This window comes from Lutjanus erythropterus, chromosome 2, assembly GCF_056507025.1.
Source record: "Lutjanus erythropterus isolate fLutEry1 chromosome 2, fLutEry1.hap2, whole genome shotgun sequence".
Classification (NCBI taxonomy): domain Eukaryota; kingdom Metazoa; phylum Chordata; class Actinopteri; order Lutjaniformes; family Lutjanidae; genus Lutjanus; species Lutjanus erythropterus.
In genome coordinates, this window is record NC_139318.1 from 7508396 (window position 1) to 7580484 (window position 72089).

Here is a 72089-nt window from a genome sequence, read left to right on the forward strand (position 1 = left end):
TCTTAAAGGGTAATTAGGAACACATTACAAAAGAACAGGGCCATGTTTCCCAGTTTTGATGAACCTTAGCGTTCTAAGAAGGTATTTAAAGTATACCTTAGCAAAGGAACTACTTTTTCTACAAGTGTTTCCCAGACTGTCCTTTAGCAGGTACCTTTAAGGAAGACCTGCTAAGGTACATCATAAGCTGTCTTTTGCTGCAGTGCTTGCATCGATTGATCGCTAGTAAAGGCTCATAAATGCTGTTTTAACTTAATAAGTATTGCCATAATCATTTTACCTCAATTTAATATTACAACAATGCCAACTAAAGATCGTCTGCTAATCAGTGGTAGACAGTACATTTACTTGAGTACTGTACCTAAGTACATTTTTTGGTATCTGTGCTTTATTTGAGTATTTGATTTTTTGGAAACTTATGACTTTCACTCCACTTCATTTCAAAGACAAATATTGTACTTTTGACTCCACTAGATTTCTAGGAAGGTTGTTACTCATTACTTTTAGTCTAAGCTTTGAAGGTAGCTGTTGCTGATTTTTCTTTTCTAAAATGCAGTTGGCCACAGAAGGAAACCGCTCACAAGTACCCGCTCTCAACTGGGATTGATGTAAAAGCGGAAATACATCATCCAGGCGCACTCTGGCGATGAGAAAGACAAAATTAAATCTCAAGTTGTTGTCATAATTAGAAAAAAGAGAAATAATTTCAGGTCGACTTTTAATATTGAATTGTTTTTATCAGGGTGAAAAATACCACATAATGAATGTATATACTGACACTGAAGACAGAAAGAAATCTCAGTTATTTAACTCCTTACAGTCGGCTTCAAATCTAATTTTGTGTGGTGATTTTAATACAGTTACATCAGAAAAAGACAATAACTGTCCTTTTTGTTTTTGATTGTATTTCTATGTTGAAGTTTTTACAGGTGTTTCTATAGACTTTGTGTAGCAGAGTGGTTCTACAAGCAGGTCAGTGCATCATGAGGTGGATTCAGAGAGTTACAAGGTTCGGTGAATGCATCATGAAAACAATACAGCAATGTACTGATATTAGTAAATGTATTTTGTACTATTGAATACTTAAGTATTTTTAAAAGCAAGTACTGTAGTACTTTAACTTGAGTAAAGTTTTGATTGATCAACTTTCACTTGTAGTTGAGTTGAGTCCAGACAAGTTCCAATAAATACGTAGCCTACAGCCTACAAAATGTAACACAGAGTATGAATCGGGACATATAAGCCACAGTCTGCATCTTCTTGAGAGGCCCAGATGAATGATAAAGTTAAATGGATGAATAATTTTGTTCACATGCAAACAAATTGTCCAATGCAAATTTGTTGTTGTCACACAATAGGCACTCGTGGCAGCAAATTCACATTTAGTTGCTGTTTGTCTGCATATGTGGTCTATGTCTGCATTATGGTCTTCTGTTGGCAGGTTTCACCACTCAGGGTCAGTCTGGGGTTCAGGCTACTATAGCCTAACCAAACAGTCAGAAAAACCATGTCCTCAGTTAGCTCCGTTACATTAAAAGAAATCCAATCAAATTGGATTAGTATTATGGAGAGGTCCCATATCACATTAGGTAAAGGTAGGTAAACCTTTCAGAAGTACTTTAGTTAAGGAGACTCTGGGAAACAGCCTATAAGCTGAAAACACGGCACAGAACAGTAAACTAAAGTGTACTGTTTCTCACTCTTAGATCCTTACTGGACTTTATTACAGGGTAATTAAGGACACATTACAACAGAACTCTACTGTAAACTAAAGTAAAATCACGTATCTGTTACTTCTCGACTTAAAAACAAGACATAAACCAGATCTACCAAGTAAAGTCCACAATTATCAGTCTATCAGTGGGAAATAATATACTTTAGTTAACAGTACAGCTCTGTTGTAATGTGTCCCTAATTACCCTCTAATAAACTTTAATATGGGTCTTAAACTGTATGATAAAGAACATATATCATAAAGTTCTTGTCCAATTATAATAAAGAGAAAGGCTTATTAAGTCTTATGATTATACTGTAAAATAAAGTGCAACCAAGAAGAACCAGCTGAGTAATTCTTAATGGGACATGTTGCTACTATTTTTCTCGTCACGACTTTGCTAAATACAAAACACAATAAACCATCCTTCCATCATAGCCAGATAAACTGAAAGCTTTAGTCATGTTTGCAGTGGAACAAGTGAAGCCTAGAATTCGTATAGCTCTTACTAACTGGTAGAGTCTCAGGGGGCTTTGTACCGCCTACGTGATGAAACAGTAAATGAAAATGGCACCCCACAGCCCTAAACCCACAATGAGAACAAGGGAAACCACCCACCGAAGCCTTATTAAGAGAAGAAGAAGAAGAAGAAACTTTAGGGCAGGATTTCACAGGGAGCCTGCTATCAGAACACAGTACAAAGAGTAAAAGTGCAGAGAGTGGGCAAACATAGATTAGTGGCAAAATGAAACGATCACAGAGGAAATGTCAGCTCCATCTTGGTCATCACTATGGACAACAACAAGATGAAAGTGTTATTTTCTTTGAGGTAGCAACATAACATGAACTATGGCTGCAAGGAAAAGGACTTCTCTCACAGTCTAAGCAGTACATAATAATTTTCCCATCTGCACTATTTTCTATCACCTAATCACCTGAAAACACTACTGACATTGCTAAATTTGTAACAACAGGGTGCTTAGTCCCTCAAGTTCTTCTTTTTACTACTGAGTGACATTTTTGTTAATGAAACTTGCCCACAAACAGTGCGTAAGAGGCAGCTTTATATAGCACTTTGGCAGCGCTGATTATGCAAATGAACAAATCTTCTGAATGCGCACCTACTCATGAACAGGTGGCGCTCATTAGTTGAATCCAAATCACTCGTGGAACACTCATATGAGCAAACTTCATAGGAAAAAGTAAAAAGTTTAGGATAAGAATATAAATTGTGGGCTTTAAAGCTCCACAATAGCAGCAGTTGGCGCAAGGAGAATTTCCCCCCCAAAAAACCCTGAGTTCACAAGGGAAAGTGATGGAAACCACAGGGGATCCACCGCCTCAGACCGATGAAGGTACAGTATGTGAGAAAATTCTCCCACTATATCATAATGTTGTAAAGTAGGTTCAAAACAAAGGAATGACACAGGTTAAATTAGTCCAATACAAATAATATATTAAGATGACACATCCCCTTAAGGTAATGGGTAAGGGGCAAGAATGTGGTTGTCTAGTGTTGCAGACAAATTCAGGGTGGGCAGCCTGGTGGAACAGGAAACGGGGCTAGATTAAAGAATGGCAGAGGTGTGGACTTGAGTCAGACTTAGTCACAACTTTGATAACTTTAAACTCTATAAAATAAAATAAAAAGACCAGTGACTCATGCTTCACTTTGACTATAAAATACTTGATATATTGCCCTAAACTCAAAGATTAAAAAGCCTGTTTTTTAAAAAGAACCCATGAATCATTTCATTTCCCTTCATTTGAATCAACTAAAGTTAATGCTGTTTATTCCCAGTAAGCTGACACTTAATTACTCAGATCCATTTTTCTTCAACCAATCTCTGGGGAGACGACCATGAAAAAAATTATATTATGCTAAGCTAGCAATAGCTTGAAAGCTAAATAACTATTTAAATCAGTGAGGGTGGAAACTGATTAAGACTCAAAAGTCAGTTTTGGTCATGGGACTTTACTTGGGACTTTCCTGTCTTGATTTGGGAGTTGAGTGCAAAGAGTTGTTGTCAACCCAGGAAAATCTTGGTCGACTGAAATCCTACCTACTTTTCAACCACTCGATTGGTCAGATTCTCTTGACTGTCTGTAAATATTACAACATTAGTCCAACATGACCTCAGCCTGTACACCAGTGCCAAATTCAACAGAATAACCTACAAATCCAACACTAAAACGAAACAAAACGCGGCAAAATTAATAGCTTTCACATTTGAAGGTGGGTCACAAACAGCTGGTATATGTCCTTCCTTGAGCTTGAAATGCTACTGGGCAGGCCCGCATTAAGAAAACTGGCCAGTGGAGTAAAATCCACAAATGATGTAATCAAAATAAACTTTTTATCCATTCACTCTCCACTCAACCCTTTCGTCCTCTGAGGCTGGGGGGCCCATGCAGCGATTTGAGCTGGTACTTTGATATGCTGTCAATTAGTTTGAAGCCAATAAATGTTCAGTAAGTGGTTAGTTAATAGCCTGTCACTCAAAAATATGCACCACTCCTAACATAGAAATCCTTCTCTCATTATTATTATTATCATTCCTGCTGAAGTAACACCAGCGACTGTCGGTCAGGCGCATAACGTTCAACCAGTTGACCAACCGCCCACAAGATGTCAGCCCTATGAAACTACTTGTGACTTGAAAAACAATGTCCTGGTCTCACCTCTGAAGAATGGAGACAGCCCAGTGTCTCTAAACAGAGAGGATCCGCACAACGATCATAGCTGAAGACTCAAGCATGAAGGCACATGACAGACAATATTCAGTTGACTTTAAAACCTGACACACGTGACAGGAGAGCTGAGCTTTTTGCACTCATTGCTGTGCTGGTATCATTCTGCACTTCTCTGAGGTGACTTTGCAAACATGGTGTGGACAGGACTGTGATGTTTTTCTTGGATTGTATATTTGTGACCTTTGAGTTTCTGTAAATATTGAGTACTGTAGCTCACTGCGCAACTCTTATATTCATTCTGGGCACAGCTGGTGCTCCTGCAAACATAAATTATATCACTCCTTATATGCCAGGGTGCTTTTTCTTCTTGGGAAAGAGACCTGACACAAGAACCACAGCCATTGTTGCACTTGCACCTGTTTAGATATTTTGTGGCTCCAAATAATCCTGCTTGCACTGAGTGGTGCAGCTGTGGTTGAATTTATGCACATCAGATGATGCAATTTTGGTACTTGTTTTATGAAATTGTACCTCTTATCACAAACACAAGTAGGCCTACAAAGAGCATTTTTTTGTATTCTCAGTTGGCAGAGGCAAGCGCAAAGACCTCATATAAACCCTTTATGTTAAGTTTCACTACTTTCATGTTGATACAGACATGGAAAACTTTTAACTGCACATTTTATTCCAATTAAAAATAATAAAGTTTCTAACAAACAGGTGAAAATGAAAAATGCCTTTGTAACTTGCTGAATACATCCACAGTCATGTTCAGCACCTATTTGACAATATATACAAAAATCAATTTCTTTGTGTTCATACATCAAAATCTAATCTAATTTCTTCCTGCAAAACAAGTAATGATGTGCTTACATAGACTTGAACCAACCGATTTCTACCAATAAAACCATGACATCAACTCATTAATCAATCTTCAGCTTTTGGCAGCATGAAGATAAGATTCAATGGTTAGCTAGCAAGCAACAGCATTGTATGTTGGGTTATGGGACGTCTGCTTCTCAAGGAAATTCTTCCCAATGTTACGTCCCACCTTCCATTTCAGTCTGACATATGTCACGATACAGAAGCGATGTACTCTTGAAATGCTGTTTAATCTGAACTTGAAATGTATGTCACATTTTTTCATTAAAGTATTAGAGACAGACCTATGTTACATATTTTTTTGTGTTGTGTACTTACATTATCCCATTATTATCCCATTATCCCAAATGTCAACCATGTTTACACCCATAGAAATCCAGAATTTTATTCAAGGTAACGGTGCATATCCTTCTAGCTGCTAGTTGCTACTGAGAAAACATGGGATACATTGCGATACTTTAGAGAGTGAGGAAGGATGTTGGCGAACGTGTCTAAATGTAACGTGAATAAAACTTTAATACTGGCCTAGTCATGTCAGATTTTCATTGGCATTAGTTGTTTAACAATGAAGATCCCCATGATCCCAAACTAGTTAATAATGTCATCAAATGACGTCTTTTGTCTCTGGTTTGATATGAGAGATCTCTAGTGGCAGAAATAACCTATTGCTCAAGTCCTGAGTTCTGATGATTTGTATCTCCATTCAGTGTTTTGGACTAGAATATCCCTGCTCTGAGGACTTAACATCATCTGGTTAATCAATAATATAAGACTCCACCTACACTAGCCAACCTCTATAATCACATAACACAGGTGTCTTCAATGTTTTTCAGGCCAAGGACCCATCACTCCCTACTACATATATCACATTGAATATTTTCAGGTCTTCTCTTCGTTTGCGCTTATGCATAGCTGCTAAGTCATCAGCAGTTGTAGCATGGCTAATGTTAGCTGTCACCCTCTGCACTTTCATTGGTGGTGTCTGAGGTGGGTGTATGTCAGTCTTTTGCTCATTAAATTACAAAACAATTCATCGTGCCTCTCAAGAGCATCTGCATACTATAATAAGACAGACGATAATACAGCTAAGTGGCTATATGTTTGAACAACACGTAGCTAACTGGCTCGCTGTTGTGGATGGATGTGGCACAGTGATTTAGTTGCTAGCTAACATGACTGCTTATTTTTTATCTTTGCTATGCTGGATTTATGTTAATGTAAATTTTGAGACATATTTTAATTAAAAAACCAACAACAATTTTCAAACAATAACTTGGAAGACCCCCTGCTATAACTCTGGGGACCCTCTAGAGGTCCCAGACCATCCGTTGAAGACCCCAGTTAAATCTTGTAGTTGTGTATGCCGCAAATTGAGTGATAGATGCAGATGGCTTTTCAAATATTTGTTGTCTTCTCTTTAAAAATATAGTCAGAAATGTAAACTATGTCGATAGACCATTGTGGAGGCAACTGTTTAAGCTTCATGAGTCAGATCTTAAGAAATTAAAAACTGAAACTTGACTTGGATTTGACCTTAATGGTTCATTACTGAAGACTTGGAGACTTGAAGCACTTTAGAATGAACTCATTTTCATTTCTTTTATTACGTGTATTTAGATTAGATGAGGCATCAATGATCCCTGTGTGGGCAAAAGTGATTATTGCAGCAGCAGAGAACAGGGTTCAGTGTTAATATGAAAAACAGATAAGCTAAACCCTGCATTGTTAAAACAAAAATACATACAAAGATTACAGCCTTGGTTTGCATTTAACTAATGATTCAAATACTGCCAACAATCAATGTGCAACAACACACAACAATACTGGAACAAATGTACAACTCATAAAATGTCCTTAGAATTGCACGTTGTATCATTATTTTCTGCTGTGGAGCTGTTAGAATTTCACATAGAATATCAGTATTTGTTCTACTTACATATATTGAAGTTTTACTGTGATTGCAGTAAGTGACATTTCTAAATACGCTGTAACAGTATCACCAGAGGTGTGCAAACACCTGTACTCAGCAAAACACTAGGTGTCTATTCCTTCTGTATACACCTGAGTAAAACTTTTTTGTTTACGGCTGGTATTAAAATGTGATTTGTATCTGGTTCAGTTATCCAGTTACATTTACCTGATCAGAACACAGTGCAAGCCAGACTACCTCCACATGCGGTCTGGCCGATCTGATCACATTCTGATCATATCGCATTTACACCTTGCATTAACATGCGTATTCCCTTATCTAGATAACTTATCTGGACACAGATCACATTTTAATAGCAGGTGTAAATGAGGCTGTTCGGTGGTGATCATAACCATTAACAGCTTAGCCTTTAAGAGGTGCTTAACACATGCATGGAGAGCACATTTTGCCACCAGAATTGATTAATCCCACCTAATTGATGCTCGCCTGCCACCTACATAATCGGATTAAAGTGAACCCATGCAGAAGAATTATGATTTGATTGTTCACAGCAGATGTAGATGGAGTCAAAATGTGTGTGAACATTTCAGTAGGACTTATTCTGACCTTTTATAGTCAGTCATTTCAAGTAATTTTGTAGTTACACAGCAGAACACGTTCAGTATGAAAGCTGTTGGTCTGTCCTGGTATGGGTTCCTTTATGTTGTGAGACCAATATTGTCAATGGGTTATATAAAATATGTTACACATTTGACATCTTAAGGTATATACTTGCTACTTTCTTGCAGAGTGGATCGATCAAGATCAATACTCGCAACTTTTCTATGCTAAGCTACTGGCAGCAGTCATTAGCTTAGCATAGCATATAAATAAATAGGGTGAAAGGGCTCACTGGCTAAGAAAAATAACAGCATCTACTTGAGCACTTATGTCTCTTTTCCATACATGTAGTAGCCTGGCTGTACTCAAATTGACATGAGCCCAGATTTGCATCTCCCTTACCACAGGTCTACCTGCTTTAAGGTGTTTCTTTTACCTAAAGATGAAGCGTTGAGCAGCTGTAAAATGGTTCTTCAGTTCTTCGCAATAAAAGTTACCTGTTATTTTAAAACTTTTATTAAGATGCAGCACAACCAAATGTTGGGTTTTCATCAGCAGTAACTTACCACAACTCCTATCCAGCTGCAAGTGAACATGAAACAGTAAATTAAAGCAGACACCTGAAAAGAGTTTCATTCAGAAGTTACAAAAGTACTGAGAGCTGAACACACAGACACTTTTAAAACACTGAGTCCTCATTTATAAAAATGTCTTAAGATCGATTTTAAGTATGACTTAAGCAGAAAAACAAATATGAGCTGTTATTTATAAATCCTTACTTTGGCGTGGAAATGATCTTATCTCTAAGCAAAGTCTAGACTTGACTTTGATTAGTGATTTTCCTGCTGGCCGTGAGGGGGTACTGCAGCCTGTGGTGAACTTTGCATTAGCTTTATGAAAGAGATTATCAATTAAAAGTTTGAGGAATTAATTACTGGCACACTCCCAAGAGATGACTGATTGATAGTCAACCCACTGTTGAGTCCACTGAATAATACGTTGCCTGAAATCACAGTGATCTCTTTTTCCAAAAAGTTAGCTCTTCTCTTTTGGTCCTGGTCTATTCCTGACTAAATCCTCATTTGTGCTAGCATTATATAAGGATAAATCACTGATTATAAGGCTTTTTAGAACCTGCTTAAGCAAGGTTTGTTATGATCAGCATCTTTTATGAAGTGAGCTTAAGCACATTGTCATGAATCTTGAGACAAAGTTAAAAGTCTCTGGTCCCTTGCACAGACATGAGTTGAGTCTTGCAACACAAGCTTGTTTGAAGGGGGTTCGAAACCACCCGACTGCCATCAGGGAGACATCACTATGACAAATTTGGAGGCGTGGCGGGCGCACTTTGGCTGCCAGAGATGGTCCATCTCAGGTGCGACTCATTTAAACTGGTCATGGAAACACAAGTCATCACAGCATGGGTTGACTTGCCGCAGCCAGATGTGGCAACAGAAAAACCCCAACTGACTGGAGTCAGAGCAGACAAAACTGCAAAGCCTGTGCAATGCGCAAATCGGCCACTACCCCAAAAGTACCTCACAGCTGAGGCCTGTTTGTAGCCTTGAGGCCTGTACTACGAAGGGAGTTCATCATATGCACAATGTCTTTTTGTCATCTTGCTTCACTAAGCCGAAGAACCACAATCACTAAGCAGTCACACAACAGTGGTTATTAGCCCAGTAAGCAAATCCAGCGTTTCTCATTCTAGGCAGGTGCATCTGCCAAATGCAGGAAGAACAACTGGCAAAAAAAAATCACAGACTGAGTAAAATGCACAACTTAACAGGCTTACAATATCACTGTCCCATCATTAGGGCACAAATAGATTTGACTTATTACATTTGTGTTGTCTATTAAAATTCACACAGTTACTCACCACCTCCATTCCGGAAGCTGTTTTGATCACAGCATCAAGGGTAAGAAGAGGTGTCGGCCATGAGAATATGCCCAGATTTTGCTTCACCGTCCTTAACTTCTGGTGGTAACTACCTGGCTTTGGCCAATCAAATATAAAGGGCTGGGCATCATAGAAATTTTAGGCATAACAGGTCAGAAAAGTATGTACACCTGGTGAATTATTCACATGATGGGGCTATGATATTTCTGTAACTTTATTGTACACATCTTCATATATAGAGATTTGGAAGCTAGTATATGTGCTGTGGCAGGTACCACTGCTTTGATGTTCACCGAAGCACCTGCCTGTAAATGCAGCCTTGGACAGCAGCTGCAGCGGCTGTTTTTAAAAACACGCTCTTAACGCAGGGAACGCTCTTGTAGATAGTCGGTTGTCAAGGTGGTTACTGCACGGTGGTGTGAAAGGGCCTTTAAAAGTACTCTTATGGTGTATATGACAATTGTGGCCTAATTTCAACCAAGCGTGGCTGCGCCATGTCACGGCTACTCTGCAGCACGTGCACCGATTCGCGGCCATTTAAACTTAAAGAAAAGAGATGTAACTGTCTCCTACATTTATTAAACAACAGCAAAAAAAAATACTGCCTTACACTGTCAGTGACAATGAGTTGAACAGTAGTTGGGACATTCGAGTACATCTGTATTCAGTATTCAGAACCTCTGAACTCATGCAGTTTAGAACACCTTCAGAGTAGTACATATTTATAAATCCTTAAAACATTTTAACATTATCTGATGGTCTCCTAAAAAAGTGATACAAATGAAATAGTTAATTTCTGAAAATATAAGAAGGTGGTATGTTCATGCAAATAAGCATTTATTCAAGAACATGGACAAATGGTTTAAAAATGTATCGAGAAACCTCAGACAAATACATTAACAGATTAAAGTCAGGCACATGGTATTAATTTGCAACAAAACACAGAACAGTTACTGTAATTATTAACTGAATAATGCACTATACATACACTATAGTGCATAATGGTCACACATATTTATTTAGCAGTAATATACTGAACTCAGTAATTCCTTCAAGAATATTTAAGTAGCTCTTGTGTTATGTTGACACTGAAGCTGTCTACTTCCTCGTTGTTTGACATCTCATAGACCTCACTGCTGTTTGAATAAAAATATTAACAACTGCATCCTTCACATAATTTATGATCTTAATAAAAAGTCAATAGGAAAAGTGCAGCACAGCAGACAGCTGTGTTAGACAAAAGTAATTTAACTGGAGATATATGCTACATGTAACTGTGTGTGTGGTGCTGAAACAGAGAAACAAGAATAATAAAAAGAAAGTCAGAATGATTCATGTAGATTATTACAGCTCTTATTATCAAACACAAACTTAATTATAACTTATCCACACAGCAGTAACAGAGTAACCGGTAATTATATATTGTTTAATACAAGTTTAAGTACAGAAAACTGCAGAAAAGCAGTTTGTTTGTTTTTTAATTATTCTGCTGTCATTGTGTGATGCTTTCTGTCCTGTACTAGATTTTTTGTATGTGGCAACTACACACTACAAACACTTGTCACAAGTTTTGGCCAAACTGAAGTCCTGCTTCACCACTGGAAGAAAGTGAATATTTGGTTGATAACTTTTTATTAATTCATGCATCAAGTTTTTACTAACATGTAATTTCTTTAACTTATTCTTAACTTGTACTGTACTGTTCTATTCCTATCTTATTTGTATCTTTTTGTCTTAATGTGTACAATATTCTTATTTATGCATAATTCTTTAGCTAGGAACATTACCTATGGTATCTAATGGGTTATCAAATGTGCTGTTTTGACTTGAAATATAGCATGATGTCTCTTCAGATTTTCACTATCAAGTGTGTTTTAAGTTGCAGATCAACAGGGAAATGGTGAAATGATAATAATTTGTCAAATTCCCTGTTTATGCGACTTGTAACCAGGAATACAGGTCAGAAGAGAATGACCACACAGTAAATATGGTATCAGGCTAAATCAGACTTTGTGCTAAACTTGGAAAAATGACTTTCAGACAGATGGATCGTTGGAATAATCTAAGGCCCAACCAAACGAGTGGAGACCTTTCCTAACACTGACCCACAGGAATTTACTACACCCACTTCAGACAACACCCCAATGGACCAGCAAGAAGCACACCAGGCCCACAGCAGGCATGTCCAACATCTCATTAAGAAAAACGATGATCCAAAATGCAGACTCACCTTGGCTGAAGGTCATTTCATGGAAATTTCTGTAAAGAATGACAAGTTGCAGGAAATCAACAAAGCTCTGGAGAAGAGACTTAGACAGTTGATAGAAAAGATTAAGGAGGCTGACCAAAACCATCAGGCAGGAATCGTCTTGGACAGCCAAGACTGGGAAGGAAAGGAAAGGTTTAAACTTGAGATGGCATCAAAAGACAACACGATCAGATTGCTTGATTACCAAATCTCTGATCTAGAGAACCGTCACTGACTGCAGAAGGAGCCAGTGGGTAACAACCAGTCACGGAGGAGAGCCAATCATGTCCAGCAGCTAAATAAGAACATTGAGGCTCTGGAACAGAGGCTGAAGGCGTCCAAAAACAGTCTGGAGAAGGCACTTCCAGAGAAGCAGGTTTGGCAGAATAAATGCAAAACCCTGGAGGACAAATTTAATGATGAGATGGCTGAAAAAGAACAGGTGACCCAAGACTATATGTTGAACCTCGTCTTGGAAAATCAAGAATGTCAGGAGCGGTGTCAAGTTCTGCAGCAGAAATTCAAAGAGGAGCTTATGGAGAGAAACCAGAGCTGGCATTTAAGAACAAACCAGCTGGAGGAAGAAAATAAACAACTAACTGAAAAAGAACAGAGCTTGAACACAAAAGTAAACCAGTTGGAGGCAGAAAACAAAGAACTGGCTGAAAAATTGGAGGAAATGGACAGAGCCTCTCAAAAGCTCACAGAGACCACAGACCAGCCGTGTACCAGCAATGTGGAATCTCTCCAGGGAGACAAACCTCAGGATCCAGAGCCTAAAGACATGCCAGAGGAGTCTAGAGAGGAGCAGGTGGAACAGACCAAAGATGAAACACTGGACGCAGAACCAACACAGATGGAGACCAGTGAAAAGGATGAGACAGAAATAAAAATGAAAAAACAGGAGCAGAAGGTGGGGAAGCGCAAGAAAAAGCGGAATTTTCTGAGCCGGTTGTTCAGAAAAAAAGACAGAAAGTGTGACGACGACAGTAACGTGGAGGAGAAGGCTGCTGGTTGTTCGTCTGACGCCCAGTTACAGCTCCATCCTCCTCCACCCCTCACCTGTCCACCTTCATCACACTCCCCCACCCCCACTCCATCTCCTTCACCTTGTCTCTCTTCCTACCTCTCCTCTGATGCCTCCTCCACCCCACCCTCCTCGCCCCCTGCTTCACCCTAACCCCGTCCTCTTCCCATCCTCTCTTACCCCTACCGCCCCAACCCCCAACTGACCCCACCCCATGACTACACATCCCCTTTTCTTTTCTTTTTTCCTTTTCGTGGGTTTTCTCCTGGTGCTCAGGTTTCCCCCACAACATCTAATTCGGTCAATAAAAATCAAATAAAAATTCATTCAATCAACATATTTCTACGTGTTTCTGCTTCTTTGAATAGAGATTTAAGGTATAAATAAGTATGTTAAGACATCATGGTGGCTACAGGTAGTGCTACCTGTCATCAAATATTGGTTTTCTATTTTGATTTCATTGTACAGTATCCTTGCTGATTTTACTTCAAACATCAAGCTTGCTCTCCCTGGAAAATGCATTTCTTACATGCAAAAAAATACGTAGTTCATACAAAGGCAAGTCTTCCTTGAAAGTTGCCTTAATTTTCTTTAAGTAGATCATGCACAATATTTTTCAGTAAAATATAATAGCAATCAAGTTATTACACTTATGATAACTTTTGTATAAAGCTGACAATTTGGTCATTAAATAATAAAAATCAACAGGGTTCAATATCTGCCCCACAGATTTTGAGCTATTGTGTACAAGACAAAATTGTGTTTGATGGTGGTGCTAAAGGTAAATTCAACAAAATTGACAGGGTTTATTGTCTATGCTGACAAAAAATCGACAGTCTGCTGTGGATAAATGGACACAGACATCCCTTGACTCCACCTGTCAACATGGCAATATTTTGAACAACACTTATGAGTCAAACATCAGGTATTAATATGTGTGAAAATGTAAAAAGACCTCTACTCCCGTGATGGCTGTTCCTGTTTGCTTGTCAAGACCTTCATCCTCGGCTTTGCTGACCACGAAGGTGGATGAATTGAGGACCAATGTAGTACCGGCCTCTTAGACAGCGGGAGCATCATCACTGTCAAAAATCTGTGAAATACACCAAAGGGAGTGAAACAGGGTATCTGCAAGAATCCACAAACTGAATTTAGCTTTGACTTTTTAAGACCTTTTTAATACCAATCCAAGCATTACCTGGTCCCAACATTTGGGTTACACAAAAGCATTATACGAAAGCATAAACAGTGTTGATGGGTGAGAAGAAGTCCTTCACATTTGAGGTTTCTCATATTGAGGATGCCATTATGTTGAAAATCTTCTATCTTCTATCTAAAATGTACGTAATAAATCCTGTCTTATAAAGTGAATACATATATTGAAAAATGGTACTTATCTCCAGGTGTTATATAGTACATCTTACTGGACTGTATATATTAATTTGACAAAAATTCTAATTTTTTATTTCTCCTGAAGATTTGATGCATACTTCAGTAGAAACACATATAACAGGGTACCCGCGGGGTCTTAAAAACTTGAAAAAGTCTTAAATTTAATAATTGTAAATTAAGGCCTTGAAAAGGTATTGCATTTTGCTCACAAGTCTTAATGTCTAACTTGTGTTATGAGAGTGATATATACTGAAGTAGTGTAGTAGTTGTATCAACGTCTACATCAGGGCTGTCAAACTCATTTTGGTTCAGGGATCACATACAGCCCAATTTGATCTCAAGTGGGCCAAACCAGTAAAATTAAAGCATTATCTATCAATTATTCTGCAGATTTATTTAATAATCAGATAAGAAATATTGCATGTTCTGCATTTTTTCTATTACATTACTTTTGTTTTATTTAAGAACAATGGTAATATACAAAATAGAAAATAAGACAGATCTATTAAATGAACAACTATAAATTGCTAAAGTAAAAATACTCAGTAAAGTAACTTTACTTTTAATGTAGATTTACTTTTACCGTATTTACTTTACTTTAGCACAAAGGTAAAAGTAGTAAAGGTAGTAATGTCTGCAGAAACTACAAACTAACTCTTTTAACTGAAACAGTCACCAGAATGTTTTGTTAACATGTTAAAATCACAACATTTTTCTTCTGGTAAACCAGTCCCCTGTCCCCCAGAGGACAGGGGACTGGTTTACCAACATGCCACCTTTTTCTCCTCTTATGAGTTTGCAGGTCTGTATTTAGTAATCAAAAAATAACAATAAGAATACCATTAAAGTACAACAACAGCAATAAAAATGTTGATTTTTCAAAAAAGGAAACAATAACATGCAAAATATTTAAATTGTAATTAAGTAAAAACACTAATACAACAATGTAAAAATACCTAAGTAAAGAATGTGAGTATTTTTTCCATCACAGCAGGTCAGTGATCAGTGTTTCAGTGACTCTCTGTGGATCAGTGAATAGTTTTATTTATGGCGGCCGCCACATTAAAAACATCGGCACCATGACATGATTTTCTATTTTTGGAGCTGCGCATCTTTTTCGGTCGTGTCTAGAAGGTAACTCTTTATTTGCACTCTCGCGAGATTTGTGTTCGTAATGTCGACTAAAATAATCAAACTCGCGCGATCTTTCGCGGGTCTAGGGTTCCCTTCTAGACATGACCCTCTGTCTCTCTGTCAAACTACAGACAGCAGACTGTCTGTAAACAACATGATGTTACACTCTGCAGTGTTTCACACAAAGACTTTATTTGTGTGGACACCCAGGTTTGGTTTGTGACCTGTTTTGGTATTTTTATTTTTTTAATCAGTCCGAGAGGACGACGGTATCAGTGATTGATTAGTGATCAGTCTGTCCTCCTCTCCTCCCTCACCTGTTCACTCTGCTGTGAGAAGGTCTGAAAGTTTCTCACAGAGAAACAGACTCTCCTGTTTTACATATAGGCCTCCTTATACAGTTGTTTAATTTTATAAGTGCATTTGGTTGGTGATGATGTCATTAACCATCACGTTAGTTTCTGTTGTAATAAACTCCGTCATTAACAAAAGTCTCCTCCACACGCAGCTTCTCTGCAGTTGGTCTGTGTGTTTCCTGATCAGATAAACCAGCGCTGTAAAGACTAGAAAAGTTGCGCCAGTTAAAATAGAAGCGTCCCGTCAAAATTTAAAATCTATTAAAAATGTATTGGTTTTAGGTCCGGGTCCATATAGGACGGTGTGTGGGTCCGGACTCGGACCGCGGTCCGCCTGTTAGGGACCCCTGCAATAGGGGATTGGACGACTATATTGTCTGTCGATGATGGGCTGAGTCCATCACCGATTGCTTTTTTTTGCCCGATTTTTAGGGCGATATTTGTCATTTTATTTTGCTAATGTAATGTGTGCAGAGTGACAGCCTCTACTCAGCTGACCATGAGTGAGCTGAGCTGGATAACGAGTGAGAGGAAAACAGCCTGCAGAGTCTCTGCAGAGACTTTTTAAACTTTTTCCACGCGGTAAAGTGAGGATTTATTTTGACCAAACCAGAGTTTGTGATTGTTGGAAGAGTGGACAGACTAACAAAGACGTTTTGGTGAGTTTTACATGTTTTTCTGTCAAGTTTAAATGAAATGTGTTTTCCGAGGTGTCAACGAGCCAATTAAGCTTGAATTCATAAGGTGAACAGTTGTATTTCTCCGTTTATAATAGAAAATAAGTGTGAAAACATGTCATTTGTAGACATTTTGTGAGTTTATTTTGTCCACTGGATGTAGTGAACGCACGCAGCATCAGAGGTGGGTAGAGTAGCCAAAAACTGTACTCAAGTAAGAGTATCATTACTTAAGAATAATTTGAGTAAGAGTAAAAAATTATTTAGTGATAAAACTACTCGAGTACTGAGTAACTGCTGAGTGACTTTTGATTTATTGTTTTATGAATGTAATCAAATAGACAAAAATATAAAATAGCAATGAGCAAATTCAGATGTTGCTAAACAATATCCATAACTAAAACAATAAATGAAATCTTTACAAAATAACATAAATTAAGGCCAATTCAGCCACAAGAAATTGTAATAAATCCTTTATTACCAGTTTAGTAGTTTCAAAACGTTCTCTTCTGTCAGACTGTCATTCTTTTTCACAACAACGTTTTTGAAACCAATGCCTTGTAAACTGCACTTGAACACTGTGTTTGAACTCTTCAAACTTTATTTGGAATGAGGTTTAAAGATCAGTGAGCGAGAGACTAGATGTTATGCTGAATGAAAATTAGTAGAACAGATAACATTTTAGTAATTTCAAAACATTCTCTTCATTCATATCATTCTTTTTCACAACATAAAACCTTTGAAACCAATACTTAGGTAACAGTATTGTATGTGAACCCTGCAAACTTTACTTGTAGTAAAAAGTTATGTATAGTAGAGAAGATTGAATGTGTTCTGCTGAATGAAATTCTGTGTGTTTTGTCATCAGAATGGGAGATGTAGACGGCAGACATTTTATTTCAATTGCACATCATTCCCTTACTTGCCCTCCAAACAGCACAATAGGCTGAACAGGCAAAGACTGCATAGAATAAGGCAGCGTGTACATTCAGAGGTCTCTGTGTCCATAAATAGTGTGTGTTTTAGTGAAAATTACCGTAATGTTCGGACTATTGAGCGCACCTGAATATAAGCCGCACCAACTAAATTTAAAAAGAAAAAAAAAAAGTACACATATAGGCCACACTTGTCTATAAGCCGCAGGTGTCCACGTTGTAACATGAGATATTTACACAGAAAGATGGTACGCAGAAAGATCTTTTTAATTTTTTATTAAATAAATGCTTTTTTTCAAACAGTGCCTGTAACACAGCAGTAAAACGGCTGGTTAAAAAAATGCCAAGCTTATAGCAGCAGCTCTATTTCCTTCTTCGACAGCCAGATCAACTGCCTTTAACTTAAAAGCTGCATCATATACATTTCTTTGTGTCTTTTCCATGATGAGGGTGTGTGCATGATGCGCAAAATAACTGTTCAAAACACAATCAAACTAGCGTCTTCCTCAGCGCATTATCGCTTCCACCTGTCTGTCTTACTCTTGCGCTTCTTGCTAGAGCGCCCCCTGGAGGCCGTTTGCCTATAAAAATCTATAGATTAGCCGCATCATTGTTTAGGCCGCAGGGTTCAAAGTGAGTGAAAAAAGTAGTGTCTTGTAGTCCGGAAATTATGGTAGTGTTTTTGCATGTTCTGTCCCAAAAAAAAAAAAAAAAAAAATCACTTTGTGAAGTGACTGTTAAGCTTCAACAGTAGTTGGCTCTCAAGGTTCTTGCAGTGAACCTGTGATGTTTTAGTAGTGAACAGGAGCCCTGCACGACTAAAAAGTCTCTCACAGGCTGCAGACGCTGGAAGACTTCTGGTATTAATAGCTCTCTGAGCTTGTAACTCTTGCCAACCTATTTTTTGCCACACAATATAAACCTAAATGACAATAACATAGCATAAATTTATATATGTCAAGGTCTACTGATTCACATTTAAATTGATACATAAATATATTTACCAGCTTTTAAGATGCTCTCTTTTCTGGTCCAAGATGTTCTGAATTTTTAGCTGCAGCAATCAGCTGAGGTTCTTTCATGATCTCTCCAAAACGTTTTTGGATCCCATCCTGCAGAGCATCAATGAGAGGTCCACACACCTTGCAAGACTCCAGCGTCTTCAGCTTGTCCTGCAACTGGTGAAGTGTTGGCAGCAGGAAGCCCATATGCACAGACATTTCCCCTTGGAGGATGTTAAGGGCCATGGCAACAGGCTTTATTATAGCAGCGTACTCAGCCAAAAATCCCATTTCAGCTGGGTTGAGCCTATAAAGATGTACCGATGAAAATGAGCTTCCGGCTCTTTCTGGTACATATATTTATTGTGCATTGTTCATGTTAAATTAACAAATAAATACAAAATAAAATAACATTTAATAAACTATTTCATTCAAATCAACTACAGTCACACCTACAACTACAATCATGTTACAGTGTCACACAACCATGAAAAGAAAACTAAATTATACTGCAACTTAAGACAGGTGGATTCACCCATTAATCAGCAATGCTGATATCTATTTCATTACTCTTTAACAATGTAAATTCTGCCAACTTACATCTTTATCTTCAATGCTGTGCATACATTACGAATTGCTTTTTCTCCTCGCTCCTTCTGGATGCGCACAATCCTTTCTACAGTGAAGAACAGGGAGCTCCAACGGATCTGATTGAGTCGGAGGAACTGCAATTTGCTTGACCTGCTGGTTTTGTTCCACAGAGCACTGCATTTTGCAAAAGCAGACCGAAACAGTCTCCTGAACATTTCACTGCCAGCTCCTGCAGTAGAGGCATCAATAGTTGATATGAGGTTGAGGAGACGGCATGCACTCTTTTGGCATTTTGGAAGTTGGTACTCAAGGCCGGTGTCATCATTCAAAGTAGCAGACACATCTTGATACTCCACGTCTAACTCACTTTCATCTTCTGACGCATCATCAAGGATGGAGTCTCTCTCCTCCTGTCCATCAGCAACTTCACCCTTTTTCTTTTCCAAGCCATATAATCGAAAGGCCTTCAGGAAGTTTGAGCCGCTGTCTGTTGTCGTCCTGGTCACTTTTTCCCGGATGTGGTACTCAGAATGTATTTTTGTATTTTGCTGCAGCAAGGTTATCAAATGTGTGCGAGGCTTTGACACGTCTACTAGCCAATGCAGTGGAGGGCCTCTCTAGAGAAGTGGGGTCTATCCAGTGACAGGTGACACCTAAGTAAGTACGCTGTCTGGCAGACCAGCAGTCTGTTGTAGCAACATGGTTCACAGTGTTCAACTTTTTGATGATTATGGTCTTCATGTTCTTTGCAGCTTCCTGTATTCTACAGCGCAACGTTTTCCTTGTCATTATTGTACACTGAGGTTTCTACCATAGTCTTAAAGGATGGTATCTCAACCAAAGAAAATGGTTGGCTGGCTTCACATACAAAATTTAGCACGAGCTTGTCAAGTGTTGCCAGTGTTATCCGCCATGGAGGGACAGAGAGGGAATTGGTGATCTTCACATTCTTCACAGGAGGTTCATCAGACGAGGAGGATTTTCGCTTTCTGTGAGACTCTATTAAGTCAGTGTCCCTCGACAGTTTGTTGGGGTGAATGCTCTGTTGACAGAAAAAAATATCAATGAGGCTACAGGGGATCTATCCATTAAAATACACTCATCATCAGATCAAATTCAAACAGAAACTTTATATATGGGAAATATGTGAAACATACCGTAATTTCTGGACTATAGAGCGCACCTGATTATAAGCCTCATCCAGTACATTTTTAAAGGAAAAACCATTTTGTACATACATAAGCCGCACTTGTCTATAAGCCGCATGTGCCCACATTGAAACATGAGATATTTACAAAGAAAGACGGTACACAGAAAGAGTTTTCAAAGTTTTAATAATATACCTTAGCTTTTCTTTCCAAACAGTGCCTGTGACGCGGCAGTAACACAGCAGCAATACGGTAGTAACACAGCACTAAAAGGGCTGGTTAAAAAAACATACCGGTAAAAGTCACTGAGACGCGTCAGTAACATAGCAGCAACACGGTAGCACAGCGAAGTTACATTAAACTTGCGTCTTCCTCGACACATATATTCCACCTGTCTCGCTCTTACCTTTTCTGCTCGAGCGCCCCTGGCGGCCGTTAGAAAAAATGCATAAATTAGCCGCATCATTACATAAGCCGCAGGGTTGAAAGCGTGTGACAAAAGTCGCGGCTTATAGTCCGGAAATTACGGTAATGTTTCATTGCATCATTATATTGTGCCTCATGATGCACTACCTCCACTGGTATAAATAGGGCTCCAGAGCGATTCCATTTAGAAGCCTTTTCCTACAGTTTTTGGTGATTGTGATTAATAGGAGCACCACTGCTAGTTGCAAATATGCACAATTTTTATAATCATTGTAGGCTATATCACATTAATTTCTTATCTGTTCATGTGGAGGCAGATATTTAGTGTGATCGTGTATATGTGTGGTATTTCTGTTTAACTTTTACAGTGAGTTGGCCTGGATGTATTTGAACGTATCTTGTCCTTCTGTAAAACATTTGACAGGTATTTATGACATTATAACAATGCTAACATTAACCTATCCACAGACAAAACTCATCTACAACTTACTGCAATGTGTTTTCTTAAGTTCAAAGTGGGGTTCTTGTAGGCTGAAATGTCTACATGTTTGGGCAGACACAGATGACAGCGCATGATAAAGCTGTTGTTTTTTAAAGTCTGTAAAGTAAACATGGTTTTCATGTAAAGCCGCGAAGAGTTTGTGTACGGTCATGTGACTGCCTGGCTCCGTTTGATTGGTGAAATGGAGTCAAATATCACTAGTGGCTACATTTCATTGGTGAAACAGAGTCATGTGACAGAGCATTTGGCGGAAGTCTTGCTTATAAAACAAACAGATTGTGCATTGAATAACCGATGAATTAAATCCAAGTAACGAGCGGAATGTAGCCCAATGTAACGGAGTAAAAGTTACGTTTCTTATATATATATTAAATATATACTCAAGTAAAAGTAAAAAGTATGTTGCCTTAAATCTACTCTTACAAGTAGAATTTATCCAAAAAGTTACTTAAGTAAATGTAATGGAGTAAATGTAACGCATTACTACCCACCTCTGCACAGCATGCGTAACATACTGAATTTGCCGCTTGCACACATCTCCCAGCTGAGACCCGAGAGGTCGGGAGAAGGTGGGTGGACGATGGTATCACCATCATGCCTCATGCAGCTATTGTGTTTTAAGTATTGTTTATGAAATTAAGTTTTTGTTTTTAAAATTCTGACAGCATTATATTGCATTATTTTATTCATATGCATGCCAGAATAGGGGTGAGATTGGTCTTAAATTTAAGGTAAATTTAAGGGTACTCTGAAGTTACCTGGCTAACTCCCAAATCCTTCTTTGTGATACAGGCAAATAATGACATCAGCCTGGATATATTTTTTTTTTCTTTTGGAAAATATCTGACGAGACTGATGTTGACTTGCCTCATTTCAACTTTGGAAAACGATCTGACTCATGTTGGACAGATCTGAGTTGTCTGTCACATTTCCCACATGACGGTATAGATTCTGTTCTGGACACCTTCTCAACTTCCAAAGAGGGAAATTCACGAGGAAACACTGAATCCTCGTCATACTTTTTTTTTCCCTTTTTTTTAAAATTTAGAGTTGAAATTTTTTGGCTAACGGCAGTTTGAATCCCAAAATAGAAGTGGAGCCTGTAGCTGAAACGTGCACGTGTGTCGTTTCAGTTACTTTACCACAAGCAAAAGCTCACATGCTTGTACTCGTGCGTATATATACACACTGGAAGGAACCGAACACACGCACAGACACACGCACGTAGACACATTGACGGGGAACAATAGATGTAGTGGAGACACCTGCTCGCCTGATACACCCTCCTCCTCCTCCTCCTCCTCCTCTTCATCCTCTCTCCCTCTCCTCCATTAGGATTCAGTCCAGGGCTCGGCTCCGTCTCCGTGAGTAGGTTAGCCATGCGTGTCATGGCGAAATCCAGTGAATGATAATGAACTAAGCAAGTGTGTGTGTGTGTGTGTGTGTGTGTGTGTGAGGGAGGAGGAACGGAGGTGGCATGCTTGCTGAATCACTCCCTCTATCCATCCCTCCATCCACCTATCTATCCATCCATCTATTCCTCCTCCACCTCTTCCTCGTTGGTGGTGTGTCGGCTCGAAGGACGGCCCCCGTGCTCTGACACACACACACGCAGACACACACCTCCGCGATGTGTCACTACCAATTCCACCTGCCTCTTCCCGTCATTCCCCGCTTGCCGCTCCATCTACCTACACTTGCTCTTTTCCCTCCTTTTTTTTCTGTCTTTCTCTCCAACGTCCACCCCTCCTTGTCCTCAAACCCCCCCACCACCAACCCCCCCCACGCTGTGTGTCACCGCTGCCGGGAAAGAAAGAAAAATGCTCCGGCCGACAGAAAGTGAGAAGAGAGAGGAGAAAACAGAAAAGAGTCAAAGAGGAGAAGATAGTGAAAGCTGGAGAGTGTTTGGAGCGCGGCGATGCCTCCGTCCACCGTGAGCTGGACTCTTCTTTGATGGAATATCCCGGAAGGACGGTGGAGGGCAGAAGGAGGGAGAAGAGGAAGAAGAAAAAGTAGAGGACTGAGAGAAGAACGCAAGCACAGAGAAGGCAGGACAGCCAGCGCTCGCCTCGGGAGGGTACGGAGACACAAAGCAATAAGAACGAAAAAACATATATAACATGCTCTTGCCAATCATTTCTCTAACAACTTCAGCTCCTCTGTCCCTTTTGGCGTTTTTCATTTGGGTTTTGATCTCACTCTCGCTCTCTTTCTCCAGCACACTCTCTAGCTCGCTCTCTCCGCACTCTCTGCTGAGTTGTGTCCACAGGCTCTGTTTGGGATTTTGACTAATTGTGAAACTATTCTCCGGACTCGAGCGCTGAAGAGACTTTCTCTTCCCTCCATTTCTTTTTCATTCTAATTAACTCCCCCCTGTGCAGACCCTCAAAGAGCCTCTCTCTCCAACTCTGAGTCTGCCTCTCTCTACCTCGCTCCATTTTCCCCCCCCTCTCTCCATCTGTCTGCCTTTGAGAAGCAAATAATTGGATGTGGAGATTGGCTTTTCTGTGGCTGAGCCGGAGGATTGAGGCTGCACGGCACTTCGCGCACACACACAATTACACACACGCACACATACACCTGGAGCTCAGAGTGTGTGTGCTTGTGTATGTGTGTGAGTGTTGGTGTAAGCTGGACACAAGTCTGGTTTCATTCTACATTTTTCTTATTGTCAACAAACCTCATAAAAAGACCAAAACCAACAATGTGTTAGTGCATCTTCCAGACTCAAACAGCTACAGTCCTCAAATAGCTGGGCTTTGTAGTTCTTAGCTAACCTTACTGAAGCAGGAGTAAACAGTGTGGTTATTAGGAACTATTTTCAGCTGCGAATGAATACATCCTAAATGCTCAAGCGATTTACAGGTGTATGTAGCACTGACTGAAAATTAACTATCAAGTAACTGAGCTACATGTCACAGGAATAAAACTATACTCAGGTAATACTGTATTATTATTATTTTGAGAAATTTTGTGGTGGTTTTGGTCTTTTTTTTAAAATTTAAGTTTCATTCTTGGTTCTAGAGCAGCTTCTTCCTCTTTCTCGCTTCAAATTGCAGACACAATAATTTGCAAAACAAACTTAAAACATCTGAAATACGGTTGTAGAAATCAGCTATCTACACATTTTTTATAACTAGATCCAAAAAACTAGTTTTACTGAAAAACATTTTAAGACTCTGTGATCAACAAAGTTCCCGAAATGAGCTTGAAAAATCCTGAAATAACCTGTTAAGATTCTGTAATTAACAAAATTCTCGAAACCAAGTCAAAAAACCAGGTTTTGCAGAGGAAAGGTTTTAGGACTCAGTTATCGGCAAAGTTCTCAAAATGATCTCGGAAAATCCAGTTTTACTGGACTCAAGTTTCACTTGTAATTCTAGTGCAGTGTCCTGCTTCATCTTCTTTCTTGCTTCGAGTTATGGACATGAAACAAACTCGAAAAAAAGCTTGAAAAGTCCTGTTTTACTAAAAACAAGATTTTAGGAGTCAGTTATTGTCAAAATTCTTGAAATATGCTCAAAAAATCCTTATTTCATTTAATTTTTTATTATAGCTTTTATTGTTTTAAATTCTTCCTGCCACTTTAATGTAAGTTTCTTTGTGTGTAGAAGCTTTATTCTTTACTTGGCTACATATTGAACGAGGGTTCTAGCTCGATGTTTTTCATGGGTTAAAATAAAACGTATAAATGAATGAATGAATCAACGAATGAATGAAGCTCAAAGAATCTTGTTCCATTGAAATAAGTTTTAAGGACAACCATCGACAAAATTCTCAAAAGAAGGTCAGAGAATCCTATTTTACTGACAAAATTATTGAGAGGAGCTTGAAATATTCTGTTCTACTGAAAATAAGGTTTTAAGGCTCCACAAAAATGCTAGGTAACAGCAGACTTTTTTTTTTTTTTTTTTTTTTTTTTATAGTGCAAAGCTGTGTGAGAAAAAATCCAAAGAAAAAGAGAGAGAATTTGGTAGCTTGAGTGGCTGAGAGACCTTTGAAGAGATTAGTGGCAGAGGTATTTCCCTGGAGAGAGAGAGAGAGAGAGAGCGAGAGAGAGAGATGAAGAGGACGAAGAGGAGGCTTGAGGAGCTTCTGAGACGAGAAGACATGAGATGTGTTGTAATGCTGGCAAGCTACAGGCTAGCTGATTGAGTGGACAGCACGCACACACACACGCAGGCACACACACATCGACACTTAGAAGAGATGTAAAGCTGCTCTCGCTACACTTTCTGCTCTGAGGCTGGCCGCCAAGTCTCAAGTGACGAACAGGAGAGACGCGCACACACACACACACACCTTAACACATTTTACACACACAAGACACACACACTCAAACCCACAAATGGAACAAGAGGGACTCCGATTCAGTGGGACCCCTTTTCACGTTTCTTTTTTTCAGCCACTTCTTTTTTTTTTTTTCTTCTTCTTCTTCTTCTGGTGTATTTCATTATTCACCCAGTCTCCCTTTCTCTCTCTCCTCTTCACCTTCCCGCCCAACCACACATCTCCCTCCTCCCTCTCTCCTCCTCCACCTCCTCCTCCTCCTCCTCCTCCTCCTCATTCTCCTCCTCCTCCTACTACTGCTGCTTAGCTCCATCCAGTCCGGTCTCATTGTCCTCACACACACCTCGCCGCCGTGTGAGCGCACGCGCGTGTGTGTGCGCATGTGTCCCTCTCTCTGCGAGGACGGGGGTGCAGCTGGTCATTTCCACGCCACAACGCAGCCGAGCGCCAGGTTCCACTCTTAGGTGAGTGTGTCACCTCCTTATCCGATAAACACACTTTTCCACTGTTTTAGCCTGTGATTTAGTTTCTGATGCTCTTAAAAGTGTGTTTGCTGTCTTATTTCATGTGTAGAGGGTGTTGTAGAGTGTGTGTGTGTTTATGTGTTGTTTGCGTTAACAGGGGTCAAAGGTGGCGGCGGTGACATTTGAAAGGCTGTAGAATTGGATATGGAGCTGAGATTGTACTCAGGCTGGTCCAGACTGCTGGTGTGATTGTGAGCAAGTGTGTGTGTGTGTGTGTGTGTGTGTGTGTGTGTGTGTGAGTGAATGTGTGTGTTGATCTCGTATATGTGTGTGTGTAGCCAGAGGGTGAGCTTGGCTAAGTCTGTACGTGCTCTGCTTATGAATTACTGACCACGGCTTGAGTCTTACTCCCCACTAGTTCACATCGAGCATGAAAACACTCCCTCTTTTAGTTTTTCCTCCCCCCCTCCATCTATCTATTTCTTTTTCTATCTTCCTCCTTTCCAATTCTGTCTGATTTGACTTCAGTGACTTAATTGGCATGCCTGCGTACGGGAAACCGCACTGCCAAAGCCGTGCACCAAATGCAAATTCTTAAACAAGCAGCCAAGAGTTTATATGTTCAATTTATCTCGACTTCTTTTACTCTCTTTCTTTTCCGCTTTCTTGGTCGCTTTCCTCTCACTCTCTCTCTTTCTCTCTCTCTCTCTCTCACACACACACACACACACACACATATATACACACATTCCATGGCAGATTTAAATATTTCCCGGCGGGGTTGGAGGGTGAACAGAAATAGATCTAATTCTAAATCAGGACGGAGAGCTCGGCTCAGGCAGCCTCGCCGCCCTCCCCTCCCCTCTCGTTACAGCCAGCAGCTACAACACTTGCACTCCCAAAAAAAAAAAAAGTTGAAAGATTAGCTGCAAATGTACCATTTTGCAGCTAATAATAAGGAGCAAATATGCTGCGACAGTATGAAATAGCAGCGCTGAAACGGTGCCAAATCCCACACACTTTGGCCTCGATACTGGACATAGGAGGCGTGAGGACAAAAGGGCGTCTCAGTTTTCGGAGATTTTCGAAACAATGCAGCTTTCTGGAATAAGGTGGTTTTCAGAGATTTTCGGCGCACCACCCACAAAATAATAATAAAAATAAAAGCGCAGGAGGTTAAAGCGCCCAATTTGCTTCCTAGAAACTTGACTTTTGAAAGATTTCGGGGAGTTTAAGCTGTATGGATTTGTCTGTTCCGGCTCTTGGCTGCTACAGTAGCTGGCTGCGCTGGAGAAAGCAGCCGGATTAAGCCTCTAAGACTGGAGTTAAGATACAGATCTGGAGCTGATGAGTTCCTAGCTGCCTGTCTATCTGCCTACCTGTCTGCCTGCCTGCCACGTCTGTGTGTCAGGGCTGACTACAGAGGAGCGATAGGATAGGACGGGTCATGGCCCGCCGGCTGCATCCAGCGGTCCCGCAGAAAGATGGGAGATGTGGAAGGAGGAGGGGAGGGGAAGACAGAAGAAGAGCAGGTTGAAGGAATGTGTGTGTGTGTTCATGTGTCAAAGTGTGAGTTTGTGGCAGCGGTGTGAGAGATAAAGCGGGGTGGAGATGGAAGGGTGGTGGGTGGGTGGGGGGTAGGATAAGATGTGCTGAAGGCTGGATAAGCCTTCACCTGGCTTGAGAGAGAAAATAAAAGATAAGGATGCACAAAGGGGGGGGGGGGGGGGGGGGGGGGTTGCGAGGGTGGGTGTTGTGGAAGTGGGTGAAGCCTCTAATATCTACCTACAGTCAGGACGGACGTCACATGAAGACCCACTCATCCTTTACCTCTCTCTCTCTCTACCCCCCTCATCCTCCATCTCCCTCACTAACCGCCCTCTTCCTCTCTCCTCTTTTTTTTTTGACAATGAGCCGACAGCAAAGAACAAAAGAAGACATAATACATGCAAACCCTCCTCTCTCTGCAGTCAGGAAGAAGAGGAGGAGGAGGAGGAGGAGGAGATGGGAAAGAGAGAGGGATGAGTAAGGCACAACATGCAAGGCGATTGCGGTAATCAAATTATATAAAAAATAAAATAAAAATAAGCTGCGGTGTAGCTGCTCCAGAAAAGTCAAACTAGTGTACTTTCTGAAAATAAGTGGGTGAACTCTGCGATAGAAAATTGTCATTCACAGTGGAAGTAAGAACAGGCTGCAAGTGGTGAATACCTTCTATATTTTACACCAGATGAAGCTCTTAATGAGCTGATACGTCAAACTCACTCGAACACTTAAAACAACTGAAGTTCACATTTTTCTGACAAGCAATCTCTTGTGGTTACTTGAATGATGACTTTCCTCTCTCACAGTGCTGTTCATATAATGCCAAGGAAAACTCTAAGTTAGGAGGTTGGACAGGTACTTCTGCACAGAAACGGTTGGAATTCCAGCCGTTTAACACCCCCAGCGAATTAAATACAGCAGATTGGTCGGTGCCCCTACGCCTCTGACTTTGGCACCATAGGTACCCCTGTGGAGTCATTTGCCGAAGTAAAGTCGCATAGTATCAAGAGCAAGAAAGGCACAAACAAACACAGGACTTTAAAGAAACTGGGGTTTGCGATCCGTGTTAAACAAAGAGTCAATGTTGATGTCTTCTCAGGACGTTGCATAAGGAAGCAACGTTATGTCACATTACGTTACGTACTTGCGGATGTAACTTTCGTGCGTCATGGTATGAGCCATCAAGTCTAAAAAAAAAAAAAACACAAACGCATCAGCCACTGAGTTGTAATTCTGACTTGGAGACTTTGGGAATTTCTGACAGCGACAGTATCCAACTTGGTGAAATTAACTGTGGAAGTGTCAACAAACAGTTGGCAAAGTGGCTGCAAAGCCTCCATCACTGGCAATTACATCTGAATAAAATCCACACACCAAATCAATGGATTTAGCTCATTTTCACTGGTTAACAAACCGCAAACAAAAATAATTAATTAATTAATAGCCGCTTTTTATCTATATCTTTATTTTCATCTATTTAGCCTAAATAATGTGACTACAAGGTTTTTCAGTTGTGCAAACCATCTTGGAATGATGTTTGAAGATGCCCAAGACGGACAAAAGGATAACTTTTGCTGAAAATAGACACGTCCATTTCAAATGATATAACCACTGCCCACCTCCCCCCATGTGTCCTTTATGTTGGCATGGATGTTAAGCAGTATGTCCACTAGAGGGTGCTGCTCACAGTCAAACTTTAACCTAAGAAGAGTAGTCCAGAGTTACTGACAACAAACATGGCGACACTGGAGGAGGTTGTAATAAGGTACGTCTTTGAAGCATTAAAGACAGTAGTAGTGTGGGTGGTCATTAAATACATTACGACATATAGGTGGAGAATTCTTTTTACTAATTGATGACAAACGTCATATTCGATACTTTCCAATTTTTAAAACTTTTTCATTAAACCTTTGTCCGTATCCATATGCAGGAGCATAAATGAAACTTGACAGGTTTTTCTTTTTCTGCTAACGTTACATGAATGCAGCATAACTGCCGAGATCACAACATGGTGACATTGGTATACACCTGAATATACTGAATATAAACTGACGAATGCATGGACAGCTGCAGACACCACTAATGTGTGGTACTTTGCTTTGCACTGATGGTATTCTGTAACTTGTTGCACTGTATTGTACTGGTCTTGCAGACAAACTGCAAACAAGTATTGTTACCCAAATTAGAGATACACAGCTGTACGCGTACCCTCACTACTTTACATCATGCGAAACCTAGCAGACCTTCACACATCTGCACAAACATTAAGTCTAATTTCAGTTTAAGAATAGTTCTAACAGGCGGTCAGTCAATCATACAAACATGTTTATTTGGAAATACACACAGACAAACTGTAAAATTATTAGCCAAAACATACATTATAACTAGTTCTAGTTTCTTAGTGTAACTTTGACCCACAGAACTTGTAGATACCCTGTCTTTTATTCTGACCTTGTGTGATTGTCGCCCCATTGGACCTACTTTTAGAGATGTTGCCGTATGGAAAGATGTTAGCATCTTGGCTGCAGCAATGAATATAAAACCAAGTTGTAATAAACATTTGACATTTTTACTTGAAGGTTTGGTTACTTTTGGATTACTAACACCAAAATGGTGAAATTCTTTAATATAATTTTTAATGTTTATTGTTGCTTTAGTCATTTTATTCCCTCCTTTGTTTTGTGTGAAGGCATGTTTAGTTTAATAGTGGTAATTATGCACATTTAATTGTACTGTGTTAAGTAATGTTATTCACACTTAAAGTGAATGGCCATAGACTTGTTCACACTCACACGATCCCAGTCACCAGCAACACCACCTACAGTCCTAAAATATTTTTTGTAGCAGTAGTATTCACAGGTTAGCTAGCCAACAGATTTGTGTAGCTAATGTTAGTGGTTGGCCCGTGACTTTAACACTAGCGGTTTGCCTGCGTAGCTATCGTTGCAGGTTGGTTTGTGTAGCTTAAGTTAGAGGTTGTTCTATGTAGCTTGGTCTGTGTAGCTAATGTTAGTGGTTGATCTGTGTTGCTAACGTTAGTGGTGGGTCTTTGTAGCTAAAGTTAGCTTATGGTCTTACTTGTAAATATTTTCTTAAATTAGATATTGAGACTAATGATGAAATTTCCACCTAATTAAAGGATTTTTTTCAAGAGATAATGAATTGTCAACTGTTAGATTAGTTTCATTGAAACCAGAGTAGTATTGTGAGACTTGTGAAGTGTTTTGATGTGTTTGCACCGCACATGGTAGTTTTAAATGGGTAATTCATTGATGCTGAGCCTATAGCATCTACACGATTCCTTGGCTTGTCCCACTGATTCAGTGTACTGATAATTAATGGTTGCCGCGTTACACATATTAGAGACCCCCATTCTCACACATGCAGTGATCACACTGTGGCAGTGATTGTAGCTGCTGTAATTAAAGAAGTGTTAGCAGTGAGTGAATAAAACATGCATCAATCCCTCTTCCCTTCATTTGAACTCCCCTCCCCCATTCCCTCCTCTGGTTGTGTTTTTTTCTCTGTGCTCTTTTATCTCTCTACCTCTTTTTTTATTCTTTTAATCACCCTCCTCTCATTCTTCTTCATCATTTTCTCTTGTTGTCCTGCTTTTTATTTTCTACCTCCGCCTCCTATTATTCTTCTTTCCCCTGTCCCTGTTCTTCCCCTCCTTTTTCCTCCTTTATCATTGTCTCCTGACTCTTACTCTTCACCTCCTCCTCCTCTTCCCCTCCTCTCACTCCATCCTCTCCTCCTCCTCCTCCTTTTCTTTCTGTCATTCCCCAGAGGTGAACCAATGTGTGCAAGCTGTTGCAGCAAGGGCAGCACTGGCGTAGATAGAGCAAGTCTAGCAGGGATGAGATAGAAAGTGTGTGTGTTTGCACGTATAGACAGAAGCACACACTTTTTTCTAGCACACACACACACACACACACACACACACGTGCCTTGTAGACACTGCAGGTGTTGCATCAAGATAAATGAGCCGTCATTAGCCAATCAGGTCAGCCGGTGGGAGGGCGATGGAATACCAAGGAGCGAGATCAGCCAGTGGAGGTCAAGCCTCTGACAGGGGAGATGTGTGTATTTATGTGTTTCTCTCCACAGAGGGATTGAGAAGGAGGATTCCCTGATTAGATGTGAGCTCTCGCAAAGTTTTCTTCACCACCTCCTCCTCCTCTTCGCCGCACAAGCTTCCCCTTCCCTTCACTTCCCTTCCTTCCTCCATCGCTGTTTCTTCTTCTTCTTCTTTCCCCCAGCAGCGCTCCTCTGGGAAGCGGAGGAGTGCTAAAGATTGTTGTGCTGCCGTTTGACGGCCTAATTGGTATCTTCGGCCCATTGTTTATCTCTTCATCGGCGACTCGTCAGAGCGAGGGAGACAGAGGTTGAGGAGGAATTAAAAGCGTTTCAGAAGTCTAGTTTCCAGCTCGGAAATTTCTACAGGAGGAAAAGGTAGATGTCATATTCTGTTTTTTTTTTTTGTTTTTTTTTTTTTCTTTCCTGAAGCTTTTCTCCAGGGAAAAAGCTGTGAAACCAATTAGAGCGAAAGTTAGACTGGCATATATTCTCATTACAGCACCATAATCAATCAATGTGTGTGTGTGCGCCAGTGTGTGAGTGTGTTTGCCCTCTTAACATTTACACTAGGGCTAATGCAAATGGATTTATGCATAAAGTGCTCATTCTCACAGCCAAGGTGCTGCTGGGAAGGAGGAAGGTAAATGATTAACCCCATGGAAAAAAACTCTAATCTCCCCTATTCTCTCCCCTCTCTATGAATGTGTGTGTGTGTTTCTGATTTTGTGTGTGTGTGTGTGTGTGTGTGTGTGTGTGTGTGTGTGTGTGTGTGTGTGTGTCGGGGGCTTTCAGGATGGCCGCTGGCTTTCTTTGATCACTAATCCTTTCTCTGGCCTGACTTTCTGTCCCTCGTTCTTTTTTTCCTCTGCCCATCTCTCCGCTCTCCTCTCATCTCCTCTCCCGCGCTCGCCTCGCGCGGCCCGTTGCCATGTCTGCATTGTGAGCAGCTTACAGGCGAATAACTAGGGCAGGGTGCCCTCTCGCTCTCTTTCTTCTCCCTCTCCATCTTTCTGATTCTCTGTTCTCCCTCTGTCTCTCACAACTGTTACTATTCTCTGTTTTACTGCGAGCTTACAGGATAGTTTTGCCTGTAAATACAATACTCATGAGTTACTGGACACTGTAATCATTCTTATTTCTCTTTATATGTGGCATTATTGCATAGAAAGTTGATGAAAGTAAGCAAGTGGGTGCTAATAGATGCAAAGTAGCACTGGGCCATGCAAATTGCAGAGATGACACTTCCATGTGACTTGAAAAGTGTTACAACTTGAGTGAAAAATTTACGCTCATCCAGAGGCTTCATGACCTCTTCATGCATGTACAGAGAATTACGAAAGACATGTCCCTTCTGAGCTGTGGGATCGGTCAAACTAAACTTCCAAACATAACACATGTACACTGCTAGTTAGCTACAGCTAATGTCTATAAACGTCAATTGAGACTGAAGTGTTGGTTGGACAAACCAAGCTATTTGGTCACCTTGGACTTTTTGACCTGTCAGTGATTCATGGAAACACTAATGAAAAGGTTCATTCATACACGTTCAAACAAAGGGTGCTTTCACACCTGAAAGTCTGAACTGAAGTGCACATTTTTGTTATATTGTATGAATCTTATCTGTTAGTTTTGGTATCATATTGCAATTATGCTAGCACACTAAAGAACTATACATGATGTCATCACTTATGTGAGCTGGGTCTCCCTATACTTGCAATTGATTGGTTTGTAGACAGGTGTGCATTTAACACCAATTCAGTACAATTTCCTCTCTCTCATCCAATTGGATAAGTGTCAGAATACTTTATAAGGTCACTGGATGGGTCATTAGGGTCATTCTGCCAGAACTTCCTGTAACTGGTCCAAAAGTTAGGACCGTCCCCCTAAAAATGTCAGACTAGAAACAAACTGAACCATGGTTCAATTTGAGCGTCTCTTTTGGTCATACCAAGGTTTGGCTGTTTGGTGCAGACAGATGCCAATATCGGAACCATTCTAAAATGCTGCATGAAGTATCAGTGAATATGTGAGTCTATGCACCGAATTGATATCACATCATTTATTATCCCAAAAAATTGGACCCTGCTGCTTCTCAGGAGTGCCTAACCGCTCTTTTTTTTTTTTTTTAACCTGAATCGGTGCTAAATCGATACTTTTGAAATGGTATCGATTAGTTGCATCGAGACCCATTCCTCCCGGACCAAATCACAACGCTGATTTCTATGCAACCATGATGGCAGTCATTTCACATCATCACTTTTGATGCATGAACTGTCATTGATACATTAAGTTTAGGCATTGGAATCGGCATCGGGAAGGAAAAATGGTATTGGGACATCTCTATTTGTTTATCCCCCATTTCTGTTCTCCTGGACTGTTTCGTCTTGCTAAGCCATGACAGAGGAATACTTTTATGAGTGACGTCAAACTATAAATAATAGCCACTTATGATAGTTGCATTGAGAACCATTCCTCCTGGACCAAATCACAACGCTGATTTCGGTGCCTCATTTTGGTGCCATGTGCCTGAGCTGGCTATTGGAATAGTTGCGCTGAGTACCATTTCAGAAGTATCGTTTTTTAGCACCGATATCGGAAAAAACCCAAGCGATACCCAATGCTACTAATTTGGCTAACTTAGACTGTGGAAACCCCATATCAGCTTCAGCTTGACTTAAGCATGCATTTTTTTAAGCAAAGCCAGGACTGCAGATTTTGTCCTCCATTTCTTAGTGTCATGATTACAGTTACCAAATATTCTTTGACCTACATATGAAATGTGAGTACTGTAATAAGATATAACCTTTACTATAAACAGTTTTCCTGAATGTCCTCTCTCATTCAGCAGTCTTTCTTCCTCCCTTTTTTCTCCATCCCCATCCATCTTTCTCTCCCCCGTCTCCCCCTCTCCATGGCACTGAGATCACTGTGACCTTTCTGTCCTCTTTTTTTCCTTGCTTTCTCTCTCACTCGCTATCTGTTTTTTTTTTTTCTCCTCTCAGTTTCAGGTAATCTGTCCAACCAGCTGAGGCGAGAAATCTGTTGGCTGCAGGACACTCACAAAAACACTCTTTTTCTCTTCCTGCCTGTTTGTCACTCTCTCTCCCTCACAGTTCCCAGCCCCTCTCCAGCTCCTGCCAATGCCTTACAGCATTATTATTCACCATGTTCATAACTTCATAGAAGAGCTCGATGGCTGGCCAGACAGTTGTAGTGCTAGTGAGACCTCGTAATCCCCCCTGCTCTCTGCCCCGGCCTCGTTAAGCCTTATTCCCCACTGGGAACCTGGAGGTTATAATTAACGTACCTCTGGTAGACCTCGGGAGCACCTCGTTGGCTCTCTGTAGTCCTGGTCTCGCTCCACAAGGGGGCAAGAGAGAAACTTAGACAGACAACACAAAGTGTGTTTGTCAGCAGCCTTGGGGAAGTTAAGAGCCAACTTTTCCAGTCGAACTCAGATGCTGAGACTGCAGCCAGACATCACCATTACTGCAAACTGGTACAACAGACTGCACCTGAACAGATTTTAAACAGGTCTGAAAGCCAGCGTGTAGGCTGGAAAACAAGCAAAGTCTCACTTAGTGTCTGACCACATCTAAAGCAAAACTTTATCTTTTTTGAATGGCTCCACTCGAAGCTGTTGTCACCGAGAAGGGTGGGACGCAATGAATCTTACAAATGAGGATAAGTGTGCTCACTTACTTGCTCTCAAAGTGTCGCACTCGATTGTACAAATGAAAAGTGACAGAAGTAGTTTTGTAAAAGAATAAAAAAAAAAAAAGAGTCGACAGAGAAGTTTAAATACTCCCTACTCCCTCATCTTTGCAAGTCTGTACAATAACAGGATTGTCGGATTGTTGCTCTGGGAAATCAGAAATTTGTGGAACATAGTACTGGCAGTTTTTGCATCTGAAAGGTGTGTATGTGTGGGGGGGTGCCTTTCAGACATTGTTCGACTACATTTTATAGCATAAGTCAGTACAGCAAGCTTTTCCCACCATACCAGTTACTGCATCCACCCCTCTTCAATCTGTGTACAAATAATACGCATGCAGTCCAGTTTTGTATGTAGGTGATTGATAAGTCATTCCTGTAACTTTTTAAATTGAGCGTTGTGTTCTGTGTGAAACCAAAAGTTTGCAGAATTGCAGTTCTTCCAGCATTTTTTCTTTCTACTTATGCTGCTGACTTGTGGCATCCAGTGCATGTCTGAAGAAAAAAAAAAACAACAACACCTCAAAGACTACACAACATGGCTTACCAGCTGTCATATTACACTTGAGAATATGAAAATGTAAATGACAGTTATTGTTTGTGGCAGCATAAAACCAATGATCTATTGACCTTTACAAATCAAGACTCGATAGTCTAACAATGGCCAGAGGTGGCAAAAGTACACACATTCTGCACTTGAGTAAAAGTACAGATACTTGTGTAAAACAAGTTTCTGTCTTTGTCTGCTTTATATTGTTACGTCTTGTTACATTGTTTTTGCATGGTTAAATCTTGTTACGTCACTTGTGTCTCGTTACATCTTATATGTCATTTTTAGCTTGTTATGTATTGTTACGTGTTTTAATCTAATTTTCATTTTGTTACATTGTTTTCATCTTGTAATTTCATTTTATGTAATTTTTTTCTTGTTATGTTTTAGTCATTTTCATCTTGTTAAGTGTTTTGCACTGCTTTCATCTTTTTTATATCTTTCATGTCATTTTTGTATTACATTTTTTACGCTATTTTCGTCCTGGATTCAAACTAAAGTAACAAGTCTGTTTTGAAAATGTAAGGAGTAGGAAGTACAGATATTTGTGTTAGGAAGTAGGAGTAAAAAGTTATAGAAAAAAGAGATACTCTGTCAGTGTAAAAAATGGATTTAATCCAAAAAAAAAAAGATTCTAATCGTGACCTTAAAATTGAAAGTCAAATCGAATCATGAAGTTGTAACATATTTCATATTTCATTTGCATCAAATGCGTAACTTAATTCATTTATCTTTACCCAAACAATGATCGTTTCCTAAACCTAACCAAGTAGTTTTGCTGCCTAAACCTAACAAAACTCGTGTTTAGTTTTGTTACCATGACGATGAATGTCACCTGAATGCAACATTGGACTTTGGCATCTGAACTGCATGCAGTTGAAAGTCATGTCAATTTGATAAAAAAGTAATCAAGAATTTTGGTAATTGATTTATCATTCAGGTCATTTATTAACCATAAATATTAAACATTTGCTGTTTTTTCTGTTTTATATTATAGTAATTTGAATCTTTGTGGGTTTTGGACTGTTGGTCTGACAAAACAAACCGTTGGAGGACCTGTGCCTTGAACATTGGCACTTAAATGATTAAACAAAAGGTTATTCAATGAGGACAAAATAGTTACTTTGTTTAATTTCGAGCCACAGTGCACCAGATACTTTTACTTTCTCATGCAGTCGATTAAATTGCATTTTTTCTGTAAATAAGAGAGGTTGCTTACACAAAGTGTAAGGCAAATGCCACTTTATTCATAGAAATCCATTTAAATAACCTGGTTTGCAGTGGGAAGTAGTGGGATTATCTCACTTCAATATTAAAGTGATTTTAAAAATAGGTATTTTCCGCATGTTGTGCGACAGTGGATATATCGATGTTGAGTATCGAGCGGTCCTGGACAGAGGGCGGATATATCCAGGTGCAGGTGGAGTGGTGGTGTGAGTGTATCCATGTGTGTGTGTTCGTTGGGGGAATTTGGAAATGTGTGTGTGCTGAGAGGAGAAGCACAAAGCACTGGCCTGTGGAGAAGAGAGAAAGCTTCTGTGTGTTAGCGAGTCAATAGGCTCTTTGTTCCCTGGGACTGAGAGACAGTTAGCCATGAGGACAGACTGAGACTCCAACGCAACATAGTGTACCTGCACACACACCACTTCAAATACCTGAGCCTGACAGGACGTCATTCAATCTCTGTCCACTGTTCCTGCTTTACCTTCTTTACCACCTTATCAGACTTTCTCCTCTTCGCTCCTTGCTTCCTTTCTCTCTTTTTCTATACATCCATCCATCTTTCCCTCCCTCTTCATCCCACCCACCGCTGGCGTCTTTGTGTTGGAACAACAGAAACTGTTTCCCTGTTTTTTTCAGCCATCTCGGTTATCTCGACCGGGGTGGGGGTTGGTGGGTGGGAGTTTTTACCTGAGAGCAGGACACAGAGGGCATTTTGTGTTGGACGAGGGAAGCAAGGGACAGCGAGAAGGAGAGGAGAAAGAGAGAGTTGTGAGGGTGGGGTGGGGGGACAAGTATGCAACAGATACAGGTAAAAGCTTTGTGCAGGTACCAGAAACCTGGACGCACTGGTTTTAATGTTGATGTGATGGTAAAGAAAGAAAGAGTGTAACTGGGGCTTCAAGCCAGAAAATGAAGGACATGGAGAAAGGAAAGCGAGGAGGAGACGATCTCTGTGTTTGAACTGATCAGAAAAGTGTCAGGGAAATGTTCGTATGAGGCGACACAATAGTTATGGGAACTCAGAAAAGTGCAGGATTGCTGCTGATACGACAATTGCAGGATGTAAGTAAAGTTTTCTGCTTTTTGAAAAAGTGAATTCTCTGAGCTGTAATGTGCCTCTACAGGGTACCCCCTGCATATAATGACCTAAAAAGATCTGTACATGAAAGCGAGCACTCTGGGATTCAGAATATTTGAGGCCACTGCAGACTAAAACTTCTGGTTCATACACCCGTTAAGAGCAGGTTCTTGCTTTAACTCCTTATTGCAGAAATGATTCCTGGATTGATCAATCGATCAACTGACGAAAAAAGGAAGCAACAACCGTTTTGATGGGGTGCCTCAGTAGCTCATTTGGTGGGGTGTGCCCCATATACTGAGGCAGTAAATGCTGGATTCTGACTCAGGGGTTCCAACCTTTGCCGCACATTTTGATTTCAAGTCATTTATCAAGCAACATTTACTGCTTTTTTTTTTTATTTCAATCTCTTTGATCTCAACAAATCTCTTGTATTGTTGGTTGGAAAAACCATCGGAAGACATCACCCAGCCTCAGCCATGTTTACATCACTGGTCAGTTACAGATGTACCATTAGAGACTCTCTCAGTCCAAATCGGCCTCACTTTGGTAGCTCAAACATGTCCAATAAAGCTGCCGGACGGAGCTGTCTATGTTTCAGATCGGTTTCAGGTCGTAGTGGTGTTTGCGACAGCAGAGTGAACACACCCTCAGCAATTTTTTTAAAATCATTCACATTTGGCCGAGTGGTTAATAACATGTTTCTGTGGTGTGACAAACTCAGAACACAAACTGATTGTTGATTTGGAGTATCTTTAAGTCAGATTTTATGCCTATGGCGGTGTGTTCTTTATACTATGACAGTTTCATTAAAATTAGATTAAATCGCATTTTTGCAGTACATTGCAATATACTGAATCAAAACCCCAGTCAGTGTTGTCATGCAGATTCTTGACAATACACAGCCCTAATATATGATGTATTTCTCGATATACACATTTTCTCTAAAATAATATACAGTAACTTCTCAAACAGTGCAAACGTATGATGATTTTGTAGAATATAATGCGTCGCTGTAGATGAAACTACCCAATAGTAGGGCTGGATGATATGGACAAAATCAAATATCAGAATTTTTTTTGGCCAAATACCTTGATATTGTGACAGCATGGTAGTAATGGCTATTGGTGCTTCCACAAAATCTAAAAACAATTAGATTTTTGATAAATGAATAGTCGGGTGAGTTCAGAAAATTGCATCATTTTTACTGTAACGTAGCCTTTAAAACCAGGAAAAAGTAATAGTATCTACTGACATAATATCTAGCTTCATGTTATGATATCAATATAATTTGTTGCCCAGCCCTAGGTGGTGCATGTTCTCCGGTTGACATATGTCACATAACTAAACTAAAAATTAAATCTCAAATTGTGTAGAAAAAAGGATGGAAACATTTCTGTAAGTTTCTTGTATTAATGTGAGGGTGGTTACATCACAGCCACAGCATTATGCCAAATACAAGCTGTAAGTAAAGTTTTCTGCTTTGGAAAAAGTAATCTGTGAATTCTGTGAGCTGTAATGTGCCTCTTCAGGGTACCCCCTGCATATAATGACCTAAAAAAATCCGTACATGAAAGCGAGCACTCTGGGATTCAGGATATTCGAGGCCACTGCAGAGTGAAACTTCTGGTTTATACACCCGTTAAGAGCATGTTGTTGGCTTCTTGATGGGAAATGTTCTGGACGGGAGGTTTCTCGGTGGCTACTTACATTCCATGAGTAGAAGTCAGGCACATGTCAACATGAATCACTCTCACACACAGTGTTTCCACTTTGTGTGTGAGTGTGTGTGTCCGAAAGGCAGGCATGGTATAAATAATGGATAAAGGTCTAATAAGCTTTCTGTGGAACGTCTCTGGGCTGTTGACCATTGGGATCAGCATTAGGATTCTGTCACTCAAACTCAAAGGCACAACACTCAGCTTATCTATCGCTCTATGCGCACACACACACAAACACACATATACGCACATGTTCATACGTTTCCGTGTACTCATGCAAACACTGATCGCCTTATCTCGTCGTCCAAACAAGAAGATAACAAATAAACCACATTGTCTGTTTCCACAGAGGATCTCGATAAGACACAAATCAGCTTACACACACATACGTGGACAAACACACACACACACACACATAAATATATACAAGCACACAGAAGGAAGCGAAGGCGAGTTTTCACAGGGACAAGGCGGACAAAAAAGACGGACTACAACAAGGATGGATGACTTTGACATTAATCCCACCTGCTTCAAACTCTCTCTGAGTGGCCCTGTTACTTTATTCTCAAAGCCCTACTTCTTTATCTCTCATTTCCTCTTATCTCTGCATGTGTTTCCAGCTTTCTGACTTTCCCATTCCCATGCTTGTTGCTGGAGCAGTCTCCAGAAAAGTAGTGATTCCGCTTCGTTCACCAGATACAGAAGAAATATACAGGCATTATTTTGGTATATGTTGGCTTTTGTTGCCTTCGATCTTAAAGGAATACTTTGACATTTAAGAAATGTGAACTGAAAACTTTCTTGCTGAAAGTCAGATGAAAAGATCAGTATTTCTGTCATTAAAGTACAGCCAGCGCTGTTAGCTTAGCTTAGCAAAGGCTAAAACCAAAGGGAAACAACTAGCCTAGCTCTGTTCAAAGGTAAAGAAAAATCGGCCAACTAGAGCCTTTAAATCTCTTAAAATAACATTTAAGTTCAGTTAATTTGACCATCTGTGGCAGAAAGTCAATAAGAGCATTTCCCAAAATGTTTATATAAAGGCGGCTGTGTGGGGGATTTAGTGGCATCTAGAGGTGAGCTTGGAGACTGCAAGCATCTCATCTCGCCCTCCCCCTCCAAGCATGTAGAAAACGCTACGATAGCCACGAAACTCACAAGCCAGTATTTGGTTTGTTGTCACATTGTTTAAAAAAATACAATACTAACATTTGATATTATGGAAAATATAAAAGTTATATAAATGGATAATATTTGAGTGCTTGATCAAGACCTCAGTTCAGTACTAGGACTGTGTGCAGGTTGTTAATTAAAAAAAGAATATATATATATTATATACTATGCTATACTAATATTATATCACAATTTAAAGTTCTGATATTGTGACAACCCTACTGTAGACACATGGCAGCCTCCTTAAAAGAGGATCTGTGCTCTCTGTAGATGTAAACAGCTAATTATAATTATAACAACCCAACAATTCTTATTTTCAGGCAGTTATACACTAATCAAAACATACTTACAAATACTACATTTCATTTTGGTTGTTTTCTGCCAATGGATTCCCCTAAATCTTACACACTGGACCTTTTCTTTAAGAGATATGTGTTATCAAGACTTTTGTGTTATGACTTGACAATATTAGTCTGATTATGGCCTGACGCAGCAGACGTGGGGCATCTTCTCTGAAAATTGATCATGTGGCATTGTGGAAGACACCCAACCTTACAATGCCAAAACTCAAAACTCATGAAAGTCTGTCGGGGTCCAGTGTGTGGACTGTCATGTCAAGTCAAAGACCATCATGAAAGACAAAAATGTATCATGTATTTTGATCCAGCATCATGGTGTTGATGGATGATACTGTCTTACGTGTTAAAAAATACTACTTGTGACTTGAACCATTTGCTTGCCTGTAACACAATGTTTTGGGAATCCAGTTCTTTAGTCTAAACAGCATTTATGTTGGGACTAAACAGTGAGACTAAAGCAGCTTGCAGATATGTAAAGTATATTTTATTATATATTTAATACAGGCATATATATTTAAAAGTATTAAACAAGAAATTGCAGTGCATAAATGCCAAAGGATCACAGACCTAAAGGTCAGTTCATTTTCATTATAGAAGCTTGCCCACACACTGCTTTATTTAATGATTTATTGCACTTTAAAGTAATTTATTACAGTTCAGTTTTAATACTTTTTACAGTGGCAGTTTTTTTAATATGTCAAGCCTTAATTATACAGGATATATAGCTGTATCTGTGGTTGTTCATGGTTGTTGTTGGCACAATCAATTTCAAGCAAAGCTTTTAGTTAAAACATGAATTAAGTTTATTTTAGATTTCAAATGTAATGTACATATGTTGATCACAACTCTTTCTCTTTATCAGAATTGTACAACTATATGTTAATGTCTTACCTTTAAAAATGGTGGGCTAATACATTGTTATGGGATCATTTTAAAGGACCAATGCAGATTACAGCCAATTTACAGTGTGTAGGACAATTTGCAGCCAGGAATGCACAACATGGATTTATTTCCAAACGATACGACAACCGATGATTACCTGTTTGTCATGATTGATACTGATAAAATAACCAATAATTTTACATTTTTGTTAAAAATAAATTCATATAACCTGTAGCTCATGAATAAGAACAAAGAACAATTCTGACTAGTTAATTGCGTCAAAAAACTTAACAAATATACTTTAGCGTTTACAGAGCATTTGCCCAAGATTTCAAAACGAGGTGCTTTTACAATCTGTCAAATCAGATATTATTTTTTCTGATTTTTATTGGCTAACAACAAGACCGATTTATCTGTATAGGCCGTTCTCGGCCAATAATTTATTGGCCCCAGTATTTATCACATATATGTACTCATATTGGCTGCAGAACACACAGAATTATGCATTTAGAGCCAATTATTCTTATGTTCAGTTTTTTATACACTAATGAAAACATACCTATGAATATTATATCCCATTCTTGCAATATTCTGTTACTATATCCGACTAAATATTGTCCACTGGACCTTTAAACTTTAACTGAAACTATAACAATATTTGTTCGACTCATGAAAAACTGTAAATCTCCTTTGCAGCCTCTTATGTGACATTAATTATAGGGGTTACAGCTTGATAGAGCAGAATGAGCCACTAAAGCATTCAGTGGGGATACTCGGGCATATCACTGCCTTGAAATGAATAATTTAATAAGAATAAGTAAAACTTTTATCAAAGTATTAAATAATTCAAATCCATTGCTGATTTCCTTTTTTCCTCGGCTAATATCAGCAGCCAGAAATATCGGTCTCACCCTTGTTTGGATCCCATCACGGCTGGTTCATGCATGGTGCCACGCTGTACTCAGGCCTGTGGCTGCTCATTTGCGTGTGTATTTGTGGATGCACGTGGGCTGCTTTTGCCTCCCTCTTCCCTCTCTCTGTTAACGTTGACTCATCCATTTTCAGCCAGTTAATAATTCAGAGGGTCTGCAGGCTGTGTTTTCATCTGTCTCATCTCTGCGCTCGCCTGTGAAAGAACCCCTAGTAATTACACACCAACCAAAACAAGACACCGACTCCTGATGGCTGGCAGCGTGGCTGGGGATGGAGGGAGCGAGCGAGTGAGCAAGCGGGGTGGCGGGGGGGGGGGGGTGGAGAAGAAGAAGAAGGAAGGAAAAGCGGGCAAGCGCAGGAGAAGGAGAGGACAGGAGGGGAGAGGGATTGGAGGATACACGGGAGACATGGAGGATACACAGTGGAGAGAGGTGTCTCAGCACTGTTGTAAATCCTCTGCAGGGCCTTGTAAGCTGTCAGACAAGCTGAGGGTGTTAAAGGCATGAAGTGAGGGAGCTGCACACACACACGCGCATGCACGCACACACACACAGATAGAAAAGTTTACTCCTGCTACCGGCGTGACTGGCTCGCTGCTGTGTTTTATGGCTTTCTATTCCTATGTGATTTTCTCTGGCATGTCACATAGGGTCTAAAGCCATTGGGTACAGAGTGGGAGACCTGCAGACGAGGATTAGATGGAGATACGGAATGACAGAGGAGGGATAAAAGAAGAACACATGGATGTTTAATAGCATATATGTACACACACACACACACATACACACACACACACACACGCGCGCACGTATACCCTGCATGGCCCGAGGCGTTTCTGTCTCCGCTCGCAGGCAGCCTGGTCTAGCTCAGCTAATTGCCCCCATATGAGACAGGTTGAAGTGCGCATCAATCCCTACAGCCACACACACACTTACACGCATGAATGCAGACACTTTATGTTTGGTCTGCTCCTGTGTTTTTGTCACCCACTCGCCCCCACTTGCATTACACACACACACACACACACACACACACACACACACACACATTCAGTAGCAGTATACACTCCCCAGCCAGGCCTGCTGGTGCTGCTGACTCAGGTTGGTATTTAATGAAGCTCTCAGTTTCACCTCGCGTCTCCTAATCTCAGTGCTGCCTCGTGATTGGCTGCAAGCTCGCTAGCGAAAAATGTTAACGTTGGGAGTTTAGTGAGCCTTAAGACTACTTTTAGCTGTGTGTGTGTGAGAGAGAGAGGGAGATACGGTGGGAGAGGCAGAGAGAGAGAGAATAATCGAAACGTGGATGTGAAGAAGAATGTGAGAAGAAACGTAATGGTAAAGGAGTTTTTCTGCTCGTTGAGTGACAGCAGTCAATAGACCGCCATGCCAATCTTTACTCCAGTGTGTGTGTGTGTGTATGTGTGTGTGCGTGACTGACCTATTGACTGAACCTCAGCAACTTTGTCTGCATTGAGTTTCTTGCTCGGAGCACTGCAAAAACGTGAACCGCACAGACACGTTGCCGTATCGATCACTGTCTGCTATATACATTTACCGGGTTACAGCAGTTTTCCTGCCAGAGACCTGTGGTTCATATAAATGACGATAAAATCTCAGGCGATTAAGATGTGAAGCCATGTGGGTTCACGTATGACAATACGTCCCCCGACCACGTAACCTTCAAGGCTGACCATGACACTTACACATTGGTTTGATTCTCAATGGCACCACCAGACCGTGTTCTCATAGTGGCTCCTTTCAATCTCCCTTTACAATCTGGACTGGAAATTCCAACTGGGAATGAAATTATACCTCACCTGTAGACGACTCCAGCTTACATTTTGTGTGTTTTGCCACCCGGTGCCGAACATCAGTGTCTGCTGGTTGTCATGAGAGAGGACTTCAAAGTTTGCAAGACTTTCGCAAGATTTTAGTTAAAATGTTCACTCTTGCGAGTCTCTGGGTTCCCTTCTAGACACCGTGTACATTGTTGCCTGCTGACAGTGACAATATGGATAACTGGATTGACAAAGTTAGACAGTGACCCTCGTTAACTAATGAAGGTGCCGTCATTATCCACTGACCTCCACTGTCATGCTGATTTTTGTAGTGGTTATCATGTCACAGTTTGGTTAGCTTTAGGCAACAAAACCACTTGGTTAGGTTTAGGAAAAGGTCATTGTTTGGGTTAAAATAAGTACATTACATAAGCTCCATACGTGGTGTAAGTACTTAACATATGTTACACAAGTTAGGTTCATTAGATAAGTTCACATGAAGCTACTACAAGGAACTTTAACATTTTGTTTATTATTGTAGCCCCTGTGGACAAAAACAGTGTTTCCACAGTAAAAAAAAATGCAAAATATAACATCAAAACTAAAATTATCCAAAGAAAAATCTCCTCCTGCTTCTTTTTAACTGGCTGCTAAAATAAACACAGGCTTGTTTCATATGATTTTACAGAGAAACTGACCTGGTTGCTAAGAATACTGTATACAAATAGTCAATAGTCTTCTCACTGATGGTCTTCTTCATTTATGTGGGTCATAAAAAAACTCCTTTCAGTTTCCTCCTTTTAGAGTTTTTTGGTTTTACATGAGACACTGACTGCAGTTTAACGGGTTAAAGTAATTTCATCATTATTCTCCCACAATGTAGTCTAGTCTATCTACTTAGGAAATGAAAATAACTAATTCTTAAAAAAGAAAAAGAAAATGCTGTGGTTTTGACTTAGGAAGAGGAGCCTTTTGGCTGTTGGCTCGTGGTTTTACCCTTTGCTGATGATTTCTTGTGGTCATCATTCTCTCACAGATATCTCTCCAGACTGGTCGGGTGCTTCAACTCAATGTGTCATATCAAATTTGTTGCCAATGTGACTGACGTATGTACTTAAGTCCAAAAAAGACATGTATCCTTCCTAGAGAGAAAAACTTAGAAAAATCTATGAATCACTTCTCCGAATAAAAAAGCTGGCACACCAGTGAGGCAGTTAAGTGTAACTTAACCCACTGCATAATTTTGAAAAATGCTAGAGGGTTAATAGCTGAGGAGTGGGGGTGCACAGGACAACCACTGCGGGGGGTGTGGCCTTGTGGCTACATAGCATGTGACGTGCAAAACCTGGTACCTAGAACAGTGGTTCTCAAGCCTTTTTCCTTGGAGCACCCCCACTTGTATCTCAGATAAAGCTAAGCCCCCCTAGCCTACGAAGTAGCCTGCTTTATTAAACAGGGGACTAAGAAATCTTTTTAAATAGTTTCATATACAAACTTCTGTATAGATTGTGATTTTAGTTAGTTTAGTAACTTTTGCAAATCTAATTTTGATGACCTCAGAGCAGAAAAAGTCCTGGGAACCCACTGCCTTAAGCCTTAAGGAGGGCCCAGACCCCAGGTGGGAAACCAATGATCTAGAAGGTTGTGTGTGTTGTAGCTGAGCTAACTGTTAGAGGTGAAGTTAGTTTTAAGTTGGATTTTCAAGAAGACGGTGCTGGATCTAGAAGACTTCTCAAATATCCAACTTAAAACTAACTTCACCGTGGTGCTGGAGCCTTACTGTTTATCACAGGATCATCAAGAGAGGGGAATAAATGCAGTCCGGTGGTGCCAAAATTTTAAAAAGGCTAAAAAAAACAAACAAACTGTAAACGCCTGTGTATGATGAGTCTCTATCAGTATATATTTGAAAATGAGTGCAGTTTCACCAACCGTCGGGCAGTGTCACCTGTCACCAGATCAGCCAACAGCAAAATTCAGTTGCCATAGTTTCAACCAGTAGAGAGCAATCACTATGCATATTTGTATTACAATATTTAGAGCTAAAATACTTTGCACTAAAATGTCAAGATTTAGACCTAAATCAATCAACAACACTACTAAATACCCACGTTAGGGATAGTACTCCATTAACATGATGTTTATGGAGTGAAAAAGGCGGAACTCGGATCTACAACGCACAAACCCGAGAGTTGTCAGCAGTTAGCAGGAAGATGTATTTTATCTTCTCAAAAAGCAGTGGTTGCAAACATGTTTTAATTATGTGTCTAGATGACCTTTTGTGAGACAATGGTGAAGTGTATTGTGAATATTATTTACCATCATCCAGAGATGTTAAGTTCACAGAGCAGAGCGAGAAAAGCAAACGAGCGCGACTGAGCGACGCACATCGCAACATTAAACAACTTCAGCCAGCTCTGTGGCAAGTAAAATCACTCTCTGTACAGTCTGTTTCACTGTATAAACCTGCTCTGCATTATGGAGAGCGAGGTCTGTCCTCAGGCGCAGCAGAGAGGCTGCTCTCCACTGCTGGAGACATAACGTGAATAACACCACACACAGCCGAATACCCCGCCTGCCACTCGTTTTGTTATTGTCATAAAGGCAGGAGGCTGTAGGATTCTTTCGAATTGATTAATTCATTAATTCATCTATGTGTTCAGTAAAAAATTGATTATGAATAAAATCTGACAAAAAGATTCTTCTCCTAATTTATCATATGCATCACGTATACTTCTAAAACTAGGCTAGTTGTTTTATCATCGAATAGTTGCCCTCTGAACTGTGATTGAATCAAATCGTGAGGTACCCAGAGATTCCCACCCCTAACCCACACACTGATTTCAGGTCAGAAAAATATTTAATTTATTTAATGTTTGCACAGCTTTATGTTTGATTGAAATATCAGCCAGGAGCTTTCCTCAGAGCAGTTGTTCACGATCTGATTAGATAGTTTATAGGTCTGTGTGAAGGCCTTGAATGTGTTGCTTTTACTTGAATTCTGGTTCATTAGGTAGAAGGATAAAGCCAGAGCTAAATATTAATACATTGCCTCTATTGTGCTGGGAGGCACTTTTGCTAGAGCATCCATGGCTACACAGAAAGAAATGGAAACTACTTGCTCATTTGATCATATTTTTACTTTAGGCAAGTCCTTTAGGCAAACTGTAGGTAAATCAAATTAAGCCGAAAAAGGCGAAAACTCTTGATCATCGAGTTTGGTTAAAAGTTCTAATCAGGAAACTCACTTTGCCTCAATGTGCATAAAAGAACGAAAAACCCCTTTCTTCTTTGTCTTTGATGCTGGATACCCGTGTGCATTCAAAAGGCTCCTTGGAAGAAATCTCCTCACGAGCGGTGTGATGTCTTGGCAGATTGCCAGATAAAGGAGAGATGCTTTAATGCTTTCCCCTCTTCTCTCTCTCCCTCCCCCTGTCCCCCCCCCTGCAGGTTTTGGTGGATGCGGTTCCGTCAGGTAGGCCATGCCCTTCACCTGCGCCTGCTTCTGTGGCCTGAACGGCTTCTGCCGCAGACGCAAGAAGAAGAAAAAGGAGCAAGTGGAGGAAGAGGAGGGTGAGGAGGTGGAACAATGGAGGGATCAGGAGACAGAGGTGTGACGGCGGCGCTGTCAGTTAAGATCTCCTCACCTTTGCCGGGGTTTTATCCTTTAACAGCCTGGAATGTACAGCCCGGGTTACTGCTGCTCAGTACAGACTGTCTGATGTTCTGTAACAGGGAGGGTAAAGTGGCTTCAGCAAACACAGGCTTTTATTGAAAATTCAGCATTAATTGATACTGTATCTTAGATATGCACGATAAATATCAGGACAAATACATTAGAGCCATTATAGCTATATCGGTTTATGTAAGTATCAGCGTATATTAGACAATAAATATTTGTTATAATAATATCTGAATATGTCAAAGCATTTCATTTCAATTCTTAAGCAAAATGCTCTCTAAAAGCTAAAGTATGTTTATGTGATTTTTCTATTTACCGGAACATTTTAAGAGTCAGAACTGTTCTTTTTTTTTTGTTGTTGTTGTAATAGTGATGTCAGTTAGATTTGGTTCGGTCAAAGCTGTGGAATATTAAATCATCCATCTTGGCTCAGGTGTAGATCACTGCATCTGAGCCTTTCTTATCCTCAGGTGTGCAGAAACTACAGCTTATATAAAAATACAAAAGTTTTAAATTATCGATTATCTTATCATGCATTGCTGTTGTATCTTTTCCAGTGGTACCTGTGACTTAGGGTGGATTCACACCGGCCTTGCTTAGTCCGGATGTATTGAACCCTGGAGCGTTCATTTTGGTTGGGGCCACTTGTTGTCCTTTTACCCGCCAACTGTACGACCACTAAGTGACATTTCTACCACATGACTTGTATTTGCAACTTCTGTACAGTCTGGACTGGACAATGTATCCTCCTTGCATTGGTCCAATTAATGGAATCAATTGGACCTCTAGGTGTGAACCCGCCCTAACGGCTAAATTCCACCGGGCATGGCTGCGTCATGTTTCAGCCGTGCCATGTCAGCTCATCACTGCCATTCTACACAATACTTGTGATTCCGCCAGCAGCGTTTCAGCGTGCCTCAGAAAAAGGTCTCCACTCTGCTTCAAATGCATCAATCTGCACAGAGCAGTTTGATCAGGCAGGAAGTCAGACACAGAAAAAGCTCAGTGGATCCGGTCAGCCTTCAGAATAAAAGACTCGTGACTACGAAGCCCACTTACCCATGGTAGAAGCACAAAAAGCAAGGAAAGAGGACCATATCAACAAAATCTGAGATTAAACATGATCAGGCAGGCAAAATGCAGATGAAACGCTTCTGAAACGCTGCTGGTGGCGGCTGCAGCCATGTGGAAGACAGATCAAAACCATGGCGCAGACATGCTGTGCCCAGTGGAATCAAACCAGTAAGGCTTTAGATTCTGTTTATTTTCTACTTTTTAAACAGCCCAAACTCACCAAACCACACTTTGTCTTGAGCCATATTCCTCAAGATGAATCAAACTGATGAAAATAAAAGCCTGTGAACTCTGAGCTCATCCCCATTACCCATCCCTGCAGCGCTCAAACGTTCCCTTGGCAGCTGACTGAGAACTTTGCTTCTGCTGATGGGATTCCAAAAAACATTTCTTATCTGTTTGATTCATGTCTAGCCATAGCTGCTGCACTGTATAAGGTGTGAAGGGACGTGGGGCCCCTAGAAATCCATTATTTCTCTCAGTCACACTTCTCAGCGACGCCCCATCTCTCCATTCTCCTCCTTAATCGCAGCTCCACGGAGGATGAATTGGAACCAAAGCTCGGCGGAGCTCTGCACCTTCTCACCTACCTGCTTATGTCAGATCAACTTAGCGAAAACTTCAGCCGAGTGAGAAAGTGTACAGTAATTTCCAAAGTCACCCACGGAGGGCTGGAGCCCATCTCGGTTTTCACGCTGAGCTGGGCCCAATCTAAAGCCGAGCAGCTGTCCAATCAGCAGCTTAGCTGGAGTGTGAAGATAGGAGTCAAGGGTCAGAATGAGCAACAGGGTTTGTACGAAGTCCCTCCTCTGATGCTGTAGCATCTCCGTCTCATTAATAGGCAGCCAAGTAATTACAAACACACACACACACCGATGCAGACCCATCAATTAATGTCCCCCAGTGGGAGTGGAGTGTCTGTCCGTAAATGCCACCGCCGTGTGCTTCCAGCTGTCACCTGTGTGAGTGTTTGTCTCCGAAAGCGTGCGCCTGTGCGCTCGTGCTTCTCCTCGGCTGCAACAATAGACTTTCAAACCTGAAACAAGTGGTTAAGATATCTATTCAGCTGCTATAGAACTGCCTTTTCACAATGCACACTGAGACACAAAGACAAAGACACGCACACACACACACGCAGGTCTCATTAGCGTGTGTGATTATGCATGGCACGTCCAGTCAGGCAGTGGAGATGTAATTAACCTTTTCCAGCAGGAAACAGATGCCTGGATGTCACACACAAACACACACACAATGACACACACACACTCGCACAGACACACACACGTCTGCTGTCAGGGAAACAAAGCCAACGTCACGGTGTCACGGAAACAAAGCCCCAAAAGCGCCGCCTGGCACTCTGTGATAATCCCCTCACGCATATTTACATTCAGGGCTTAGAATGCGCCTCGGTGCCGCCGTCTCCACCCCCTGCCGCACTCCGCTTCCACCCCACCACCGCCGCCTCCGCCCATCCATCCTCACCGTCTACCTTTCGGCCTTCCACCTGATTCACCCTTTTCCTTCCGCTATCTTTTTTTAACATCTCACCCAAACTCTCTTCTTCTTCATCGGGTTCATCTGTTTATTATCGGTGGATAGTACACGGCCTTGCATGGCAGCTCCCACAGATTAGCCCCCGCTCTCTCTTTCTCCGATTCTGAATATCAGGGATTTCTTCAGGCGGGCAAAAAGCTGCTTTACGACAGATTAATGGACGGCCCCGATTGTGTCTGTCGGTGTGTGTCTGTGCCTGCGTGGAATAGATTGTCTGTTTACTCATTCTCCCGCTACAAGCGGCGAAATGAGACAAAGCTAAAGCCATTTCACAGTGTAGAGCACCTATTATGATTCAGTGTGTTACGACGCAGCCCTAATGAGAAAGAGAGAGAATGAGAAGAGGGCTCTGCGGAGGAGAGGAGAGGAAGAAGAAGAGAAAAAGACGGTAATGAGAGCGAGAGTTAGATACGGAAGAGGGGGGCTAATGCTAGACAGAGCAGTCATGCTAATTGGCTACAGTGGATAACTTTCTGAGGCGGGGGATAAGTGTGTGTATGTGTGCGTGTGGTGGGGGGGCAGAGAAAAGAACAGCCTGATCTGTCGGCGTTACACTCGTTTAACGCTCCCTCCATTTCACCTCTTTAATGAGAGGAATATTCGCTCCAGTAATGGCGAAAGACTTGAAATTGGTAACGATTTGTTGCTCACACACACACACACACACACATGCTCGGAGGTGGTAAGCAGGGAGGGTCGGCGGAGGGGTGGAGGGAGGATGGCATTGGTGGGGGGTGGGTGTGTGTTTTCCCTCAAGCACCACAACCCAGTCCTTTATGGATCATGGCAATTTTCAGGGATTGTAACTCAAGGACAAACAGCTAAAAATAGAGGGGTGGTACACGACTCCTGCGATGGCGGGGAGAGGGGAGGTGGGAGGAGGTGTGTGTCTGTGCGTGCACGCATATGTGTGTGTGGGTGGGAGGGTGGGGACGGCGAAAACGAGTCCTGTCGCATTAGATTTGGGTCAGAAACGAGGGAACGAGCCGGCGAAGCGGAGAGTGTTACAGACGGCGGGGAGATTCATCACTCGCTGTTCCCTGCACCTCTTGCCCGTCTCCTTCAGCAGCATCTCACCGCTCTCCTCCCCCCTCCGTCACTCTGGAAAAGATGGTAAACTGCTGGAAAGACAAAGGAGAAGTATCACGGCAGGAAAAAGAGGCAGAAGCGAATGTATAATGTGAGAGAAAGAGAGAGCTAGGTTAGATAATATTATAATATTAATATATGCCATTCTATCCAAGGCTGTTGCTGTATAATGAGTGCATACATAAATTCATACCATGAAAGATCCCAATAGGGACCAAACTCTAATGGTACAGTAGAGCCTTAGGTTCATTTCCCAGTTTAACAGAATAGTGAGACATTTTCAGAAAGACGTTTATTTGACGAGAAACACGATAGTGCTATCATGTCTACAAGTATGTTTAGCATGGAGCTAGTGGGTATTCATTAGGCTTGTTGTGGTCATTGCCGCTAAGTTGTTACATGGTGATCAGGCGTACACGATCATATTACTTTCTCAATCCCCACTGTTTAAGCAGTTTTCAATACTTGCAATCAGTCGAGGGACGCTACAATTATAAACTGAAGAGAGGCGCAAAGGTGTTAGACAGTGTAGGCTAATCACAGCCTCACATGAAGATGCTTGACAACAGGTTATGGTTGAACAGGCTGAAATCCGCCGGAAGAGCAATTATACAGAGGCTCAGCATCACCAAACAGTCGTAGGGTGCAGACAGAAAAATATTACCATGAAGGTGCTAAATATAGATGTATTATAATAAACTAGTAATAGTATACACAAAAAAGTCAATGTTCATACTCTAACTGAAGATATGAAAAGTGTCTCAACTTCCCAAATTTTTAAATGAACTCTCTTACTTTTAGGATAACCGTTAAGCTGTCCTAGTTTTCACTTTTGCACCTGTAGCAGTAGGTTATTTACTAACTAGCTAACAGCAGCAAATGGTAGTGTTAGCTATCGGCCGTAGGGCTGCACAATTAACTGAAATTTAAAAATTTTATCGAAAACACAATGTGGCTTTCTGCAATTTTCAAGATGCAACATTTGTTAAAGGCAAAATGTGTGTCAGCAAACATTTAACGACTCTACAGACATATAAATGCAGTATCAGTCAAAATAATTGCAGTGAGATATTTTTTGAAAAATTGTTCAACCCAAACAAGGCTGTCTGAAAGTCCATACTAACATGTTATTTAGTAGGATAAAATGTGTTTTTAATGTACCTGAAACTTTAGTATGGAACAAATAGTACATCAGTTGCATACTATTTCCAAAGAAATATTACAGTAATAGATAGATTATAATGAACTAGACACTGAATGCAAAGATGGTGCCCATTCAGTCCACTGAGAGTTGCTCGGCTGGCTCATGAGCCAGAAAAGTTTTCTAGCTTCTGGGTTTACTTCCTGGTTATATGGTTCACTGAATATGCACATTAGTGCGCCAATCCACCCACCCCTCAACTCGCATGCTCCTGGCCAATAGACTTTACACTGTGATGACATTGCAGTTTTACAAATATAAAAACTTCATGGGTAAAAAATTCATCAAAGAAAGAGTCATAACTGACCTTTTTTGCAGTTCGAGGTCTCCTGTCAACAGTTTTATGGATGTCTCTTTTATAAAGGTGGTTCATGGGGGGGACATGCTTTTGAGCTGGTGGGGAATTTTTCACTCGAGTGCCGCCGATGGCCACTGGGAAAACTTGTTGGCAAGGCTTAGCAACAGTGCCCTGTCTAGGTTCATATAATACATCTATGGTGCTAAGTTGTCAAAGCCAAAGCTAACTTGGCTAATCTAAGCTAGCCTTAGTACACACTGCTTTTCATGTTGGTAACATTACATCTGCTGTGTATTTAACATCAGCATTACTTTACAACTCGTCTGTGGATGTCAGCTACAGTTGTCGTGGTCAGTGTGAGGGATGTTTGAGAGGTTGTGGCAACTTGAAACTTAATAATGAAGAAACCCTCTAAGCATTTGTGTTGTTCAAAGTAAGGTGTAGAGCTAAAAATCCAACACTGATAACCAAAATAACCAATAGTGGCCAAAGTACATTTTGGTGACCCAAATATAAACTTATGTAAAAACAATGGCAACTTAATGCAACTTAATAGAGCATTCCATGGCAGCGACAGTCACATTCAGTGACTTCTAGCCTAGCTGAGGAAACTAGCAGTATATTACGTCCTTATATGTGTCATATTCTAGCCACCCAAACTCCTGCTCCCATTCACTCCATTTTGTTTTTTCATAGTCTGACTAGATTTTTGACTTTTTTTTTGTCAAATCCATAACATTGTTTGTTGTAATCAAACCTGTGTATAGTTCAGAAAAACAGTAAGGCTAGGTGACAAGCTAAAATAATTACTTTGAATGGGTGCTCTAGTGGCTGAGTGTATTAAGATGCATGCAGGATAGCTGCAAGATCCCCAGTTTGATTCTGGATGACGATCAGTATAGCATGGCATTACCTTTCTCCCCAAATGTCCTCTCTATATGTCGACTGTTGCTATCAAATAAAGGCAAAATTCAAAAAGAATATTTTTTTTGTTCAGTTTTTCTTCAGCAGCAGTGGCAAATAGAAGTGCACATTCACTCAAGTGGCAGCCGCCCAATCTCTCTTTGCCACTGCCGCCCACTTTGGCAGCAAGGTTGCCGTCAAGTTTACATTGGAATCAAAAGAGGTAATGGCAGATAACCACTCGCCATCTGAGAGCACCTACGCAAGCAATTAGATTCATGTCAATGTCAGTGCCTTTCTTTGGGGAATGGAACCCTCAACCCTGGCAGTACCACTGTCGTACTATACGTGTCTTTTTCCCTCCAGCGTGTCCTCCCGTGCATCAGCCTGTCGTCCCTCCATTACCTTCTCTTCCCTCACACACATCTGTTCTGTTTTCATAATGAAGAGAAAAGTGATGGTCCCACCATGGCTAATTAGGAGGACTGAGATGCAGAGCGCTGATAGACTGGTGATAGAGTCAGGAGGGAAGCACCAACGCCGACCGCTTAGAGCTCCCACCAGATTCACAGGAGGCTACGGGAGGGAGAAGGGATGCCGGGAGAGGAGATAAAAAAGAGCGGAGGAGGAGGAGGAGGAGAGAGATATATAGCGTAATTGAGACTGTAATGGGTTTTGTCAGGAGCACCTGTCAGGGTCAAGTTAAAACGGCTTTGGCAAGTGAGGAGGAGAGGGATGAGAGGATGGGAGAGGAGAGAAGGGGCCAATTGGAGTCAGGATCCCGGTGAGGAGAGGCCCTCGTCCATGCCAGCCTCACCTGATTGCCAATTTGTGCCAGTCTATGGACATCAAACACCAATACGAGCCACAAGCAGGCACACAAACGCTGCTGATTGGAGAGTGCTAACCAGCTAAAAGCACCCATACGCATTTAATCACACACATGCGCAACCTCACGCTGACAACCCACCTATGCCGGCTGATTGGACACATCTAGGCGCTTAACAAGGTGTCCACGGTGCAGACCTAAGCCGTGTGATTGGAAGATAAAACTGCCGCCGTTAAATATCTAATTCTCCCTCACGTCTAGATAAAAATAAGGTGCAGCGTTGATTAGATTGCAGCCCGCTGTGCCAACCTCGGGTCTGCGCCATGTTCATTACCAGTCCTCAACCCCCAACCCCAGCAAATCCTATCTCCGCTCGTGTCCTCCTGCCAACCCCAAACACTCTATTTGTGATGGAAAAGCAATTCTGACACCCCCGAGAGTTGAGGTCGATGCCTGAGGAGTGATGAAATTAAGTCGAGTAAAATTTATTTATAAATCGCTGTTAAAGCCGCACCTGGCAATTTAACATGGTGACAGCCCCGAATGGCAGCGAGACATAACTGATTGAAATTTAGGACCACAGCGCTGAGAAATTCTGTTAAGGCGGTGTCAGTAAATGTCCCGCACTCGGTCCAGAGGGGCTAGAAGTGATGAAGAGGTTCAGCCATCATCCTGAGGACAAAGTTTTACGTTTTTCAGTTTTATAGAAAAAGTTTGCTGCCATCAAACAACTTGATGCCAGAATTTCATTTAGGCATACAATAAAAAACCTCAACATTTTCACCTTGGCTGATAGGAAATATTTATGTGGTAGAAATGTTAACAAATGTAGTTTATCCACATCCAGAGCCATACATCAGATTTTATCATCTAGATGAACAGAAGGACAATCAGCTGGCCTTATATTAAACCATAATTCATGCTCACCGTTCCTTCTGCTCCGCTACTGAAACGACATGATTATATGTATTTATATTATATTCATCTTTTAGAGTTTCTAAAATCCTCAAGGTCTTTTGAATATGTTGTTTGCAAGTGCAAATGCAGCATCAAAGCACCAAAAATGAACTCTTTTGATTTAATTCCCTCATGTTTCCCCCTGGCCTTCACCACTGACTGGAAAAAGAAGGGAAAAAAAACAAAACAGGAAAAGACCTTCAAAATAATCTGCCATTACCACCTCAGTTACTTTGGGGTGACAGTGGGCTCAGTTTTGTGAAATATTTGCTATTCACAGATCTGATCTAAGATTAGCTTTTCTAAATTTTTATATTTTTCTTTTTTTTTCTCCAATATTTCAATATTTCTCGCTTTTTTCATTAAATACTAGGGTTGTTCCAGTACCCATAGCAGTATCAGAGATGCCTCTGATACAGCCTGAAATGCTGGGTCGGGAATCAGGGAGTACGTGAGTCTATGATTTGATTAGGGCCCGACTGATTCTGAATATTTGGGGCCGATGCCAGTATTAGGTAGTCAGAGAGAAAATTTGATATATTAGCTGATAACAATGATCCCCCAAATGTTATTATCAAACACTAGTGACAAAGATATGTAATGACTGTATTGTCTTAGTTGTTTAATTTACTGGCATTTTTAAGGATTATAAAGAACTGTAAATAAAAAAAATCACTACATATATACATATATATTAAACTTGAATTAAAAATGTGCTAATAATGCTGCCTTTTAAACTAAAAAATGTCAAACAAAACGATCTACATTATCTTCTGCAAAAATAAGTTTGATATATGTTGATACCAGCACGGCTATAGCTGTCGTAGACCAATATCAGGCCGATAATATCGAACAACTGATATAGCGGTCAGGCTGTAGAACCGATCCAATATCACGTAACCCCAAAACAGAACCCTGCTAGGACAGCTTCCCAGTAGCATCCCATACGCCAAATTTTTTTAACTTGAGCCAGACCATACAACAATGGTAGCAATAATATCACATCTGTACAGGGATAGCATTAAACATCTGTTAGATAATAATAGTATTCTATTATCTCATAATGCAGCTATCAGTCAATATGCAAAGTTCAGGTACAGGGAAGGAAAAAATATATATTGGAACATCTGTAGTAAATACTCCTCAGGAACATAACTGGGACAATTTGTGGAATATAACCTGGTTCACTGCCACAGTTTGGATTTTAGAGCAGTTTTGCTCAACAGTCTTAAGTGTCAGAATGTAATAGGGGTAATGAGAACATTTTTAAAAAACCAGCAGCAGAGTCAGCAGCAACTCTGCCAGCGAAAACCTAATTTATGTCTGTTTCGAATACTGAGAATCTCCTGGAGTCTTCGGTTTTAGTGGGCTGAAGGTTAAAGGAGGCGCACATCAAGATAGCTGCCATATTTCTCTCATCAACTTTCTCCATAACTCTTTAACAACTTCTACAACCGCTCCAGGCTATCTGAGCTTCCACACACCGCGCTCTGCTACTGTAATGCTGTCTTCTGTTTACCGTATGGTCTAGAAATGAAAAGAAATGTATATTATTGAGCTGTGTTTTCAGCTAAAGAAAGAAAAAGTTTTCTAATTGGCCGGAGGCTGTAAACAGGTCAGATGCCACACATATCTGACGCCAAATCACCATCATCAATGGGAGATAAATCAATTTCTCTCCCCTTTTTTCCTCAGCCCCTTCTCTTCATCCTGCCCCACCTCCTGTTCTCTCTCACACTCTTTCTCATCCGCACACACACTCAGTCTTCCACCGGAGCCGGTCGATAGCGGAGCGGGTATTGAGCAGTGGCTGTGGTCTAAATGAGAGTTTGATTTCTCTGGGGGTGTTAGCCCCTGTAACTATGGTGTTGAGTCGCCATCGGAGACCTCTTCGCCAAACGCTCATTGACAAAGTGTGTGTATGTGTGTGTGCCACGGGCGCGCGCTTTAAACACCTTTTGATTTAGTTGTGCTGAAGAACAATACTTTTCATTACAGGCTGATAGCATTCATTAAGAGCAATTCAGCGGGGCCACTAATGAGCTGATGTGCTCGTGAACACCTCATTCTCCTTGAAAAACAATGAGGCGAGGCATCTCACAAACACACACACACACACACAAAGACAACACTTGTCCCAAATGCATCTTGAGTCAATTCTCCAAAGTGTTAGTTCATCATGGCTGGTACTAAAGAAACTTCCTAACTTGCAGAATCTGTCTTAACTGCTTAATAACCACAGCGGGAAGACTTTGTGTAGAAAAATATTGTACAAGTGTCTTAACGTCTCAAAATTTTATATAATCTCTCCTAATTTTAGGATAACCATTAAGATGTCATAACTTGCTACGTAGCTAACGGCAGTATAAGCTATAGGCTGCATTCAAAATTCAAAGCTAACATGCTGTTTAGTAGGCTATAACGGTGCGTGAAATTGTTTTGTTCATCCAAAACTGTGCTGTCTCCAAGAAAATATTAAATTATATTATCATAGATATATTACCAGAATCAGAAATACTTCATCAATCTCCCAGGGGAAATTGTTTGTGTTACAGTTGCTCCCATTCAAGAATATAAGTATTTATAAGCATATAAAAATATAAGAATGGAAATAGAAATCTTCAGTATGTAAATGTTTGAAAAATGTGCATTATACTACTATAGAAAAATTTGAAATAAGAGGTGTAAAAATATGTGAAAAATAAAATGTATAACATTATATACAGGGGTACACGTAAATAGTGTAAAAAAAAAAAAACAATAATGCTGAAAATTGGGGGTAAGTGTGTTAGGATGCTGGTATTATAAATAAGAGTACAGCAATCACAACAGACTGAATGCATGGTTTAAAGTTTATGTGCAGTAGTGTTCCTCCTTTTGAAAGCGCCCACAAGTTCCCATTCAGCCCATAGACTTAATGTTGTGATGGCGTCATATTTTTGAGTTGCTGTTTTTAGAGGAAGGAAAGTTTTACAAATATGAAAAACACTTTTAGAACGGTGGCCTATGGGGGAAAATGCTTACAGGGTTGGTGGGGAATTCTTTGCTGCAATACCACAAGTGGCCACTGGGAAACATTGGCAGCAAGGCTGAGCTGCAATGCCTAATCTAGTTCTAGGCATAATATATTTTTAAAATGAGTTTGTCACTTGCACAGGTTACCATGGTTATGCGTCTCTAGCCGGCAAGGAGGCTCTCAGAAAGTGACCTGATTACACATTTTGGGTATGTGTACATAGTACTATGTGTTTCCAGATTCAGCATTATCGTTCAACAGTAGCTAGCACTAGTGTAAGCTAACATGTTTAGTCTGTATGGCTGCTATTTTAGCTGCTTTGGTTGCTTTTAGACAGTGGATGCCCAATACGGTGGAGCATGCATTTGCTATCTTTGTCCACTCTTCTTTGTTTATCTAGCAAGTTAGCATTGTTGTACATTTCCAAAAAAGAATATCTTTGGATTCCTGTCACCAAAATCTCAATACATTTGTCTTGAAGTTAATTGGCCATTGTTGTTTTTGCTTTTTTGGATTTCAATGTCAATTCTTACCCAATGAGTATGTGTTAAAAAAAAAAACAAAACACTGGAAACAAAGTTCGGCAAGATGAAACTGTAGTGTTGGTTGCTAGGTAACAGACATGAAAGTTAATAAGTTATGTTGCATTGAGTATTTAGGAATTCCTAACCTGACATGAGATAGGATGACATTAGATAAGACAGGATTTCTAATGTTAACTAAGATTTGGTTCTATGATACAAAACTGGGAAAAGTCTTATCTTAGACTCTTCTAATCTTAAAAGTATAGTATTTAACATTTCTGCATTAAAATATCTTAAAATGCTACACATGTTACGTATTTTGTTAAACTGTGTACTATGCTATCCTACATGTTCAAACACAGATGAATCCGTAATTTATTCAAGTTAATGGTGCTTTTCCTGCAAGCCATTGATAGCTAGTTGCTGTAACTTCCAGGAAATCACAGTATATGTCCAAATATGTCAGTCAGTACGGAAGGAAGTCAACAATTAATCAAGTATTAAATTAATTACAGACTATTTTGAAAATCAATAAATCAGTTTGAGGTTTTTTTTTTCTCTTTTCAGCTTTTTAAATGTCATTATTTTCTGTTTTCTTTACTCCTTTATGACAGTAAATTTGAAATCTTTGCATTGTGGGTGAAACAAGACATTTGAGGATTCACAGTCTTTGGGAAGCAGTTATCAACATTTTTCACGATTTCCTGACATTTTACACAACAAGCAACTAATCAATTAATCAAAAAATTAATGGAGAGATTAATCGACTATGAATATAATTAGTTGCAACCCTAAATTTTGTGATGAAATCCCATGATCCCCCGCATCAACAACATCATCATAACAACATCATCAAACTGCATCTTTTGTCAGAATTGCAGGACTGTGCCTTTAAGTTAAGATAGGAAGTTCCTGTAATATGGCCCTAGAGCTCCAAATAAATGACAACAAGCCGGCTGAGTCTTTGTTTAGGAAGCTGTGGCGGTGAGCCTTTCTGCTCAAACTGCAAATACACTGTGTCGTTTGAGCCTATTCATAACATTTACTAAGCCACTGATATTGTCTAAACCAATAAAAAGCCCGTGCCTTCGATCCAATATGCGGCCAAAGCCATTGAGCACATAGCAAACTCGTCTGTGTTTTCCAGAATCCGTCCATTAATGCCGCTTCGCTCTCAGCGTCCAGGCTGTGAGTTTGTTTGACAGGATCTGTGTTTGTTGTTTGTAGCATCTTGCAAATTCTTTCACCCCTGTTAGCCTCGTGCGCCCGCTGCCACCCAGAGAAACACACACATACAACAGGCTGTTTGTCGGCCGGCTGAGTGTGTGTAATGTTATCTCCTTTTTCTGTGGAGTTTTTATATTATTCATATCTCTGGGCCTTTGCGGCGGGGGAACAAGCAAGGCAGAGATGGAGAGAGAAAAAAAAACGGAGGGAGGAGGAGGGACCTTTGACAGAGTAGCATTGACGAACAGCTCGACATAGTGAGATACATAAACATGAGGTCAGAGAGTATCGCAGTGGGAGACAGAGAAGGAAGGAGGAGAAAGGGCAGGAGAAAGAAAGTGTGTGAGAGTGAGAGCAGGGGAGAGGCAGATATACTGCATCAGAAAGGTTGTCTCTCATTGACAAGCTCTCACTCTGTTCAGGAAGCCACCAATCAATGCCTTGGCACGGCAGGGGCATACACACACACACACACACACACACACACACACACACACACACACACACACACACACCAGCGAAGTACTCATGCTTGTTTAACTACATTTGTGGGGTCTATAAACAAATAGTGTACTTGTTGAGACCAGCAGCTTTGTGGAGACCAAAATACTGGACCTCACAGGTTTAAAGGGCTGTTTGAGGGTTAAAACTGTGTTAGAATTAGGTTTAGGTAGTGTTAGGATTAGAGTTAGGTTTAGAGTGGTACACCAACCCAGGGGTTTGACCAAAAAACCTTTTGTATTCCAATTGTTGTATCTAGAACCTACCCAGGCGCTTCTACCAACAAACTTTGTATATTCCAAGGGTTTTGTTTAGAACCCACCCATAGCTTCTACAAAAAATGCGTTTATATTCTAAATGTTTTGTCTAGAGGTTACCCAGGGGCTTCTACCAAGAACCCTTTTGTATTCCAATTGTTTTATCTAGAACCCACTCTGAGCTTCTACTGGAAACCCATTTACAGTATATTCCAAGGGTTTCATCTAGAACCCAAAAGGGGGGTTCTACCGAGTCTTATAGTATGGTAAAACGCCTTGACCAAAAAGTTAAAGGATTTTAACAGTTTAGTCTTTCATCCAAAAAGGAAACCCTTAATCTTACAAAGAATCCTTGACAAAGTTTTTCTTCAAAAAAGGTTTCTTCACAAGCCTCAGACTTTCAGGAAGAACCCATTTGGAGCTCTTATTTCTAAGAGTGTAGAATTAGGTTAGGGTTAGGATTAGGCACTTAGTTGTGATGAGTAGGGCTAGGGTAAGGTGCTAGGGAATCTATTATGTCAATGACGGGTCCTCACTAATACAGTACAAAATGGAAGGGTGTGTGTGTGTGAGTGAGTGATACAGGAGAGGATGTGCTAGCGGTCCGCGTGCTGCAGGAGAGTGTGTATTTGAAATGCAGAGCACGTCAAGAGTCCTAGGGAGCTCCTTTTGCAGCAAAGCCTCATTAAAGAGACACTTGCCTTAAAGCAAGGATATACTGCCAGACCACACACACACACACACACACACACACAGGCTCAACACCAACACTGGAGATTCACTCAGGCTAACAGAGAGTGATGCACACGCGGAAGCGTCTCCGGACAAATCGAATAGAAATCTCTGTGAAGAAATAAAGCGCACGGTGGAATAAACGTCCTCCACTTCCATTCTACCTTTTTTTTTTTTTTTCCATTTCCTCTCCTTGTTCTCCATATGAATAAAGTTTAATTTATCCACCGGCCGCCCCTCCTCCACACCTCACGCACTAATATTATATTCATGTATATTTGATTGTGTCAACTCTATGGAGATTGGCTATGCTGTATCTTGTGTGCCTTTTAAAAATGCATCTATGAATAAATAATGTCTGTATCCGCTGATTGAAAAAGCCATATTGCCAGAAAGCCATGATGAAATGATAATGTAATATCTGTCCCTGTGTTGAATAAAGCAAAGAACCCTTCACCCCCCACCCCCCTTTTCTTCTTTTTTAATTCTCTCAGTAAATGAAACCTAAAACTCTGCACCTTACACTGCCTGATGACATTCTCTTGTATGGTTTGCACTGCTGCTCTGAGTGTGTTTTAATAAAGAGAAAGCCTCTTTCTATACATCTGAGTGCCGTGTGGTTTGTTTGGAGATATTAATAAAGAGAAGCGAGCCGTTTCCCCGAGCGGCTCCCCTGCTAATTGACAGTGATAGCAGAGACTCGTCTCCTGGGCTGATGTTGGGAGCCTAATAAAGATGCATTACTACGCGGATGTGAGAATGATGCAGATCGCGTGTCCTCCCCCTCCTCTCCTGTCCTCCTCCTCCTCCCCCTCCTCTCCCCAAGCGAGCTGATTAAACTGATAAACTGCGCCAAAAAGAGGGAGAGAAGGGGATGTAAATAATGAAATAGGAAGAGTCAGTATGGGAGGTGAGAGGAGAGGTGGGGAGAGTGCCACAGCATTGAGATCGAGAGAGAAATCCCATTAGAAACAGCTCCATGCCTAATGAATAAAATGCTAAGTTTGATATCGCCTGCTTAATTTTACAAATTATTAATTGGCGTGACATTTCAAGTCAAAAGCGTATGGCCTCTCCGTGACCCCGAGGTGTCACACTGTAAATAACACACACACACACATTAACGCAAGCACTTGACAGGCAGCCGCTGCCGCTCGTGGCTTTGATATACTCTCATTAGCATAGCAACAGTGAGCTGACCATCCGCAAGGGATACAGTAACCCAGGCAACCAGAGCTGGCCAGTCCAACTATGGGAACCAGAGGCACAAATGGAGCACCTCCTCCCAGTCTCCATCACGTTTCTGAGCAAACACGCCGCAAACATTTACACCCAAGGGTGGAAGCAATGATTTGCAATTGTTACCATAAGTGAGCAGCATTTTTATGTAGAGTTGAATCACATTCTAGTTCGCTGAATTTTGAATAGCCTATAATACCTGCAGGCTCTTTACAAGAAAACAGGAAGTCATAAATTTACATGAGTAGAGGGGCCAAAAAAACAGTGGATACATTTATGTGTGCAAATTATTTTGTCGTAGTTAAGGCTGGGTATTGAAAATCTATATTTTTGAGTACATGCTAAATTGTACACGATCTCACTCCCAGCTCATCGAATACAGGCAGCGGTTTTATAGAGCTCAACAGTGACCGCCCACTTTTTCAACAGCTCTGGAAGTGAATTTCCCATTCATTCACTGGGGATGGATCATGATTTTTGAATATTCCAATAGTCATTAAACTCTAAAAAAAAAATCAAATAATTAATGTAACTGTGGTTGCATCTTTTAAAATCTATTTTCATGTGTTTTCCAGGTGCCTGGAAATAAAGTGATACTACAAGATATTGCGTTATTACAGGCCTTGGTAGTATTACATTATTATGTGCCAGCGGGACATCTGCAGACCCTGAGGTATTTTACAGTCCCTCCAGGAAGTTGCAATGTTGCGATCGCAACAATTCATGCAAATTCAACCAATCCCTGTGAATTCTGCGAGGCCTCGCAATTTTGTCCAAACTCAATTTAGTATGCAAATTTGATATCAAACATGCACGTCTCAGTGAACCCAGTCAGTGTTTTGATTTATTATTCACTACTTTTTTTGCTTTTATATTTTTTTCATTTTGTCACACATACTGAAAAGAACAGGTTTGTCTTTGTTACTGACATTTATCAAAGCTCTGTGCACTTTGTCATCTACAATCAAAGCATATTTTGGTTGAGTTTTTGTACTTGTGAGCCTTTCTGGTGAGGTTACATGCACTCAGGACAGAGTGCAGTTCTGTTCTCCCTGGAACAAGTTGCCTTTGATTGTAATGAATTATGTATAAAAAAAAATCACAACTTCCCTTAGCAATGTTCACTTGCTTTTGCAGTTTCAATACCAAATAAAGCCTAAAAACATTGCAACACTCAAGGCAATTTTTTAGAAAAGCTGCTGTGAAATCAGGCATTTTAGGCTGCAACAAACACAAAAACAGCCTGCTAAATCCTGGAGGGGCTGAAATTTTTGAGAAATAATACTCAGTGATGTCAATATAGTGATTAAGTTGGCAAGATCAGTCTGGTAACTTTGGAAAATTACATAAAATTCTTATAATGTTGCCTTTATAACGAGGAAAAGACTTAGGCCATATCATGATATAACATATAGTATCTACAATCTAAGACAATATGTAGTCTCTTATCACTGCAGTATAACGACATTATTAGTAAGACTCATGTTAGCTACCAATCTAGCCAGCCTGCTAGCAGAACTACTCATTCCCAGGGGAGGTAAACATGGTGAGCTCCACCAATCAGAGATGTTGCAGTGGCGTCTACCCTGGTTACAACATCAAGACTAATAATCTAAACCCTATATTCAGAGTATGAATGGGATTTTTATATCCGGAACTTCACTGTTGAGCTCAATGCTTCATCTTATGACACTGTAGTTACCACTGTAATTTAAGTTTTGCATATGCAGGACTCCACATTTGCATAGACTTTCAAAATAAAGGCACAAAACCACTTGGTTAGGTTTAGGAAATAATCATGGTTCAGGTTAAAATAAGTAATTTTGTTACATACCTTAAGAAGTAATCACCTTTGACTTTTGGTGTTCACAGTAGACATGATCTAGTGTGTGAAATGTTTGTCTAACCCATCCATCTACCCAACTTCTCCACGCCTGGACTTTATCGCTTTATCTTCACCTGACTTCAACAGCACATCAAAACATAACGCAGGAGAGATGACTTCAGAAATGATGCTGGAGGGATACCAACACTGTCATAGTTTGAATGTTAGGGCCACAAGCTGCTGTATTTGATGCATGGGGATTGAGAACAAGCTGCAGAATATGTCCATAGAATCAAATATCAAAAAGTATCAAGTATCTGATTTTATGTGTACCTAGCAAAGACCTCTAAGGACCATCTGAATTTGCTGACCGCCATTCGACTTCAGTTTTGGTTTCTTTTAACCATGCCAATGATCATTCCTTAATCATACCTAAGTAGCTTACAAAAATTATTGGAAGTTGGATAAGTTGCACTTATCAAGAACATGACAAAGCGTCCTATACTTCCAGGGTTGTTTGTTCCCACAGTCCCATGTTAACCTGCTCTATAGCACACAACTGAAAAGGGTAAGGGTTAAGGGTTAGGATAAAACGTAAGATCCCCTGAAACCTAACTTAATCGTAGGGTTGTGAAATCAGGACTGATATGAGTTTTTGTTTTTCTGTATTTAACATCTATTCTGTTATTATTTAGTATGACCTAGTGAGCAATAATCTGAATGTTTGTAATGATTTATAGAGAATTTATACTTAAAAAATAACTGCAATGTAATTTCTTTGTAAAATCCCAAACTGTTACCGCCTTATCCCATCGTTACCCTGTACCTACAGATAAGTATTGGTAGGTACTGTGCTGGTACAGTGTTATTAAAAAAAAAAATACACTGCAACTGCAGACTAATTAAACAGTATATCTTGTAATATACAGTATATCTTGTAATATACAAACAATATACCATGGCAAATAGTGAGCTTCAGAGGCGCTGATAGGAAGATTTTGTTAAGAGGAGCCAGACCAGCTATGTCTCCAGTGTTTATGCTAAGCTAATCTAACAGGCTGGCTAAGCTGCGGGCAGTAGCTTCAAATGTTTTTTTTTTTTTTCTTTTCTTTTCTTTAAAAAAAATCCTAAATGGATAAACATGGGAGTGGTATTGATTTTCTTCTGTAACATTTGGCACAGAAGGAAGTAATTTCCCAAAAATGTGAAACTATACCTTTAAATCTGGAATTCTCCTCTGTTCGTTTTCCTTTTGACAAATGTGTACTAGAGTCTGCTCTGTTTTTTCTGACCAGCTTTCTCTCTAAATCCATCTTGAATAAGCCACTTACTACTTTTCCTCAACAGATTTTAACACCATTTTTTGACTCCAGTCCTATTTTTATCCTCTTCTCACGGGACATTTCAGCCAAACAGCTCTTCAAATTGAGTGGGACATTGTAATAATCTCTCCACCCCTGTTTATACCCATACACCTCAAATATAGACTGCGCTGGCAGATGGAACAGTGTCAATCTCTCTCCATCATTTGGCATGGAAACCTCGCAGAGTTTTTGAAATGCATATGGTGGATCCTGCACAGATGGATACCTCGCGCTGGCAATTTTATTCCACCTGTCAGTATCTATCCCACCTGCCTGATGCACACACACACACATGCACGGTAGAGCCGTGGAGGCGGTAGCGCTGTAGTTAATTAGAATTTAACATATCAGGCTGCATTTTCTCAGTACCTTGGTGTGTGTGGGGGTTAATTGTGTGGGCAGAATGACTAGCTGCATGGCTGTTTGTGTTAAAACAGAGACACAGCCTATGTATGGGAGCTTCTAATAATAGAGGCACGGACAGATTGGAAAATCCTCTGCACAAGCAGAATAAAAGTGCTTTAACTACATCTCTGGGTGCGCACAGAGGCAGTAGGAGAGAGGAGGAGGAGGAGGAGGAGGAAAAGTTGAGAAAAAGGAGGAAGAGGGATAAGAAGAGAGGGTTTGTTTCTACTCTCCGTTAGCTCTTTGTGGCTGTGAGAAGTGCTGCTGTTCAGTTGTGGATGGCGTTGTGGTGATATAGCAGGCTTTTTCAGTGCAGCGTTTTGCGTCTGTGTTCTTTGTGTGCAGCGTTGTGCAGACCCTCTGCAGGCCTCCCAAAGACACAACTCTTTAATGAGCATATCGATCAGCGTTTCTCACACCTTCATTTCCCCCACAGAGAGAGAGAGAGACAGGGAGGAAGGAGAAGAAAAGGGAAGGGGGGGAAAAAGCTATGAAGAGACGAAAGCTTTAGAAAAGCTTTAGACTCACAAAGTGGGGCTTTTTTTCTAAAGACCGCAGGGGAGTCGGCTTTGTGCCTGTAAAATTCAATTTACCTTTTCACAGATGGGCTATACTGCGGCTGGTATTGAGGTGCACAACTCATAAGCCGCTCTGAATGCGTCTGTGTGTTTGTGTGTGCACATGTGTGCTTCTGCTTGTACTGTATGCGCGTGCACTATCTTGAATATGCATGCTTGTGTTTGTTAGTGTGCGCGTGCACATGCAGGTGCTTGTGTGCTCATTTGTGTGCGCGTGTGAACAGAGAGTAAAGCAGCAGTGTAAGCCACCCTGGTGTGAACCTGGGTTTTCTCTCAGAGCTCCGTCTCGCTCCAGTCGCTTCTCTGCATCGCATTACCTCTCCACCTCCACCCACCCGGCAGCACAGACAGAGAGGGAGGAAAAGAAAAACATCAAAGACAGCCAATGAGACTGTTGTAGCAACTTGAATCACTGAAATGTGACTTCTTTGTTGACTAGAAGGAGAACAGTCAATACTGTACAGATTTTGGGAGAAGGGACTGTTAACTTGAGAGAAGTCTGTGTCTCCTGGGTGCGGCGCTGCACTTTAGCAAACACCATGTTGAGTGATAATAATACGCTGTGTCAGCGGAACATCCGCCTCCACTTTATGCCGCTGTAGTTCTTTCAAGTGACACTCTGCAGCAACATTTCCTCACAAAATCAATTTCTCTCAACACTTGATAGGCTGCTGATGGTTGGAGGAAATAAAGTGAAAACATATGAACTATAAACTTGTTTGCACTGAGTTAGTTATTGACCTGCACCAAGAAAAGGGAACATAAACCAAGCAATCTGTTTAAAATTACAATTGGCCCTTCTTAAGTCCCACTCCCATTTTTGCACTGTGGTCCAAAATCAGTTGAGCAAGTTGGGTACCTCCATCAACTTTCTCCCATTCCTGTAAAAGTGGCATATAAGTCACATCTTAATGTAGCTGAAATGCAGTTAAGTATCTAGCCAATGTTAGTAAAATGCTAGCTAAGTAACTAGCTAATGATTGATAGATTGATAGATTAGCAAGCTACTTTGTTAGCATTTTGATGTGACAATATGTCACCTTTTCAGGTTCCCCAGTGACTAAGTTTAACCATCCTTAAATCTGTTTTTCTTTTCAACATAGGACAGGAAACAGGCAAGGGTACCAAGCTTACTCAACTGTTACTCGAGCACTGAATGAAAAGGGGTGGGTCTTGGAAAGTGAGAGGGAGGAAAAGGAAAACATCTAAGACAGCCATTGAGACTGTTGTAGCAACTTGAATCACTGATATGTTACTTCTTTGTTGACTTGAAGGAGAACAGTAGATACTGTACAGAATTTGTCTTGCAACCAAAAAGGGGAACTTTCTGGGAGAGCATACACCAAGCACTCTATAAGTCACATTTTAAGTCAGTCGATGTTAGCAAAACACTAGCTAACTATCTGGCCAGTGTTAGTAAAATGCTAACTAACCAGTTGGCTGATGATTGATGGCAATTAATTACCTAGGTAACTAGCGTAACATTAGCTAAATTAAGATGTCATTATGTTGCCTTTACAGGTTCCCCAGCAACTTATTTTAAGCATCGTCAAATTTGGTTTTCTTATCAATATAGACAAGCCTAGCAGGTAGCATATCCAAGGACAGGACACAGGAAAGGAACCAAGCTTACTCAGCTGTCATTGGAGCACGGAGTGAAGAGGGGTGAGTCTTAGGAAGCCAGAGAGGGTTGAAAATAAAGGCATCTCAGACAAGAACTTGAATCACTGAGATATTACTTTTTTGTTAACATGAAGGAGAACAATCAATACTATACAGATTTTGGCTTGCAACAAAAAAGGGACACTTTCAAAGGGGCCATTCACAAAGCAATCTGACAACTGACCCTTCTTAAGGCCCACCCCTTTTTGCTCTGGGATCCAGTAACACTTGAGCAAGCTTGGTACCTCTAGACAGGACAAGACAAGCACAGTCAGTGACATATCAACTGTTATTGGAGCACAGAATAAAGAGGGGTGGCTCTTAGGAAGACTTGAAGGAGAACAGTCAATACTGTACAGACTTCGGGAGTTGGGACTATTAACTTGAGAGACATTGTTGTCTCCTGGGTGCGGCGCTGCACTTTAGCAAACACCATGTTGAGTGATAATAATATGTCTGTGTCAGGGGAACATCCGCCTCCACTCTGTATGCCACTGTAGTTCTTTCAAGTGACACTCAGCAGCAACGTTTCCTCACAAAATCAATTCCTCTGAATGCCTGATAGGCTGCTGATGGTTTGGAAGAAAACACATGTGAACTATAAACTTCTTTGTAGTGGTACCTTTATGTAAATTATTAGCTTGAACCAAAAAACAAAAAAGAGAGACTCTCTGAGAGAACATAAACCAAGCAATCTGTTTGCAGCCTCTTTGAAGTTGCTGCCTTATTGATGATGGCCATACATAAACAGAGAAAGCTGTGTGGTCCCATCCTATTTTGTATTTAGATTATGAAGGAAAAAAAATGCAAAGGCACATTGGATTTAAGCTCCAGAAACGTTTTGGGGCTTGAAAAAGGGCAACATTTCAACCCTACAAGTAGGATTAACATTTTGGAAATCTCAGGAGTTACTGTCAGATTCCTGTTTTTACATCTATGTGTTGCAGAACTATCTACTTAAATTAGCATGCTAACCAGCTACCTTTAGCCCATCCTGTCTCATAATACCAGAACAAGATAGGATCAAGATAGTGATGATCATATGGTCGTCATCTTAACATTTAAAGTTCCACATCTGAGAAACATTGTGCATCAACTTTGACTGTGTTTGAGCGTGATGCATAATTGTCTTGTGTGTTTTATCCTGTCAGCTCAGAGCTACTCCGCCCATCAACACCTTGACTTGTGGTGGAACAGCTCTCTTTGCATGCACAGAAATCTCTGATTTCTCATTGCTTGGCCAGCCTGAGTCCCATTTAATCTGTTTAATTTTCCTGACCGGAACTTAGCCAGGAGCAGCTGGGTTAGTTGGCTCTTTGCTCCTGCTCTCCTCCTCCCCTCCTGCGGTGGTCTATGGCGTTGCGTCCAGCTGATCTCTCTGCTTTTTGAAAGCTGCAGTGTGCATATTGATTATCTTCTCACCACTGCTCTGTAATCCAAACCCCACAGTTCCTCTTCAAAAGCCTGCAAATGTACTTCTTCTCATAATTCCTGTTTCACCAGATTAAAGGGAAAAAAGTAGTGAAGTAGTTTGAAGGAGCTCTCAGCCATAGCATCTACATTTGCAGCCGTTGCCATAGCAAAATATAGGTATAATGAGTCACTGTAGCATCCAGTCTACATCAGTATTCCTTGCTGTGACGTTTTGGGAGACTTGTTGCTGACGCTGATTGTCCTGATATACAGCATACATGGTTTTTCACAGAATTGTGTTTCCCAGATGTCAACACAGGCCTACTGCATGCTAGCACTGGTTATTATCCATTATTCAATTCAGGAAGATAAATGTTACTGCAGTAATAACTAATGGGGAACCTACACGAATAAGATAAAATAATTCAAGGTTAAACCCCAAAATGGAATTTGTCTTCATGTAGAATGGCTTTGATTGGTAGTTAGATTTGGATGCATGAGCAGGTTCCATTTTTTGAGCATGGCATGAATGAAGTGTGTGATTGTTAAAGTCTACCTGTATGCACAGAGTATGTACTTAACTTTAATGGAAATTGAAGAGTCCAGGTGTTCTTTTAATAGCTGTTGTTTGTATCCCTTTTGCTCCAAGAAACAATGGAAGAGGCTGAATCAGTAATTAAGTAAAACAAAATAAAAAAAGTGGAGAAAGGGAGCAAGGGCGATGGATGAAGCAGTGGAGGGGGAAGACAGGAATGCAACAGTGAGAAGGAGGGGTGGAGGAGGGGTAAAGAAAATGTGAAGACGAAGGTGGGAGG

General features: G+C 40.6%; 1 protein-coding gene across 2 annotated transcripts; it reads left to right on the plus strand.

The window, feature by feature from the left end:
• The first annotated feature begins 22941 nt into the window (after positions 1-22941).
• Positions 22942-49350, plus strand: blacat1 (BLACAT1 overlapping LEMD1 locus). Of its 2 annotated transcripts, XM_084743980.1 has the most exons (3): positions 22942-23234; positions 25755-25911; positions 48395-49350. In XM_084743980.1, exon 3 carries the CDS (start codon positions 48427-48429, stop codon positions 48559-48561), a length of 135 nt encoding a protein of 44 aa, XP_084600106.1. In that variant the 5' UTR covers positions 22942-23234; positions 25755-25911; positions 48395-48426; the 3' UTR covers positions 48562-49350. The 2 variants fall into 2 exon arrangements, with proteins under 2 accessions (XP_084600106.1, XP_084600114.1); XM_084743988.1 differs by lacking the exons at positions 22942-23234; positions 25755-25911 and adding an exon at positions 37828-38086.
• Positions 49351-72089: the final 22739 nt, after the last annotated feature.

Bases quoted from the DNA above. Each gene is read 5' to 3' on its own strand.
- blacat1 (XM_084743980.1), top strand. From the start codon at position 48,427: ATGCCCTTCACCTGCGCCTGCTTCTGTGGCCTGAACGGCTTCTGCCGC.